General features: G+C 44.2%; 3 protein-coding genes and 1 pseudogene across 4 annotated transcripts; all 4 read right to left on the reverse strand.

Annotated features, from left to right (window-relative positions):
• Positions 1-8,943: 8,943 nt before the first annotated feature.
• OR2AE1 (olfactory receptor family 2 subfamily AE member 1) lies at positions 8,944-9,891 on the reverse strand. Its single transcript, XM_055408835.2, has one exon. It carries the CDS (start codon positions 9,790-9,792, stop codon positions 8,944-8,946), a length of 849 nt encoding a protein of 282 aa, XP_055264810.2. The 5' UTR covers positions 9,793-9,891.
• A 3,779-nt stretch (positions 9,892-13,670) lies between these two features.
• Positions 13,671-15,092, reverse strand: LOC148773620 (large ribosomal subunit protein uL4 pseudogene; annotated as a pseudogene).
• Positions 15,093-24,450: 9,358 nt separating this feature from the next.
• TRIM4 (tripartite motif containing 4) lies at positions 24,451-43,511 on the reverse strand. Its single transcript, XM_055410243.2, has 6 exons — positions 42,872-43,511; positions 37,553-37,648; positions 36,657-36,887; positions 35,635-35,657; positions 35,278-35,375; positions 24,451-28,603 (listed from the first exon to the last, which is right to left on the reverse strand). The coding sequence occupies exons 1-6, from the start codon at positions 43,262-43,264 to the stop codon at positions 28,017-28,019; spliced, it is 1,428 nt and encodes a 475-aa protein (XP_055266218.1). The 5' UTR covers positions 43,265-43,511; the 3' UTR covers positions 24,451-28,016.
• Positions 43,512-47,775: 4,264 nt separating this feature from the next.
• GJC3 (gap junction protein gamma 3) lies at positions 47,776-52,748 on the reverse strand. Of its 2 annotated transcripts, none has more exons than XM_055410258.2 (2): positions 52,682-52,748; positions 47,776-48,607 (listed from the first exon to the last, which is right to left on the reverse strand). In XM_055410258.2, exon 2 carries the CDS (start codon positions 48,604-48,606, stop codon positions 47,776-47,778), a length of 831 nt encoding a protein of 276 aa, XP_055266233.1. In that variant the 5' UTR covers position 48,607; positions 52,682-52,748. The 2 variants fall into 2 exon arrangements, with proteins under 2 accessions (XP_055266233.1, XP_055266235.1); XM_055410260.2 differs by lacking the exon at positions 52,682-52,748 and adding an exon at positions 48,994-49,127.
• Between the last annotated feature and the right edge of the window lie 3,672 nt (positions 52,749-56,420).

A 56,420-nucleotide genomic window follows, 5' to 3' on the forward strand; every position in this document is an offset into this window, starting at 1 on the left:
TGTCTGATGCTCGTTTCCCATCGAATACGTCGGAAAGCTTTCTCAGGTCCACGGAAAAGGTTTTGGTCGCAGCATGTGCTGTTGGATTTGTGGTGTGTTTGTACATTATCATGTTTACAAAGCAACGTAGTGACAGCTGTAGCCCAGTGTGATCCACTTTCTGAGACAGAGTGACTTGACAGAAGAGTTAAACGTTTTATCTTACAGTGTACTGTGATGTGTATAATTGATGTTAAACTAACAAACAATAAAAATTTAAGTTGGTAATGTGAAAAATAAAATAAAATGTATGTTTGTGGTAGGTTTGGGGATTATACCTTTTTAAAAATCATTAATGATGAGAGTACCCTGTACTCAATCCAGGCTTGAATACAGGGTACAGTTGAATCCAATTAATTGAGATAAAATACCTACAACATAAAATTTACCATGTTTACTATTTTAAAGTATATAGTTCAGTAGTATCAAGTACTTTCATATTGTGTGCAACAAATCTCCAAAACTCTTTTTATCTTTCCAAACTACACCTCTGCACCCATGAAACAATTTCCCATCACCTGGCATTAGTCATTTTAGGTTCTGTCTCTGAACTTGACTCTTCTAGGCATTTGTATTTTAATGAATGGCTTAGTTCTCATAGAATAATATCCTCAAGTTTCATCCATATTGTAGTACGTGTCAAAATTTCCTTCCTCTTCAAGGATGAATAAGATTCCATTGTATATATATTTATCGCATTCGTTAATCCATTCATTCATCAATGAAGCCTTGAATTGCTTCCATTTGGGGCTCTTGTGAATTATGCTGCTGTGAACAGGGATGTGCAAATACTGCCTTGAGATCCTGCTTTCAGTTCTTTTGGCCGTACATCCAGAAATAGAATTGCTGTCATTGTCTTTTTTTTTTAATTTTTTGAGGAACCATCAAATTATTGAGTGGCTGCACCATTTTATATTCCAGTGCTTTCCAATTTCTCCACATCTTTACCAACACTTGCTCATCCCTGCTGTTTTAGCAGTAGCCATCTTAATGAGCATGATGTGGTATCTCATCACAGTTTTTGTTTGTTTTCATTAATGAGTGAGACTCATTTCTCCTCCTGCTGTTCAGATGGGAATGACATTTGACATTGTGTTAGTCCAAGGTGTACAAGACAATGATTCAATATATATATATATATATATATATATATATTCCAAAATGAGTTTTGTTAGTTTACCTCAAGTAGTTATTGTTTTTTTCTTTTATTGAACTTTTATTTTAGTTTAGTCCTTTTATAAGAAAAAGATCTAATCTCTTGGCAACTTTCAAATATGCAATTCATACTGTTAACTATAGTCACCATGCTGTATATTAAACCCTTCAAACTAATTTATCTTGCTACTGGAAATTTTTACATTTTGATCACCTTTTCCTGTTTCCCCCACCCCTAGGCCCAGTTCTGGCACTCACTAATCTGTTTTCTGTATCTACAAGTGGAGGGTTTTTTTGGTCCTACACACAAGTGATATCATAGAGTATTTGTCTTTCTCTGTCTGACTTATTTCACTTAGCACAATGCCCTCAAGGTCCACCCATGTTGTCTCAAATGACAAGAATTCTTTATTTTTTATAGAACTAATATCCCATTGTATATATATGCCACCTTTTCTTTATCCATCCATAGACAGACACTTAGGTTGTTTCCATATCTTGACTACTATTAATAATACTGTAATGAATTTGGTAGGTATTGCTAGGGGGCACCAGAGGGCAGACAAACTGAAATCATAATCACAGGAAACTAGCTGATCTAATCACATGGACCACAGCCGAATGTGGTCCCCTGGAGAAGGGAATGGCAAACCACTTCAGTATACTTGCCTTGAGAACCCCATGAACAGTAACAAAGGGCAAAATGATAGGATACTGAATGAGGAATTCCCCAGGTCGGTAGGGGCCCAGTATGCTACTGGAGCTCAGTGGAGAAATAACTATAGAAGGAATAAAGGGATGGAGCAAAAGCAAAACAAATACCCAGTTGTGGATGTGACCAATGATAGAAACAAGGTCCGGTGCTGTAAAGAGCAATATTGCATAGGAACCTGGAATGTTAGGTCCATGAATCAAGGCAAATTGGAAGTGGTCAAACAGGAGATGGCAAGAGTGAACGTCGACATTCTAGGAATCAGTGAATTAAAATGGACTGGAATGGGTGAATTTAACTCGGATGACCATTATATCTACTACTGTGGGCAGGAATCCCTTAGAAGAAATGGAGTAGCCATCATGGTCAACAAAAGAGTCCGAAATGCAGTACTTGGATGCAATCTTAAAAATGACAGGATGATTTCTGTTCGTTTCCAAGGCAAACCATTCAATATTACAGTAATCCAGGCCTATGCCCCAACCAGTAATGCTGAAGAAGCCGAAGTTAATCGGTTCTATGAAGACCTACAAGACCTTTTAGAACTAACACCCAAAAAAGATGTCCTTTTCATTCTAGGGGACTGGAATGCAAAAGTAGGAAGTCAAGAAACACCTGGAGTAACTGGCAAATTTGGCCTTGGAGCACGGAATGAAGCAGGGCAAAGGCTAATAGAGTTTTGTCAAGAGAATGCACTGGTCATAGCAAACACCCTCTTCCAACAACACAAGAGAAGACTCTACACATGGACATCACCAGATGGTCAACACCGAAATCAGATTGATTATATTCTTTGCAACCAAAGATGGAGAAGCTGTATACAGTTAGCGAAAACAAGACCAGGAGCTGACTGTGGCTCAGATCATGAACTCCTTATTGCGAAGTTCAGACTTAAATTGAAGAAAGTAGGGAAAACCACTAGACCATTCAGATATGACCTCAATCAAATCCCTTATGATTATGCAGTGGAAGTGAGAAATAGATTTAAGGGACTAGATCTGATTGATAGAGTGCCTGATGAACTCTGGACGGAGGTTCGTGACATTGTACAGGAGACAGGGACCAAGACCATCCCCATGGAAAAGAAATGCAAAAGAGCGAAATGGCTGTCTGAGGAGGCCTTACAAATAGCTGTAAAAAGAAGAGAGGCGAAAAGCAAAGGAGAAAAGGAAAGATATAAGCATCTGAATGCAGAGTTCCAAAGAATAGCAAGGAGAGATAAGAAAGCCTTCCTCAGTGATCAATGCAAAGAAATAGAGGAAAACAACAGAATAGGAAAAACAAGAGACCTCTTCAAGAAAATTAGAGATTCCAAGGGAACTTTTCATGCAAAGATGGGCTCGATAAAGGACAGAAATGGTATGGACCTAACAGAAGCAGAAGATATTAAGAAGAGGTGGCAGGAATACACAGAAGAACTGTACAAAAAAGATCTTCACGACCAAGATAGTCACGATAATGTGATCACTGACCTAGAGCCAGACATCTTGGAATGTGAAGTCAAGTGGGCCTTAGAAAGCATCACTACGAACAAAGCTAGTGGAGGTGATGGAATTCCAGTTGAGCTATTTCAAGTCTTGAAAGATGATGCTGTGAAAGTGCTGCACTCAATATGCCAGCAGATTTGGAAAACTCAGCGCTGGCCACAGGACTGGAAGAGGTCAGTCTTCATTCCAATCCCAAAGAAAGGCAATGCCAAAGAATGCTCAAACTACCGCACAATTGCACTCATCTCACACGCTAGTAAAGTCATGCTCAAAATTCTCCAAGCCAGGCTTCAGCAGTATGTAAACCGTGAACTCCCAGATGTTCAAGCAGGTTTTAGAAAAGGCAGAGGCACCAGAGATCAAATTGCCAACATCCGCTGGATCATGGAGAAAGCAAGAGAGTTTCAGAAAAACATCTATTTCTGCTTCATTGACTATGCCAAAGCCTTTGACTGTGTGGATCACAATAAACTGTGGAACATTCTGAAAGAGATGGGAATCCCAGACCACCTGACCTGCCTCTTGAGAAACCTGTATGCAGGTCAGGAAGCAACAGTTAGAACCGGTCATGGAACAACAGACTGGTTCCAAATAGGAAAAGGAGTACGTCAAGGCTGTATATTGTCACCTTGCTTATTTAACTTATATGCAGAGTACATCATGAGGAACGCTGGGCTGGAAGAAGCACAAGCTGGAATCAAGATTGCTGGGAGAAATATCAATAACCTCAGATATGCAGATGACATTACCCTTATGGCAGAAAGTGAAGAGGAACTCAAAAGCCTCTTGATGAAAGTGAAAGAGGAGAGTGAAAAGGTTGGCTTGAAGCTCAACATTCAGAAAACAAAGCTCATGGCATCTGGTCCCATCACTTCATGGGAAATAGATGGAAAAACAGTGGAAACAGTGTCAGACTTTGTTTTTTTGGGCTCCAAAATCACTGCAGATGCTGATTGCAGCCATGAAATTAAAAGACGCTTGCTCCTTGGAAGGAAAGTTATGACCAACCTTGATAGTATATTAAAAAGCAGAGACATTACTTTGCCGACCAAGGTCCGTCTAGTCAAGGCAATGGTTTTTCCCGTGGTCATGTATGGATGTGAGAGTTGGACTGTGAAGAAAGCTGATCGCCGAAGAATCGATGCTTTTGAACTGTGGTGTTGGAGAAGACTCTTGAGAGTCCCTTATACTGCAAGGAGATCCAACCAGTCCATTCTAAAGGAGATCAATCCTGGATGTTCATTGGAGGGACTGATGCTAAAGCTGAAACTGCAATACTTTGGCCACCTCATGCGACGAGTTGACTCACTGGAAAAGACTCTGATGCTGGGAAAGGTTGGGGGCGGGAGGAGAAGGGGACGACGGAGAATGAGATGGCTGGATGGCATCACTGACTCTGTGGACATGAGTTTGAGTGTACTCCGGGAGTTGGTGATGGACAGGGAGGCCTGGCGTGCTGTGATTCATGGGGTCGCGGAGAGTCGGACACGACTGAGCGACTGAACTGAACTGAACTGAATGAATTTGGGGGGAAGATAACTTTTCAAGACAGAGATTTCACTTACTTGGATTTTTACCCAGAACTGGAATTCCTAGATCATAATATGGTTCTATTTTTAATTATTGAGGAACCTGAATATTTTTTCAATAGTAACTCTACCAATTTATATTCCCAAGATCCTGATGCTGGGAAAGATTGAGGGCAGGAGAAGGGGACAGCAGAGGAAGAGATGGTTGGATGGCATCACCAACTCAATGGACATGAGTTTCAGCAAACTCCGGGAGATAGGGAAGCCTGGCATGCTGCAGTCCATGGGGTTGAAAGAGTCAGATTCAACTTAGTGACTAAACAACAACAGGGCACAAGGATTCTCTTTTTCCCAAATCCTCCTCTGCAATTATCACTGTTCTTTTTAAGAAGAGCCATTCTCACAGGTGTGAGGTGATACCACATTGTGGTTTTGACTTGCATTTCCCTGATGATTAGGGATATTGAGCACATTTTCATATCCCTGTTGGCCATTTGTGTGTCTTCTTTGGAAAAAGTCTTTTCAATTCTTCAACCTATTTTTTAATCTGATTTTTGTGTGTGTGTTTTGGCTATTGAGTTGTGTGAGTTTCTGATATATTTTGAATATTAAGCCCATATCAGATAAATGATTTGTAAATATTTCCCCCATTCTCTAGGTTGACTTTACGTTTTTTGATGGTTTCCCTTTCTGTGAAGGGCTTCCCTGATAGCTCAGTTGGTAAAGAATCTGCCTGCAATGTAGGAGACCCCAGTTCGATTCTTGGGTTGGAAAGATCTGCTGGAGAAGGGATAGGCTACCCACTCCAGTATTCTTGGGCTTCCCTTGTGGCTTAGCTGGTAAAGAAGCCGCCTGCAATGGGGGAGACCTGGGTTTGATCCCTGGGTTGGGAAGATCCCCTGGAGAAGGGAAAGGCTACCCACTCCAGTATGGCCTGGAGAATTCCATGGACTATGGGATCACAAAGAATAGGACACGACTGAGCGACTTTCTCTTCATTTCACTTGCTGTGAAAATCTTTTGCTTTTTAGTTTAACATGGTCCTACTTGTTTCTTTTTGCTTTTGGTGCCATATCTGAAAAATATTGTCAAGACTGATATCAAGGAGTTTGTCCCTTATGTTTTCTTCCAGGAGTTTTGTAGTTTCAGGTCTTACTTTCAAGCCTTTAATCCTGTTTGAGATGATTTTCATAAATTATACACCAAATGATTTGTGAGGTTGAGCATCCTTTCATGTGCTTGTTGACCATTTGTATAACTTGTTTGGAAAAATGTCTTTTCAAGTCCTTTGCCCATGTTTAGGTTATTTTATTATGATTGTCTTTGAATTGTAGTCATTTTTGTATATTCTGGATGTTAACCTCTTATCATGAAGCTTTTCCCTTATGTTTTCTTCTAAGAAGAAAATAATAGTTTAATAGTTCTTACATTTACATATTTGTTATATTTTCACTTAATGCTTTGTATAGTGTAAGGTAAGGGTCTGGCTTTATGCTTTTGCATGTGGATATCCAGTTTTCACAGCACAATTATTGAAAAGATTGTCCTTTTCCCATTGAATGATCTTAGTATCCTTGATGATAATAATCTCATCGTATATATGAGGGTCTTTTTCTGAGGTGTCTATTCCATTCCATTGATCTATACATCCCTATATATGGTAGTATCACACTTTTTTGATAACCATAAATTTGTAGTAATTTTGAAATCAGAAAGTGTGAGTTTTCTAGTTTTAGTCTTTTCCAGGATTGTATTGGCTATTTGAGGTCCCTTGATTCCATATAAATTTTAGGATAGATATTTCTTTTTTTGAAAACAAAATGCCACTGAGATTTTGGTAAGTTTTGCCTTGGCTCTCTAGATAAGTTTGGGTAATAAAGAGGCCTTAACAATATAAATATTTCCAATCCATAAACATAGGATATCTTTCCATTTATTTACATACCTTTACCTTCTTTCAGCAGTGTTTGTTAGTTTTCAGTGTACAGATCTTTCACTTTCTTTGATAAGTTAATTCCTGAGTATTTTATTCTATTTGATTTCTACAGTAAGTGGGAAAAAGTTGGACCCTTACCTTACACCATTTTCAAAATTTAACTGGAAATATATAAAAAAACCTAATGTAAGAGCTAAAACTATGAAACTCTTAGAAGAAAGCACAGAGAGAAAATTTCATGACGTTGCATTTACAGTGTTTTCTTGGATATGACACAAATCCCAGGCAACAAAAATAAAAATAAATAAATGGGAATATATCAAAATTTTAAAGCATGTTCATCAAATGACACAATCAACAGAGTAAAAGGCAACCAACAGAATGACAGTGATATTTGTAAGCCCTATAGGGTTAATATCTAGAATATATCAAGAATAATTACAATTATAGAGTTAGATGGCATCATCAACTCAATGGACATGAGTCTGAGCAAACTCCAGGAGATAGTGAGGGACAGGGAAGCCTGGCATGCTGCAGTCTGTGGGGTCGCAAAGAGTTGGATATGACTAAGCAATTGAACAATGAACAACAGTAACCCTTCTCAAGGTGGGGTCATAATGCGCTATACTATTTCCCTTTGGCAGATGTTAGCATTACATGTGGAGAAGGTGATAGCACCCCACTCCAGTACTCTTGCCTGGAAAATCCCATGGGCGGAGGGGCCTGGTAGGTGCAGTCCATGGGGTCGGGAAGAGTCAGACACGACTGAGCGACTTCACTTTCACGCATGGAGAAGGAAATGGCAACCCACTCCAGTGTTCTTGCCTGGAGAATCCCAGGGACAGGGAGCCTGGTAGGCTGCCGTCTATGGGGTCTCACAGAGTCGCACACGACTAAAACGACTTAGCAGCAGCATTACATGAATAACCATCCATCAGCTTAGCTCAGATTGTTTCATTCCCAAATAATACTATAGCATTCTGGACAAGGTCATAGTTGTATGTGTGTAGAGAGTGGGGGTGGCCATAGCAGAAGAACAACCACTCTCTGTAACTAGGATTGTGAGCTAGCTGTTTATATCAGACCCTTGCGCCTTCAGGAACAACCCAGGCATCATTTCTCTGAAAATTCTCTCTACTTGATATTGGAGTGTTACAACACAAATCCAACCTTAGGGCTTTGTGTATAACATAGCACCCTACTCATGATGGGCAGCTCATCTTATTATAGAATGGCAAAAAGCTGTTTCTCAAAGAGAAAATACTTATGCATCAAAAATAGCATAACTTTGCTCTCAAGCATTAAGTATTTTTCTTCTGAAGACGGTCCCGGGACTGAATAACTAGTAGGAAAAACAAGATCTAGATATTTGTCTGTGGCTTTGGCATCCCTCAGCCCGCTAGACTCCAGGAAAGTTCACTGAGATGTCAAGTCTCTGCATCTACATGGGATTAATATGTGGCTATCTTTCATGTCACGTGAGATAGTAAAACAATCTAGGTCCCTTTCATTTATTAATCCATACAACAAGTAGTTATTGAGTACTTATTTCATGTCAGACTCTTCCTGGCATTGGTGAGACAACAGAAAACAAAGTATAACTCCTTACCCTCTTGAAAATTTCACTCTAGGAAGCAGACAGTAAGAATAGAGTGTTATGCAATATCAGGGAAGTATGATCATAAGGTAGGATCAGGGGATAAAGAGTGAAGAGGCTGCTTTAAATAGGCTCATCAGGGAGGCTTATTTGGGCAAGATTCCATTTGAAAAGAGATCAGAAGGAAAGAGTGTCTAGCACTGTGAAGACTTGATCTTTGTACTTCTCAGCCTCCGAAATGGTGAGAAATAATGTCTGTTGTCTAAGTCAGCCAGTCTTGGTACTGTTCTTAGAGCAGCCCAAATGGACTAAGAGTACTGTATGGGGCTTCAATGCATGAGAGCAAGTGAGAATACTGGAAATGTTTGTTAACCACTTCAATTTTGCAGTAGCCATCAAGGCTATGGACCCTTGAAAAAATCATTGCAGTTTACAGAGAACAATTTAAGGAGCTGATGGGGATTCCACTAATGTACTCAGGATAACTACTACACTTGCGACCTTTGAGTGATAAGTTCTCTCCCCAGCACCTTCCTCAAAGCCTTAGCTATATCCTTATTCCGGAGAGCATAAATCAGTGGATTCAATGTGGGAGTGATGATGCTATAGAACACAGAACCAACTTTGTCTTGCAGTGGAGTGCGCTGGGACCTGGGCCTCATATATGAGAAGATGCAAGCACCATACGAGAGGGAAACCACAGTAAAGTGAGAGCTGCAAGTGGCAAAGGCATTTCTCTTACTGCCAGCTGCACGCATCTGAATGACCCTGTGGAGGATGAAGACATAGGATGTAGAAATCAAGAGGATGGGGAGAAGGAGGAGGAAGAGGGTGCTGATGTACACTGTGGCCTCATACACAGTGATGTCTCCACATACCAACTTCAAAACAGCTGGAAACTCACAGTAGAAGTGGTGGATTTGTCGAGGCCCACAGAAAGGGAAGTGCATCAAGTTTGCCGTGTAAATTAGGGAATTCAGGGATGCTCCCAACCAAGACATGGCAGCCATCGTTAGTGTCACCTTTCTGTTCATGAGAACGGTGTAGCGCAGAGGATGACAGATGGCAACATAGCGGTCATAGGACATGAATGCTAGGAGAAGACACTCCGCACCTCCCAGAGTCAGATAGAGGAAGTGCTGGGTCGCACAGCCCACAAAGGAGATGGACTTCTGGCCAGATAGGTAGTTGGTCGCCATCTTGGGGATGGTGGTAGAGATGTCCATGAGGGAGAGCTGGCTGAGGAGGAGGTACATGGGTGTGTGAAGCCGGGGGTCAGCACAGATGAGGAGAAGGGTGAGGGTGTTGCCACTCACAGCAATCAGGAAGACCACCATGGTCAAGGAGAAAAGGAAAAGGTGGGCAAGAGAGTCATCAAAGAGCCCTTCCAGGACGAAGTCTGCCAGAGAGGATTGATTCCTCTGCCATGTCTCCCCTTCCTCAGCCCCTGGGAAACAGGAAGTGGAGATGAAATGTGATATCAGAAATACTGGGGTTCATCCAACCTGACAATAAGCCTCTTTCGATCTACAAAAGAATTTTGAAGAATAATATTTTTCTAGTTCTAATTATTCAACAGCTCTAATTATTGAAATTTCTCTTTTTTAAAAAAAGAGAACTTCAAATCTCAGCTCACAAATATGATCCCTCTGAAATTTCAGAATACCTAGACTATATTAGTGCTAGACTTCTAAACAAGTCTCTCCTGATTAAGGAAGACATATACATTTATATGTGTATATATACATATGTTCTTTTTTAAGTATATATACTTTATAGATACACTCTAAATTTTATATATGATATATTTATATACAGATCTTTTCTTACATCAGTCAGGGTTTAACCAGAAAAGCTGAACCACCAAGAAATTTACATACATATACATTTAATGGATTGTATAGAAATTTGGCCTTACTTGACAGTGAAAGCTGGTTAAGCAGTCTATGTAAAGCTATCACCTTTCTATCTGATTCTAGAACTTGAACTCCATGAGGCAAGCAGTCAGGAAGGGAAGATGGGTATAAAAGTGTGGTAGCTCAAGGTCAGGCTGGAACCAACCAACATGACATAAATCCCACAAGGGCAGACTGAAACGCATGTCATTCTTGGTGCCTCTGGAATTGGTGACATGGTTTCTCTTGCACAAGCTGGAGGCCTGCTTAACAAGGCTAAACGCACAGTCCTGGCCCCAAAGTCAGAGAAGTTAGAGAAAGATTCAAGGGAAGACACAGTAAGTGCTGCTCCACAGCTGCCTCACACCAGTGAGGGGAGTCAGCACATCAGCAACAACAGATCCTCCCCCCTGCCCTCTAAATCTTCCTGAGAATCTCTTGGGTAGCCCACCTTAACCAGAAACTCACAGCAATAGGAATTCTAGTAAATGTAGTTCATTCTAGCCAAGAAGACACATTATAAAACCCAAGAGTTCATCTTCAGTATATTTGGCAAACATATACTCAACATATCTCCTTAAAAGACACATAATCCCCAAATAAGCACAACAAAGCCATCCTTCTGCCTCATGTAACTATCCTGCACCATCAAAAATATGCAAATATTCACAGCAAAGCAAGGAAGAAAGATCCACCACTGTGGCCCACAAAATGAGTCCTCCTTTCCGACTGCTAACCTCTTCTGCGGGTGCCGGCCTTCCTTCTCACTCGGTCTATTCACGCCAATGGACTCACAGATTTGCCATAGCAGCATGGACAGAGGCTCTACATGGGCTCAGCAACATGGACTTGTACTCACCACGGCCAGTCTAGCCACCACTGAGTGCCCACCTGCCAAGAGAGACCCAGCACTGAGCCCCTGACATGACATCATCCCATAGTGCTATCAGACACTTGTGATAGGCTGATTACACTGGATAGCTTCCATTACTGAAGGGCCTTTACTTGTTTCTTACTGGAGTTGACACTTCAGATATGGATTTGCCTCCCTTCCCTACAGCACTGCTGCCAAAACTACCACCTGCAGATATACACAATGCTCTGTTCACCATATTATTCCATGAAGTAATGTTATTACTACTGAATAAGGAGCTCATTTTGCAGCAAATGAAATGTGGGGATGGGCCCATGCTGAAGGAATCCATTGGTCTATCTCCAGCATCCTGAGACAATTGACCTAACAGACTTCTAAAGACTCTACAGCAACTGGTAGTTGACAGCACCTCATATTGCTGGGGCATTGTCCTCTAAGATGTGGTGTATGTTCTAAATTTCTGTATCAATTTATGGTGCTGTTTCTCCTGTTGCAACAGTTCGTGGGACCAGAAATCAAGAGGTGGAAATGGGAGTGAGTCCCCCACTGTACCATTTATAACTGGGATCCACTGCCAAAATTTTTACTGTCACACATTTAGGCTCTACCAGTTACAAAGGAAGGAATTCCTTCATCAGGCAACACAATTTCATTTACTGAGAGCTGAGACTGCCATTTTGGACTCTTCTTATCACTGAATCAACAAGCAAAGAAAGTTACTCTGTTAGTAGTTGTGATAAATCCTGACTAGCAAGGGAAAACTGAGTTGCTACTACATGAGAATAAGGAGGAACAAGTCTGGAATTCAGATTTTCTAGGGTGCTGGGAAGTCCCATGGATGGAGGAGCCTGGTAGGCTGCAGTCCATGGGGTCGCTAAGAGTCAGACACGACTGAGCGACTTCACTTTCACTTTTCATTTTCACGCATTGGAGAAGGAAATGGCAACCCACTCCAGTGTTCTTGCCTGGAGAATCCCAGGGACGGGGGAGCCTGGTGGGCTGCCGTCTATGGGGTCGCACAGAGTCGGACACGACTGAAGTGACTTAGCAGCAGCAGCAGCAGCAGCAGGGTGCACTCTGTACTCAAATGTCCAGTGATGAAAATCAGTGGAAAATCACAACAACCCAATTCAGACAAGACTGCTAATGACCCAGATCCTTCAGGAGTGAAGGTTAGGGTTGCTCTCCCACCCAACAAGTAACCGTGACCCACTGAAGACAAAGGGAATATGAAATGGGTAGTGAAAGAAGGTATTTAGAAAAACCAGCCATGACTGTGTGAGCAGCTGTAGAATGAAAACTTGAAATATTATAGGCATTTCTTATTGATATGGGAATATTTTATGTATAGATATATTTACCAATCATTTCTATTTATTCCACTCAGTCATCCCTTTGTCTAACATAAGATATATTAATATGGTTAGCTTCATATCTCAGTATTTAAGTTACAGGACATAAAAGGGGAGTATGAATTAGGAGTAAAATTAATTTCACCTTTTTTATGGGAAAAAGGTTAGTGTGTTTTATATATTCATCTTGGGAGAGGGTTACGTGTTTTTTGGTTGTACACGGGCTAGTTGCATCCAGGTTGGTGGAAGGGTACATTGATATTGTCTTTATTTGAAGATTAAGTATAGTTTAAAGAGAGGTGCATGGGTGCCAAGGTGACACATAACAAACCCACCATAATTATGTATTTGAAAACAGGAAAGATATGACCTAGGAAAACCTGAGATCATGAAAATTACAAATCAGGCTGATAAAACTAGGATTATAACATTTAATCAGCCAAATTTCCCAATCAGCCCTTTACCTAATTCTCCCATGAATACTGATCAGAATGAGAGCTCGATCTCCACGGTGAAAGTGAACATTTAAAAAAAATACTCTAAATTGATCCCCAAATACCCACCCTATCCCTCTTTGTGTTTTTCCTTCTAAGCCTCTTCCTGGATCTTCATGTATTCCAGATTACTTACTTTTTAGAGTGAAGAACTCAGGACTGAATGTATTCTTCTGGGTGTAATTTGGCCGGTAATCTCTCTCCATTTCATGCAGCAGAGGAGCATCTTTAGGGCTGTAGCCTTACGCTGTTATTTCAAACTCAGCTTCCTGTGGTCTGAGAGCCCAGTGTTCCCCACATTCCCTCCCATCAGCACATCCATACATTTCCCTTTACTTAGGGATCCATATACTTCCCTCTTTCCTCATTAGTTTCTATCTTTCTCTGTAAATCTCCATAGCATAATAAATTTTCCCATCGTCTGATTCATGTCTCCCTTCCTCCCATAGGAACTTCACTAGTAGTTTCCCTAGTCTGATTTGTGTCCCTCAAGAGACTCTTCTCTGCCTTCTCAGGCTGCTTTCCTCATGGAATCACCGATTGTCACCGTGTAACTTGAGGGTTCCAGTAATATGCTGGCAATGCCAGAGGATGCCTTAGTTTCATTTTTTTTTTTTTTCTCATTGCCTCTTTGTTCAGGTCTTTATTCAAAATTAGCTGTGCAAAATGATTTGGCATTTATGGAATAAACACATTTAAGTTTATGCAGCAGCCTTCTTTTCCTCTGAGGTGGGTTTCTTTTCTGTGGGCTTCTTTTCAGCTGCTGGTTTCTTGGTCCCTGCAGCCTTTTTTCCCACCACAGGCTTCTTCGGCTTCTTATCGCCAACAGCCTTCTTTTCTTTGTTTCTCACCACAGGCTTCTTGCCTTGAACCCCCTTCTGACCTGATTTGGCTTCTAGTGCTGCTGCCGCCTTATCCATGCGGATTTTGTGGTTCTTGGCCTGTCGAAGAATGGTGTTCCGGCGCATGGTCTTTGCATATGGGTTAAGCTTCAACATGATTCTCAGGTTATTCAGTGGGTTCTTCTTCAGGACTCTGCGATGAATCTTCTTACGTGGTGCTCGGAGTGCTCTTTGGATTTCTGGGCTTTTTAAGATTCGGCTAAGGTCTGTATTGAGCATCTTGTGCATGGGGAGGTTGTAGTTACTCTTGAGGGAGGCTGCTTTACGCCAAGTACCATACAGCTCATCTAACTTTCGGAAAGCACTTTCAGTCCAAATGCAGAAACGTCCCACATGACCACCAGGAGCAAGTTTCAAAATGTTCAGCTTGCTTACATTAACCAGAGTAATTCCAGGGATGTTTCTGAAGGCCTTGATGATACCATTGTCCTCATTATACATGATGCAGGGTCCCCTGCGCTGGATACGGCGACGGTTTCTCATTTTGCCTTTGCCAGCTCTCATTCGCTGAGAGGCATAGACCTTTTTGATATCATTCCAGGCTTTAAGTTTCTTCAGAAGCAAAACAGCCTCCTTGGTCTTCTTGTAGCCTTCAACTTTATCTTCCACCACCAAAGGAAGTTCAGGAACTTCCTCTATACGATGACCTTTAGACATGACCAGCGCCGGTAAGGCTGAGGCAGCCAGTGCAGAGCAGATGGCGTATCGCTTCTGCGTTGAATTCACTCTGCGGTGCCAACGTCGCCAGGTCTTGGTTGGTGCAAACATGCGGCCCCCACGACACATATTTCCAAAAGCACCCTGACCAGAACGGTGAGTCCCGCCACCTCGAACCCTGGGAATTCGAGCCACAGCTCTGCCGGTACCCCAAGACTCAGCACTGGTTTGATGACCTGCTAATTCACTGACAGCATAGGGCTGTCTGTTGTTTTTGCGCAAGTTGGTGTGAACAAAGTTAACAATATCAGGCCGAATGGGAGCCTTAAACACAGCAGGCAAAGTGACATTTTTGCCAGAGGACTCCCCCTTTTCGGAGTACACTGATATCAGTGGACGAGCACACGCCATGGCGGGGAGAGGAGAAGGCCACGCTCCTCTCAACCCGGCGGCTCCCACAGGAAAAGCCAGAGGATGCCTTAGTTTCAAATAAAGATTTCTTGTGGGGAACACAAGTACAGTAGTGAAATAGAGGATGTAGAATAGTTCCACACTGACACCCAAGTTAGCTACTAAACATCCAAACAGGTCCTTTCAGAGATGTTCACCAGATTCCCATCATAACTTAAAACTGCTGTTTACTGAGGAATAGCATAGAGGATTGCAGAAGGAAATGGCACCCCACTCCGGTACTCTTGCTGGGAAAATCCCAGGGATGGGGGAGCCTGGTGGGCTGCCGTCTATGGGGTCGCACAGAGTTGGACACAACTGCAGCGACTTAGCAGCAGCAGCAGCATAGAGGATATCATCTACACAGTCTGTTGTTTACACTAATTCCTTTAATGACAGAGCATCAGCAGGAGCAAGACAGTATGTAATTCTGGAACGCTTTTGCAAAATGTGTTCAGATTTTAAACTCCATCATCATGCATCATGACCAATTAAGTAACTAAACTTTTCTTTAATCTGTTAGTTGAGCCTTTGAATCATGCATATGCTTTCTCTGCCTCCAAACATATGAGCCACCTCTCCATCCAAAGATAGCAATGAGCACTTGAATCATAACAATTTACATTAATGTTTCCTGGTTAAGAAGCTATACTTAATACCAACGTAATCATCAGTGAGTTCAAAGTCAAAAGAAAAATCTGTTTTGGATTTCATGCTCTATTGGCTCATTCAAGGCACTCTCTTCTTAGCTTTACACCACCTTTCCCATTTAATGAAGTAAGAATCTGGCTCTAGCACTGGTGTTTTGAGAATAAGCCCCTTCCTGATGACATGACGTTTCCTCAGCAGGAATCATAACAGCTGGAATGAGCCTGAGATGAGCCAATCGTGAAGAAAGAGGAGCATCATCTGTGAGAAATAAAACCTCCCTAAACCCAGAGGATCTATGTCAGCGGAGGCAAATGGGGGACACTAAGTACATGGCATCAAGGATTCCCACCCAAAGGACAAATCTCTTCTGGAAACCATTACTTGGGATGCCAATTAGGCTTGCATTGAGCATGAGATAAGCATTCCCGAAGGGCTTTGCTTGAAGTTTGTTTGTAGGGGTCAGGGGACCGGGATATTTTGAGGTCTGTGGCTCAGAAGATAACATGGGAATTTCATCTCCAAGGGCCAGTTAACCATGGAGAGAAACAGTTCCTAGAGTCCCTGGTTTGTTTTACCATCTTGAAACCCAGCCTCTCTCGCCCCTTTCCATCCAACCCTTTGGAGAAAACAATCTGAGAAAGATCTAGTCCCTGTTGCCCACAGGACCCAGTGGAGGGTTTCCCCATGTGCCATACCACAGGAGAAAAGGTAAGGAACGGAGAGTGGTGATTACGAGTAGCACTTCCCTTCCTCGCTGCTGGTCACTCTCCAGTTATTTAGACTGCATCGGTATAACATGTGGAAAGACTTCAGATACAGAATTTTGTGAAGTGGTGTAGCTATACGTCTCCTCCTCACGTACTCCCATCCCAGCTATGCCCTCCTATTCCTCTCCACTACCGTTACCATTAGAGGTAAAGGATCGATTGAGACATCTGTTTTTCTCTTTCTCAGCTCAGATACTGAAATGTCTTATTTCACCAAGTTCATCTTGTTTATTCTTTGAGTAGGAAACGGCAACCCACTCCAGTGTTCTTGCCTGGAGAATCCCAGGGACTGGGGAGCCTGGTGGGCTTCCGTCTATGGGGTCACACAGAGTCGGACACGACTGAAGTGACTTAGCAGTAGCAGATTCACTGTATCACCACTTTCTTCAGAACTTCTGCCCAAGGATTTACTTGGTGCTCTCATTCTTACGAGCATATAATATCCTTCTAGTTAAAGTAATTATAGCATTTATGTATTGATTTATTGACCAATATTTGATGATCATCTGCTAAGTTCCAAGCACTGTGTTGTGTACAGTGACAAACAAGCAAGCATGCTCTCTTCCCCCATGAGACCTAGAGAACAAATAAGTAAACAAACATACTACATCATGTTGGCTTAACGGTTTGTATCATTCAACAGTCTTCAAATACCAATGACATTAAAACAAAACTTACACTATCTTAAGGGAAAGTTGTGGGATCACAGCAGTGAATGGGATAGAACTAATCTCTGCATCAGCTAGAGCCAGTTACTTGAATCATGTCAATGCCTTCTTTTTCCATCTTTCATCTTGGCTTGGGTCTCTGATCTCATTCTCTCAGACATTTTTAGATAGGGAGTACCCATACAGGTGGAAGCTCTCATGCCATACTTTTAGCTTGAAATCCAATACTCCTCCACCTCCAAATGAGAAAACTCCAGGGAAGAAATCTGTCCTACAGTTTAGCCCTGTGGCCACCCCCTTGGAGCAATCACTCTGTGTCAGAGCCTGCAGTAAAAGGACAGACCTCCCTGGCACAGGTGCCTATCTCTTGCAGTGGTTGGAGAGGTAGGGTGGTGATAGAACAAGGAAAACAGAGATTTGGAATGGAGCAGTATTACAAAGAAAGTGTGGTTGTGAAGGGGTGACGTTAGAAGTAGGGAAGGAGAGTGTGAAAGATGAAACAATGCATATCCATTGCTAAATGATGATAAAGAAGCATTTACTATGCTACAGTAAAACAGCGAGATCACTGTCAAAAACTGGGTCCCAAGGGGAAGCCTCTTTTTAAAACGGCGTCTAAGCTGAGATCTCTACATTGAGATAAGGATTATCCAGAAAAGTGAAGGTAAAAAGAGATCCAGATAAACTCAAAGATGTACCAAATCCTTAAGTTGAAAAAAAATCTTGATGTAATTAAGGAGCTGAAAAGAAGCCAGTATGACAGTAGATGCAATTGCAGAGCAAAGTAGGAGATGCCACGATAGATACAAGCATGAGGAGAAGGGGGAAGGAAGAGAGGGAGGGGAGAGGGGAGAGGGGAGGAAGCAAGGAAGCTAGAAAAACCAAAGAAATGGAGCGGGAGGGAGGAGGAAGGAAGAGAAGGAGAAAGGAAGGAAAAAAAGCAACATCCAGTAAATTTTACTCAAAAAAAAATGTGAGTTCTTAAAGTAGTTCTTTAGTAAGGAAGCATCAAGATACAAGATAGAACCACTCAAAGCTGGGGAAAAGAACTGCTTTGACCTGGACCTAAGCCAGGCCAGGAATAGTGCCTTTTCCCACCAGCCAAACTGGAAAACCAGTTTGGAGTACTGGGTGTAATCCTCAGAAGAGCCTTGCCTCAGTGGTGAGGAATAATTCAACCTAGACTAAACCCTGTTGTGGTTCTACTTAACAAATCCCAGAAGCAAAACCGAAAACGATCAGATTCCCAATAACTGCATTCCAAAAATTAAAAAAGCTCAAGAATATTTTTAGGAATGCAAAAATATCTAACACACAAGATAAATTTCACAATGTCTAGCATTCAATAAAAAAATAATAATAATAACCAGGCTTGCAATTAAACATAATGAATAGAAAAAATCAGTGACTTGAAGTCTACTCAGAATTGATACTCAATAGACAATTTGAAGTATTCTATTGACTATATTGATTAGATCAGACAGAACCCTGGTGGTCTAGTGGTTAGGAGTCCAGGCTTTCACTGCTATGGCCCCAGGTTCAATCCCTGGTTAAGGAACTGAGATCCTGCAAGCTACAGGACACAACCAAAAGAAAAAAAGACAAAGACATTAAATAATTTATTACAACATATTCCATACATTCAAAATGACAGAAGAAAGATTCAGTTCAGTTCAGTCGCTCAGTCGTGTCCGACTCTCCGCGACCCCATGAACCACAGCACGCCAGGCCTCCCTGTCCATCACCAACTCCCGGAGTTCACTCAAACTCATGTCCACAGAGTCGGTGATGCTATCCAGCCATCTCATTCTCCGTCGTCGCCTTCTCCTCCCGCCCCCAACCTTTCCCAGCATCAGAGTCTTTTCCAGTGAGTCAACTCGTCGCATGAGGTGGCCAAAGTATTGCAGTTTCAGCTTTAGCATCAGTCCCTCCAATGAACATCCAGGATTGATCTCCTTTAGAATGGACTGGTTGGATCTCCTTGCAGTATAAGGGACTCTCAAGAGTCTTCTCCAACACCACAGATCAAAAGCATCGATTCTTCGGCGATCAGCCTTCTTCACAGTCCAACTCTCACATCCATACATGACCACGGGAAAAACCATTGCCTTGACTAGACGGACCTTGGTTGGCAAAGTAATGTCTCTGCTTTTTAATATACTATCAAGGTTGGTCATAACTTTCCTTCCAAGGAGCAAGCGTCTTTTAATTTCATGGCTGCAATCAGCATCTGCAGTGATTTTGGAGCCCAAAAAAATAAAGTCTGACACTGTTTCCACTGTTTTTCCATCTATTTCCCATGAAGTGATGGGACCAGATGCCATGATCTTTGATTTCTGAATGTTGAGCTTCAAGCCAACCTTTTCACTCTCCTCTTTCACTTTCATCAAGAGGCTTTTGAGTTCCTCTTCCCTTTCTGCCATAAGGGTGGTGTCATCTGCATATCTGAGGTTATTGATATTTCTCCCGGAAATCTTGATTCCAGCTTGTGCTTCTTCCAGCCCAGCGTTCCTCATGATGTATTCTGCATATAAGTTAAATAAGCAAGGTGACAATATACAACCTTGACGTACACCTTTTCCTATTTGGAACCAGTCTGTTGTTCCATGTCCAGTTCTAACTGTTGCTTCCTGACCTGCATACAGGTTTCTCAAGAGGCAGGTCAGGTGGTCTGGGATTCCCATCTCTTTCAGAATGTTCCACAGTTTATTGTGATCCACACAGTCAAAGGCTTTGGCATAGTCAATGAAGCAGAAATAGATATTTTTCTGAAACTCTCTTGCTTTCTCCATGATCCAGCGGATGTTGGCAATTTGATCTCTGGTGCCTCTGCCTTTTCTAAAACCTGCTTAAACATCTGGGAGTTCACGGTTTACATACTGCTGAAGCCTGGCTTGGAGAATTTTGAGCATGACTTTACTAGCATGTGAGATGAGTGCAATTGTGCGGTAGTTTGAGCATTCTTTGGCATTGCCTTTCTTTGGGATTGGAATGAAGACTGACCTCTTCCATTCCTGTGGCCAGCGCTGAGTTTTCCAAATCTGCTGGCATATTGAGTGCAGCACTTTCACAGCATCATCTTTCAAGACTTGAAATAGCTCAACTGGAATTCCATCACCTCCACTAGCTTTGTTCGTAGTGATGCTTTCTAAGGCCCACTTGACTTCACATTCCAAGATGTCTGGCTCTAGGTCAGTGATCACATTATCGTGACTATCTTGGTCGTGAAGATCTTTTTTGTACAGTTCTTCTGTGTATTCCTGCCACCTCTTCTTAATATCTTCTGCTTCTGTTAGGTCCATACCATTTCTGTCCTTTATCGAGCCCATGTTTGCATGAAATGTTCCCTTGGAATCTCTAATTTTCTTGAAGAGGTCTCTTGTTTTTCCTATTCTGTTGTTTTCCTCTATTTCTTTGCATTGATCGCTGAGGAAGGCTTTCTTATCTCTCCTTGCTATTCTTTGGAACTCTGCATTCAGATGCTTATATCTTTCCTTTTCTCCTTTGCTTTTCACCTCTCTTCTTTTCACAGCTATTTGTAAGGCCTCCTCAGACAGCCATTTCACTCTTCTGCATTTCTTTTCCATGGGGATGGTCTTGGTCCCTGTCTCCTGTACAATGTCACGAACCTCCGTCCAGAGTTCATCAGGCACTCTATCAATCAGATCTAGTCCCTTAAATCTATTTCTTACTTCCACTGTATAATCATAAGGGATTTGATTGAGGTCATATCTGAATGGTCTAGTGGTTTTCCCTACTTTCTTCAATTTAAGTCTGAATTTGGCAATAAGGAGTTCATGATCTGAGCCACAGTCAGCTCCTGGTCTTGTTTTCGCTAACTGTATACAGCTTCTCCATCTTTGGTTGCAAAGAATATAATCAATCTGATTTCAGTGTTGACCATCTGGTGATGTCCATGTGTAGAGTCTTCTCTTGTGTTGATTAAATATGTTAATAAAGACATTTTAAGGAAGATAAAACAGAAGCGCGCACACACACGACTTTCTAGAGTTGACAGCTACAATGTCGGAAATGAAAAACACATTAGAGGATCAGCATCAGACAGGACATTGCAAAAGGAAATATTGATGCATAAAGACATAGCAATAGAAACTATAAGAAATGAAATGATAGGAAAAAAACTAAAAATTTAATGAAAAGGGTATCTGTGAGCTTTAAGACAACCTCAAATGGCCTAATAAATATATCTATAATTGGAGTATTGAAAGAGAGGAGAAGGGACAGAGAAAATATTTGAAGAAATAATAAACACTATTCATTAACTAGACCTAATTGAGAACATCCCATTCAACAAAAGAATAATGAACACCTTTCAAGTGCATATGAAACATTCATCAAGATACATCCTGTCACAAGAGGCAGGATTTCCTTTAAGGCTGAATAATATTTCATTGTATGTGCATGCCACACTTTCTTTATCCATAATAATGGACATTTGGGTTGCGCCCATGTCCCAACTATTGTAAATAATGCTGCAGTGAGCATGTGAATGCAGGTTTATCTTTGAGGTGCTGATTTCAGGTCTTTTGGACGTAGAGTCAGAAGTGGAATTGCTAGCTCATATGGCAGTTCTATTTTTACTTTTTTGAGGAAACTCTATTCTGTTTGTCATAATCTTTTATTCTCTTGATAATAGCCATCCAAACAAGTGTGAGTTTTGTGGTTTTGATGTGCATTTCCCTGATGATTGTTCGTGTTGAGCTCCTTTTCTTGTAAATGGTTTCTGGAAAAATGTCTTCTTCAGAAAAATGTCTCTTCAGATCTTTTGCCCATCCTTAACAAGATTATTTAATTTTGGGTATTGAGTTGTAGGAATCCCTTATATATTTTGGTTATTACCTGGCGGGCTACAGTCCATGGGGTCACAGAGAATTGGACATGACTGAGTGACTGAGCACAATCCTTTATCAGATTGTGGTTTAAAAATATTCTTTGGAAAAAAATCTCTTCAGATCTTTTGCCCATCCTTAATAAGGTCATTTATTTAATCTTGTCTTTGAGTTGTAGGAATTTCTTATATATTTTGGTTATTAATCCTTTATCAGATTATGGTTCCAAAATATCTTTTCTTGTTCGGGAGGTTGCCTTTTCATTTTGTTAATTCCTTTGCTGTGCAGAAGCTTTTTAGTTTGATATAATCTTGCTTATTTTTGCTCTTGTTGCCTGTGCTTTTTGGTGTCATACTCAAGAAATCATTGCCAAAGCCAATTTCAAGCTTTGTCTCTATCCTTCTAGAATTTTTATCTTTGTGGGGATCTTACATTTAATTACTTAAGCCATTTTTAGTTGATTTTTGTGTGTGGTCTATGATAAGGACTTGATTTCTTTATGTTTATATCCAGTTTTCCAAAAACTACTTACTGAAAAGACTTATAATTTTCTCCACTGGATTGAAAAATAGTTAACCAAAGTGTCAAATTTAAAATTATTTGTAAACTAGTTATAGCTCTTTAAATATCCAATAACTGAAATAAAGTAAAAGTTTAAAGTATTTTATTAAGCCAAAAGAAGGCAGGAAAATAGTAATAGAGAAAAAACAAAAAGGAAAAACTTGTTTTTAATTTTTATTTTTGGCTGCACTGCACAGCATGTAGGATCTTAGTTTCCCAACCAGGGACTGAACCCGGGCCCCCTGAATTGGGAGCACAGAGTCTTAACCACTGAACCACCAGGGAAGTCCTGGAAAAAAAGAAAACTTTTTAAAGCAAATTAAAAAATATCAATTTTCATTAAGTGAAGCCTAAAACGTCTCTCACTACCCACAAAGTGACATATTGTTTGAAAGTAGACTCAGACCAAAAGCCAGAGATTTTTACAATGGATAAAGCATGACTTGAAATCTGTGCATCATGCTGAATGAGAAACCAAAAATGAGATTACCTGTCTATAAGCACCCTGTAGGTCTACACCACGACACCAGCAATGGCAAAACTGTGAGGAAGAACAGGTTTATTCAGAGGACCATGGTCCCTTCGACTCAGGAGCTCTTTCCCACTTCAGAATCACCCATCTCCTGCATTCTTTCTTTCAGCCCTGAAAGGAGCCCAGATCACCAGGAATTAAGGGCTGGACTCTCAGCATCCAGACTCCAGAGGAGCTCTGATTTTCTTTCTTTCCTCAGAGTCTCTATTGGCTGCCTGAATACCGATACCTTCTAGGTCATCAGTATGGGTATTCTATGATGAACATCTTTCCAAAATTTCTTATGATTCTTCAGTTACCTGGATTTCTTCATGGTCTCTCTTTTCTACTCCTTTTGGTCATTTCATACCACCTTAACATTTTTCAGCATACCAAAGGAAGATGTTTAAAGCGTTAATAGTAACCATGTATTGGGTGGTTATTGCATCCCCAAGAGTGAAACTATGAGGACAATGGAACAAGGACTTGGAATCAAGGTGTCAGGCGAGTGTATGCTCCTCGGTTTTTGTCTCGTCACAGCAAAGATTTGGAGTGACGGACATTAAAGCCCCCTCGCCGTGTCACAGCTCTCGGGTCTTGGACAGACCGTGTTCTAGCTCTTAGACAAATCAGTGTTACAGCTCAGTGTTACAGCTCTATTTTATTTAGAAGATAGCAGGAAAATCCATCTTCAAGGCGTGAGGGCACGTCGATCCAAAGACGCTCTGAGAAGAGCGCCCCAGCGCGCGGGAGAGAGCGAGCTAGCTTTGGCTCCTCTTTTTATACGCTTCTTTCCCCCTGGGCCTGCCCGATGTAAATTGGGCCAGCCAGGAGTGTTGTTTGTTTTACCGGAGCTCCTCACTCCAGTCCTCCGAGCTTCCTTTGTTCTATTTTCGCGGGCTTTTCCCTTCCTTGTCTTTTGGCCACCACCATTTTGGACTCCTTTTCCCTATTCTACCTACCTAACAAAGGTAACGGAGAAGGCAATGGCACCCCACTCCAGTACTCGTCTGGAAAATCCCATGGATGGAGGAGCCTGGTAGGTTGCAATCCATGGGGTCGTGAAGAGTCGGACACGACTGAGCGACTTCACTTTCACACATTGGAGAAGGCAATGACAACCCACTCCAGTGTTCTTGCCTGGAGAATCCCAGAGACGAGGTGGGCTGCCATCTATGGGGTCGCACAGAGTCGGACACAACTGAAGCTACTTAGCAGCAGCAGCAGGAACAAAGGTAACACTGTTTTCAAGTCTTTCACCACACATGAAATAATACTGTTTGAAGATAGATTCAGATTTTTAAAAATGTACATTGCAAACTCTACGGCATGACTCAAAAGTTTTTAAAAGAAGTACAAAAAATAAGAGATAAAATCAACTTTATTTTCTAAATAATAAAACTAGAGAAGGCAGAAAAGGGAAAAAAAGAGATAGACGAAATGAAACTAACAGAAAACAGCTAGCAAAATGGTATATTTTAATGCAACTATACATAGTAACTTTTTAAAGGTGAGGAACAGTTAAGAATTGACAGACTGTTTAGAAAAAAAAGCAAGACTCAACTATATGAGGATGTATTAGTCATGGTTCTTCAGTAAAACAGAACAAATAGATCATTGGCCACTGGCTCCTGTGCTCGTGGAGGACAAGAAGTTCCACAATCCGCTGAAAGCTAAAAAAAACAGGAATGCTGGTAGTTTAATTCTGTCCATGTCCAAAAGCCTGAGAACCAGGAGAGTTAATGGCATAAGTTCCAGTTGAGGTCCAGAGGCCCAGGAATCAGAGGGCTGATGATGTAAGTCCAAGTCCAAGTCTGAAGGTCTGGGAACCAGGAGCACCGATGTCCAAGGGCAAAAGATGAATGTCCCAGCTTAAAACAGAGAATGAATTGGCCCTTCCTCTGATTTTTTGTTCAGGTCTCAACTGACTGGGCGATGCCTACCTGCAATGGTGACTGCAATCTTCTTCACTCGGTCTGTGGATTCAAATATCAATCTCTTCTGGAAACACCCTCACAGACACACCAAGACATGTTTTGCCAGCTCTCTGGGCGTCCCTTAACTCAGGTAAGTTGACACATAAAACTAACCATTACAGTGTTCTATGAGCCACCTATTTTAATATTATAAAAGAATATTTCCAGTTTCAGTTCCAACATGTAAAGAATTTGGATATCATAACACATCCTTATGATGTGAAAAAGATGAAAAGACTGAAAATCATTGGCTTTTGGTGTGGGGGCCCATCAGAGAACTGAGGTTGCACGGCAAACTTGCACCCCAAAATCTGGAAAGACACACAAATCCACACTCAAAGCTGAGATCTGCTTAACAGAGAACCAAAATCTACTGGAGCCATAACCTAGCGGGTGTACTGAAATGACTGCTGCCGCTGCTGCTAAGTCATTTCAGTCGTGTCCGACTCTGTGTGACCCCATAGACGGAAGCCCACCAGGCTCCCCCGTCCCTGGGATTCTCCAGGCAAGAACACTGGAGTGGGTTGCCATTACTGAAATGACAGTTTTGACAAATTGCTGGTGGCTGAGTGTGGTCTAGCTTAAAAACAAGACGCTTTGGGGGAGCTGCAGTATTGGGAGAGCTGCCTATTGTCCTGGGTTTTGCCTCCAGGAACCCCACCAAATTCTCAGAGTGAAAAGCTGAGAAAGATCCCCTCATGGCTTTAGGCAGGGGGAGGAGGAGTAGAAATCACAGATCTGTGCACAGTGTTTTCCGCAACAAAGGCTGGTCTCTAGAGGAAAAGACTTCGGCAGAACTTTATCCAGGGCTACAAAGAGCAGGCGGCTTACAGCGCCAGTATGTGTACCCACAGATTCTGGGGGGGGCAGGTTAACAACGGAGATGGTCAACAGCACCTCCAGGGAGTTCCCTGGCAGTTCAGTGGTTAGGACTCCATTCTCTCATTGCCAAGGACCTGGGTTCAATCCCTGGTGGGGGAACTAAGATCCCACAAGCCAAGAGCACAGCCAGGAAAAAAAATCACTTTGAGAAAGTGCAGAATAAACAGTGGTTGCCAAACTGTCTTCTGGGGAGTCTTCACTGCTGCTCCCGGAGCTACAGTTTCTCTGGCAGATAACTGTGTTTATTGTCTTACAATTCTGGAGGCTAGAAGTCTGAAATCAAAGTGTTGGCAGGGCCAAGCTCCCTCAGAAGCTTCAAGGGGAGGATTCTTCTTTGCCTTTTCCAGCTTCTAGCAGCCTTAGGCATTCCCTGGCTTGGGACAGAATGACTCCAGCCTCTTCCAAGGCCATCTTCCCTCTGTGTCCTCACATGGCATTTCCGTGTGTGAGCGTCTGTGTTTACAAGATTCCCTCTAAGGATATCAGTCACATTGATTAGGACCCACCCTAACGGCCTCATCCTTTTAATTAATTTTTATTGGAGTATAATTGCTTTACAATGTTGTGTTAGTTTCTGCTGTAAAACAAAGGAAATCAGTTATATGTATACATATGTCCCCTCTTTTTTGGATTTCCTTCCCATTCAGGCCATCACGCTAATGGCCTCGTCTTAATTTCCAAATAAGGTCACACTCACAGCTAGGGCTTCAACATATCCTTTTCTTTGGAGGACAGAAATCAACTCATAAGAGCAAGTATCTTGGAGAGTTAAGGAGAACTCAGCAGAGGTCCCTGAATGAGGGGATACTGCTCAGGCTGAAAAGGGAGACAAGCCAGGATGGGCTGGGACATAGAATGGGAGAGGGGTTAGGGAGGGGGCTGGAAGTTTTGTAAGAAGCCATGTTAAATTACTGCCAGAACATCTCTCAAAGTCGAGGAGGAAACACATTAAAATGGTTAGTAGTGGTGGTTCTTAGCAACAACTTTCATTTTCCATCTCTGCTGCAAAAGTCACATGGGGGCACTGCATGAAGAGGCTGCTGCTGCTGCTAAGTCACTTCAGTCGTGTCTGACTCTGTACGACCCCATAGACGGCAGCCCACCAGGCTCCTGCGTCCCTGGGATTCTCCAGGCAAGAACACTGGAGTGGGTTGCCATTTCCTTCTCCAATGCGTGAAAGTGAAGTCGTTAGCCCAGCACAAATACTTAACAAGTATTTCCCAACATTTTCCAGATGATGTTAATAACCTTGTGCACACTGTATACGAATCTGACAAAGGGCAAGCAGAGTGAACACTTGAAGGCAGAGACATGGGCGGGCGACGAGTAACAGCACGGGCAGAGTAGGGGCGAACCACCTCAATTTTCCAATCCAGGAGGAGGAGAAATACTGGTACTTACTGGAAAGCAAAGGAAGTACATGACTGAACAGGAAGAGATTCTATAAATCTGTCAACTTTTGGCAAAAAAGTGAGATAAGCCTACACTGTGGGATGTCTGCGCTATGTAACAACAGCACCGGTTAGGACACGTCAGCCTGCAAATGACCAAAGTGCAACTAAAACTGCCTTACAGAATACGGAGCGACATCTCAGACAAGAAATCTAGGGCTAGGGAGACTCCAACTGTTCCATGAAGCCAACGAAGACCACGTTTCTGAGTCCACGGTTACCATGCTCCTCTCACTCCAGGACAGCTGCTGACGTCAGATGAGCTGTGTCTTCCCAAAAGCTAAAGAACTTTCCCCAGAAGCACCCTGGAGGGTTTCTCACCCGACCTCACTGGCCAGGATTCCCTCCCACGGGTCCGCCTCTCCTGAAGCATGTGGAGCGCACATCCCGAACAGCTCAATTAGGAAGAAGCAGGAGAGAGGGAGAAAAAGTGCTCAAGGTGGCCACCGGAAAGGCACCCCACAGGGCCTTCCACATCTGTCTATGCACAGGACATGCAGGCGGCTGGACCGAACATGAGGCTGGAATCTGAATGAACCAGGATGGAAACGCATGAAGTCAAAGATGAGGGCCAAGCGATGGGTGTTCCCGGCCTGGGGTACAAGGCGAAGAGAATCACCTCATTTCCCACCAGTCACTGGGGGGATGACTACAGATGCTAATGGACTCAACCAGAAAAACGGCCGGAGGCGTGAGCTGGAAGAACAGGAGAACGTGTGCAGGTGCTCTCCGTCCACAGCGTTATAAAAGGAGACTTCCCCAGCCCCATGATCGAGGAAAACTCCCACCCGCTGAAGAGCTGGCTCTCGCTTGGTAGGACTCACGGAGGTGCCTGTCAGGGGCTGACAGCCAGCAGAACTCCAACAAACAGCCCAGATTCCCACCTTGGGGCACATTGTTGAGCCACCAGGGATCCCCATGATGTCCTCCCGACACACCCCCGCAGCCACCTCCAAGCTGCCTCGGTTCTCAACTTCCCAGTAATGTCTCCCTGAAGTGAAAACATTTTTTCCCAAAACGCAGGGTAAATGCTGAAATCGCTCCACAAAGCCTGTGGTCCTCTGCGGATTCCTCCAACCGGTAGCGTAGCTCCATGCTGTAAAAAACAGTGGCCAAGAACTGGTTGATGCTCCGTTTTTCACGTATCTCCCTTCCTGGGAGAAGACAAGTTTGGAATGAGCGGTGTCCTCAGCTAGATTTACAGCCACTGCAGAGAAAAAGAGAGCTGAGATCAGTAATGAAGAGCTGACCACTAACCCTGCTCCAGAAAGGACCATCTGTCCCAGCTTCAGTTCCATCCTTCTCCTCCTATCAAGTACTGTGAGGGATGAGACACCTCACTACCCCCTCAACTGCTCCTCAGCTGAACCTAGCAAGCCACAGTTTGCATTAGCAACCTGAGGTCTTCATTTCCCTTCGGCTCTCAAAGACTACAGCCTAGAAAATGGGAGCTTATTATTCCACGGCCCCAAGGCTTCACCATCAGCATAAAATCTGAAGAAACAATAATAAATACCGACTTGCTGAATCCGTACCAGAACCAAGGCTGTCAACTGGCTGGTTCTTTGTACAGGAACACACAGATGTGATTCCAGGTCTCCCTCTACTGGTTCTAGTGGTTCGCTGCGATCTCAAGACCCCAGCAGGTAACAAAACCGAATTCAGAGCCTCCGAAGTCCCCCTCCCTTCTCTGGAGACTAATCCTCCCTCACAAGCACACATCTTGTTTTCTATGCTCTCTAAGGCTTAAGGACATGACCTTCACCCAAATGCTCATACTTGGAAATCTTAGGCTTATTTGATTCTTCTTCCCCTCTGACCCTCGTTAGCTAACGAATCACCAAGTCCTATCAATTCTACCTCTGAAATAATCACTCGGGTTCTTCCCTTCCTCTCCCATCGCCACTGTCTGCATTCAGACCTTCAGCAACTGTGTCTCCAACTCCCCCCTGGCTGCCTCCTAAATCTCTTCCCTCCCAAACCCTCCATATCTCTTCAGTTTGCTGAGAGCTGTGTTTTGTTTTGCTTTTCTTAATCAACATAGATGTTAGATTTTGACAAAGGTTTCTTTTTCCTGCATCTACTGAGGAGATCAAATAGATCCTTTTTGAATGTGCTAATGTGGTGAATTACAGTGATCTGAAAATATTAAACCAAACCTGCTTTTCTGCAATAAATCCCATTTGGTTGTGATGTATTATACATTACTGAATTCAACTTGCTAAAATTTTCTTTCAAATTCTTATATTTCATGAGGGACATTCATCTATGGTTCTCTTCACTTGTAATGTCTTTGATTTCAGTATCATGGTAATGCAGGTCTCACAGAACAAGTTGGGAATAGTCTCTTCAATTTTTTGTTAAGAGTTTGTGTAGAATAGATATTTCTTAAATGTTTGGTGAAATCACCAGTGAAGCCATTTGGGGAGGTTTCTAACATGAATAAATAACATGAATTCCAGTTATCTATTTTTTTCTTGAGTCAGCTTTGGTCATTTGAGTCTTTTAAGGACTTTGTCCATTTCATTCATGCTGTCAGATATATCAGCATAAAGTTGCTCATAATATTTCCTTATCCTTCTAGCATCTACAGAAGCTGTAGTGATGATGCCTCTCTCATTCTTGATACTAGTAATATATCTTTTGTTCTTCCAGTCATTCTGCTTAAAATACATTTCAATAAAATTTAAATTCTCAAAGAGACAACTTTTGGTTCCACTAGTTTTTCTGTTGTTTTTCTGTATTCTATTGCAATAATTTCTGCTCTGATTTTTAATTGTTTCCATCCTTCTGTTTCTTTAGGGCTTTATTTGCTCTTTTTTTTATAATGTCTTATGGTAGAAACTGGTATCACTGGCTTAAGAAATTCCTTTGTAATACATGTGGTGAGTGCTGTACATTTCCCCTGAAGTATTGCTTTAGCTGTATCCCACAAAGTACTTCCTAATTTCCCTTTTGATTCACCTTTAGCTCATGGATTATCAAAAAGTGTGTTATTTAGCGTCCTAACATTTGGGGACTTATCAAAGCTTTTTGTTTTTGTTTTTACTGATTTCAAAATGCACTGTAGTCAAAGAACATATTTTGCATGGCCTGAATGCTTTTGAATACTGTAGCCCACAGGCTCCTCTGTCCATGGGGATTCTCCAGGCAAGAACACTGGTGTGGGTTGCATGCCCTCCTCCAGGGGTCCTCCCAACCCAGGAATTGAACCCAGGTCTCCCGCATTGCAGGCATATTCTTTACCATCTGCACCACCAAGGAAGCCCTTTGAATACTGATGTCTTATGGCCCACCTTGTTCTACCCTGGAAAATGTTCCATATACACACAAAAAGAATGTGTATTCTGCTGTTGTTTGGGTCAGTATTCTATAAATAACAGGGTGGTCAAGTTGACTGATAGTTTTATTCAGTCTGTCTTTAATGATTTTCTGCCTACTTGTTCTAAAATTTATCTTTAAAAGGTATTGAAAATTCCAGCTGCAGTTGTGAATGTGTCTATTTCTCCTCGCAGCTCTATTAGCTTTTGCTTAATATATTCTGAAGTTCTGTTATTAACTGTATAAATGTTTAGAACTGTTATATCCTCCTGATAAACTGACCCATTTATCATTAGGAAATGACTTTCTTCATCTCTGGTAATATTCCTTGCTCTGAAATCTATTTGGTAATAACATAAACCATTAGATTTTTGATTAATGTTAGCATGATGTATCTTTTCTCATTTTACTTTTAACATGTATGGGCCTTTGTATTTAATGTGTGTTTCTTGCAGCATATAGTTAGCTGGGTCTTGCACTTCTTTATCCAGTCCAATCAGTCTCTCCCTTTTAATTAGGATATCCAGACCATTTATACTTAACATGATTAGGTCTGTACCTATCATCTTGCTATATTTTCTACCTGTCCTTTTTTCCTCTTTTTTGCCTTCTTTCTGATTAACCAAGTATTTCTTTAATAATGATTCCACTTTATCTCCTTTGTTGACTTATTAGCTATAACTTTGTTTCTAGTGATTGTCATAAAGTTTACAAAGGTACACCTTTCACTTAACGACCTATCTTCAAGTGATATTATACCCCTTCACATGTAAGAATGTATAACAGAATACCTTCATTTCTCCCCTCCCAACATTCATGTTCTTGTTGTTATAAAATAACACAATATATTATTTTCTGTTTGTTTAAACAACTACCGTATTTGTCAAGCTTCTCCATAGAAATAGAACCAATAGGGTGTGTGGGTACTTGTAGAGAGTAGAAGAAACTGGCCCACATGACTGGCAAGTCCAAATCCATGGTGCGTAACAGCAGCAAGACCCAGGGAAAATTAATGTTCCAGTTCCTTCCACAAGGCAGGAGGAACCAAAGCTGAAGATGGAGTCTGAAGGCAGTAAAAAGTCCCTTGTTCCTGGGGAAAAGTCAGTCTTTTGTTCTGTTCAGGCCTTTAACTGACTAGATTAGGCCTGCCAACATTATGGAGAGCAATCTGCTTTCCTCAAGTTTCCTGATTCATATGTTAACCTCACCTAAAAATACTCTCACAGCAATAACCAAAACAATGTTTGACCAAATATCTGGGCACCTTATGCCCAAATCAAATTACCACAGGCATTAGCCATCCCTATCACCTTTAATGAGACTTCAGTTCAGTTCAGTTGCTCAGTCCTGCCTGATTCTTTGCGACCCCATGAACCACAGCACTCCAGGCCTCCCTGTCCATCACCAACTCCCGGAGTTCACTCAAACTCATGTCCATCGAGTCGGTGATGCCATCCAGCCATCTCATTCTCTGTCGTCCCCTTCTCCTCCCACCCCCAATCCCTCCCAGCATCAGAGTCTTTTCTAGTGAGTCAACTCCTCGCATGAGGTGGCCAAAGTATTGCAGTTTCAGCTTTAGCATCAGTCCTTCCAATGAACACCCAGGACTGATCTCCTCTAGAATGGACTGGTTGGATCTCCTTGCAGTCCAAGGGACTCTCAAGAGTCTTCTCCAGCACCACAGTTCAAAAGCATCAATTCTTCGGCGATCAGCTTTCTTCACAGTCCAACTCTCACATCCATACATGACCACTGGAAAAACCATAGCCTTGACTAGACGGACCCTGGTTGGCAAAGTAATGTCTCTGCTTTTTAATATACTATCTAGGTTGGTCATATTGTCACCTTGCTTATTTAACTTATATGCAGAGTACATAATGAGGAACGCTGGGCTGGAAGAAGCACAAGCTGGCGTCAAGATTGCCGGGAGAAATATCAATAACCTCAGATATGCAGATGACACCACCCTTATGGCAGAAAGTGAAGAGGAACTCAAAAGCCTCTTGATGAAAGTGAAAGAGGAGAGTGAAAAGGTTGGCATGAAGCTCAACATTCAGAAAACAAAGATCATGGCATCTGGTCCCATCACTTCATGGGAAATAGATGGAAAAACAGTGGAAACAGTGTCAGACTTTATTTTTTGGGGCTCCAAAATCACTGCGGATGCTGATTGCAGCCATGAAATTAAAAGACGCTTAATGAGACTTAAATAATGACAAAAACAGATATTTCTTTACATCATTACCATTTTGGAAGATCTTTTATTCCTTTGCATAGATCTGACTTCTATCCAGTATCATTTTCCTTCTGCTTGAAGGACTTCCTCTAACATTTCTTGCAGTGCTGGTCTGATAAACTCCTTCAGTTTTTGGATATCTGCAAACATCTTTATCTCACCTTTGTTTCTGAAGCGTATTTTTGCCAGGAATAAAATTCTAGGTAAACAGTCTTTTTCTTTCAGTCTTTTAAAGTTCTTGCTCACTAGCACTGCTTCCAATGAGCACTGGGATATCATCTTTATCTTTGTTCCACCTTGTTCCACAGTATGTAACATGTCCTTTTCTAGTTGTTGCATCTAAAATTTCATCTTTATCACTGGTTTTGGTGTGGTTTTCATCATCTTTCTCATTTAGAACTTGCTGAATTTCTTAGATGTGTATGCTTACAGTTTTCATCAAATTTGGAAAGTTGACTCACTGTTTCTCCAACTGTTTTTCTGTCTCACCCCTATCCTTCGGGTCTCCCTGAGGGATCCCAGTTACCAGACGTAAGGCTGCATGAAGGTGACCCACAGCTCACTGAGGTGCCTTTCATTTTTTAAGTTTTTTTCTCTGTTTCATTTTGCATAGTTTTCACTGCTCCATCTTTTCAAGTTCATGTCCAATCACCTATTAACCCCAACCAGCTTATTCTTCATCTCATAGTTTTCATCTCCAGAAGTCAGATCTGGGTTTTCTTTAATATCTCCCATGTCCATAATATGCATCTTTACAAAATAGTTGCAATAGCTGCATTAATGTTCTTCTATGTTTATGCTAACATCTTGGTCAATCCTGAGTCAATTTCAATTGATTATTCTCCTCACCACGTCATGTTTCCTACCTTTTTGCCTGCCTGGTAATTTCTGATGGGATGCCAGACATTGTGACTGTACATTGTTGGAGACTCATTTTTAAAATACTTATCCGTCTTCTTGAGCTTTGTCCTGGGATGCAGTTCCTTGGAAATAATTTCATCCTTTTGGGTTTTGCTTTCCTGACGTGTAAAGTGGGTCCAGAGGAGTGCTCAGTGCTCAGTGGAGGGTTAATTACCCCCACTGATGAGGCAAGATTTTCCTGAGTGCTCTACCCAGTGCCCCATGAATTAAGAGCTTTCCAGGGGCTGGTAGGAACAGACGTTGTTCCTGGCCCTGTGCGAGCACCAGGAACTGTTCCTTCTAACCAATTTGAAAATTTCCTTCACCTTCGGGTAGCTCTTCACAAGCACGTGCTGATCAGTCCTCTGCTGAATGTTCACAGGACATCTCTGTAAACCATCAGGGTTCTCCCTGTCCAGCTCTCTCCTCTCCAGCACTCTGTAAACTCCCACTACTTTGTTCTGGACTCTCAGCACCACTCTTCAACTCAGGCAGTCCCCCTGGCTCCCCGTGTGTTACCTTCCCCACGGGGGCGGAGACTCTCAAGGCTGGAAGCTGGGGCCATCGTAGGACTCAGCTCATTTGTTTCACATTCCCCGTGTATCACTGTCCTTCGTTGCCTGGCGTTCAGTGTTTCATGTACTGTCTATTTGGGATGTCTTCGGTCAACTGCATCTCAAGAGTAAGTCTGGTCCCTGTCACTTCATTTATCTGGCAGTGGACGTCTCCAGCGTGGCTCTTTTTTTTTTTTCCAGCGTGGCTCTTGATCAGGGATGTACGTGAGAATTGCGCATGTAGCTGCATGTCATGTGCGGGCCTTGGTGTTCTCTAGAGATCTACTCAGTTTACCTGCAGTCGTTCTTACACGCATCTTCTCCTCCATACTCCTGCCTTTCCCCGTGTGTACCTTAACGCTGAGTCACACCCTCACCCTCCCCCACCTTCTGCACATCTCAGCCCACGCTGCCACCTCGGCCTGGAAGCCGCCTCTCAGTTTCCACTTGGCAAACTCCTACTTATGCTTCAAAGCCCCAAACAACTGACACCTGTGCTGTGAAAACTTCCTCACTTCACCCCAACAGAGAGGCTGTCCTCTGTACTTCTGTGATATTTTACTCATGCCACTGATAAACACTGGGCCCCACTGTATTGCAGTAAGTGATATGTCTGTCTCTCCAACTTGCTTATGAGTTCTTAGAAAGAATAGGTCCTTTTCTTTTTGTGTAACTAGTACCTTGAACATACTAACATCCTTTACCTTTAAACGGATGGTTCTTCAGTGAAGCGTATATCCATTTATCCCTAAGTAGTTATTCACCATTTTCCTGACCCTCCTGTTGGCTGCATGCTCTGCTTTCTCCTTCCTTTTCAGACTCCTCTCATTGTTCATTCTCAGAGCTCCACCTCCCTGAAATTCTGCTCACCTTGGAATCGCTTCAGCATTTCCTTCATCATTGGGAGCCGGCACACAGTCTTCACCGTTAGATCTTCAAAGGAATAGTTCACATCCTGATTCTCACACCTAAAAAGAGTACAGAAGGCTGCTCTTCTTAGGAGACAAGCAGATGGCTTAGACCCGCAACTCCCACCTGAAGATTCCAAGCCCAGAGTTCAGACTACTTCTCTCTCCCCCTCCTGGTGCAAGCAGACAGGGTTCCTCCCCGACGGCCCCTCACGTCAGTGCCCAGACTCATCCATGGGGCCCAGGCCTCCTTTTGCTTCTGCTTGGCCTGGATCTTTACAATCTACTCAACCACCCATAAGCAGGAAAGAGCTCATACCTGGCCAACACCTCTGCTGGATTCTGTGAAGAGAAGAAAGAAAGAAGTTACGTACCCTCCCCTTGAGATCTGTTACTCAACTTGGTGAGCGGGTGTTTTTCTGTCAGCTGTTTTTGTGAGCATCACACATGATCTCCTGCTGCCAAGCCCAATGGGTTAACACAAGGCAATGTTTTTTTTGGGTGAGCCCTGCACTGTTTAACAATGTTGACCCATCCTTTCCTTGAAACCCTCCTCTCCCCGCTTTGGCGCTATGACATGCGCTCTCTCCTGGCTGTCCGTCAACTTCCCCCATCTACACTCTTTCAGTCACAGACAAGTGTTAGTGAGGATGTGGTGGCAATAGAAAATGGTTCAGCCACTTTGGAAAAAGGCAATTTCTTAAAACGTTAAATATAAATATACCATATAGCCGAGCAATCCTGCTCCTCCTACTTAGCCAAGAGAAATGAAAACATATCTCCACACAAAGAATGGCAGACAAATATTAAGGCAGAACCCTTCATAATAACATTTGGGTTGTGTCCATCAACTGGTGAACAGGTATACAAAATGTGGTATATTCTGCAAAGGAATACTATTCAGGAATAAAAAGGGAATGCAAATATGATACGCTGCTCCAACATGAATGAACCTCAAAATCATCACACTAAATGAAAGAATGCATACACAAAGGAAATGTGTTATTTCAAAGATTCTTTTGTAATATATGCTTGGATATGGAATTGGAACTTCACTGCTCAAGCAAGTTGTAAACGTTCTAGACAATTCTTGGCATTTAAGTATCTCATATTACCTGAGCTCATCAAACCTAAACTTCACATTAACTTCCTTTGGAAAGGAAATCTTTGACTCTTTAATTACATAACAAAACTAGTAACACAATTAGCAAAAGAGAAAAAACCATGTCTTCTACTAAACCCACTCACCAGGAAGGACACTCAGCTCTAAAGACAGGAGGGAGATGAGTTAGTGACGTTAACAAGTCCGTAAAGACAGAGGCTGTGCCCTGCTGGTCTCACCTGGAGCAGCTCCAGGGTGGAGCTCTGGCTCTTCTCCTTCACCTCGAGGATGAGCTTCTTCAAAGACGTGATCGCTTGATTGAGCCGAAAGATGTTCTCACTCTGTTTCTTCTTCGTCTCTTCTTCTTCCTGCCTCAGCCCCTGAAGAAACAACTGCTCTTCTTCAGTCAGGAGGACGTGCAGCTTTGCAAACTCCGCGCTGACTCTCGTGCGCTGACTCTTCATCTTCTCCTGCAGCCACAGGAGACTGGCTCAGTCCTTTCTCTGCCGGGTCCCTCCTCCTAAATTCCCTGCACGTGACTCCCCAACGGTCCACGATCCTTTCATCCAAATCGCCTCCTCCAGAAAAGCTCCTGCTCACCCCTACAAGCCTGCTCCACCCTTCTCTACGCTGCTTGATGCCTCTGTACCAGTCTCCCTAGCATTAACTCACTCTTTGCAGTACCTGAGTTTCTACTACTCGTCGTCATGCCTTGTTCCTGCAGTTTTTAAACTAAAATGCACTTTCACACCTAGTATTTAATTTAGCCCTCAGAACACCTACTGTTTAGTTGTGGTAAATCTCAGACATACATGTGCGTACCCACATCATACCTCCCAACTGGACAACAGCTCTGGGGAAAAAGTCCATCTGCTTTCCACAATGCCATAGACCCAAATCAACACCCACCTCAGAAGCCAACCCAGGAGGACTGCAGGAAGGGGCACCACCCTTGAGGTCTGAGGATGAAGGGTGTGGAACGCGTGTGGTCCAAAGCCACGGTAGAGATCCACTCTTCCTGTTCTGTCAGCCTGACAACTGATAAGACCCTGTGAGCTCTTCCCAGCCAAAGCCCCTGAGCAGCCTCAGGCTGAAAGGACTAAGGCAAGAAATGCCCAGCTCCTTCTGCTGTTACCTTCCACTCTGCAGCATTCTTCACTTCCACGTCCTGAAAATGTATGACTTTCTTCATCTTGGCTGTCAGACTAGACTGAGTCTTCAGAAGTTTTTCCTGCCAGCAGAAGAAATACACCTAAGTAAGAAATCACCTCTTCCAGCATCTTCCTTGCTCAAGAGCTAAAAGTCACCTCGGCCAAACACAGGATGAGACTAGAAGATGCTGAAGATGACCACAGGCTAATGCACGAGAACTAGTCTGCTCTCGAGTCATCAAAACACTACATAAAGTTTTCTCGTTAAGTAGACAAAAATTAATACCCAGTACTGGCAAGGGAGAAGAAGACCTCTGGCACAATAATAGTAGGAGAACAAAAAGATTCCATCTAATAAAGTAATTATCCTCCAATTAAAATAAATAAATAAAAATTTTGTTAAAAGTTCCCACCTTTTTGAAGGGCAACTGGCAAGATTTAACAGTATTTAAAATATGCAATAATCCTATTTCTAATAATAATATCTAATAAAACACTAGTAAAAATAATATATACAGGAATGTTTATCGCAGCATTCTTCATTATCCATCAGTGGGGAATTATTAAATTATGATATACTGATACTCTACATCAATTTCAGCTCTCGCTATAATTCTGTTTTGAAAAGAACAAATATACATGTGTCTGTGTAAGTGTGTGTGTGTTTATAGTTGAACAGAAAATAATCTGGAAAGATATATAACTAGGTATTATTAACATTGCTTATTTCTAGGGAATAGGAGTGGTGGAGGGAGTCGGAGGGAGAACTAGAAATTTAATAAACTTGTTTTGTTTGGATTTCTACAAGAAGCATATATCCTTTTGTAATTTAAAAAACCCAAATAAGCTATAAAAAAATCGAGCCAATTAGAATCAACAGAGTAAGCTGCAGCGGGTGAGCACCTAGAAGCAGAATGTCAGGCAAGACCTCAGAGGCAGAGGCAGACAGGTTAGAGACAGCACATATCAGGGTGAAATCTCATGTACATGTGAAGCCTCTAATGAGATAAAAAGCTCCTTTGAAGGTGACCAAGAACTTTTTTTTAAGTTTTCACTTTTGTTTGCTAATGAAATATATTTGAAATAGAACTTTTCCATTTTTAAAAGCCCTTAGCAATCCCAGGATGCATGAATTATGCTGTTCCCTTATCCAAGACTCTACCTATGCATTTCTGTATCCTGCCACAAAGAGGTCGCCCGGGGTAAACCCTTTGGGGAGATTAGAAAACTTCTTCCCTGCAGTAACAGAAATTGCCACAAGGTGGCAGGAGGGCAACACCGAGCATTTCAAAACTGGGTAGACCCACAAGTTCAAAAAAATCACTTTTTCTTCATTTAACTTCAGACTTTCGATTTTATATAGAACTACAACAAAAAAACATACATTTATAGAATGAAGACATTTTCTGACTTGTGATCATGTAATTTAAACGACACGAAACTTCAAATCAGATCTGAGTTTCAGTCTAGACCTTCACCAACTAGCTATGGATCTGTGGTTAAGTCAGTCTCACACATTTCCTGGGCTGCAGCTTCCTTTAGAAGATGAAGGCAACCACAATAGATAGTCTTTTCTTAAACACCATGCCAGCTCTGAGGTTCTGTGAATTTCAATCATTGTAACCTCTGCATCCAATCCAAGCAAGCAGGTCTTATCTCCAAAATACATGTCAAATCTGCCCATCTGCCTATTTGCCACCCCCAGCCACCTCCTTGTTCAAACCACCTCTTGTCCGGACAGCTATCAATACAACAGCCTCATGACCAGTCTCCCTATTTCCAATCTTGTTCATCTCTCAGCCAATGTCCTCGGAGCAGCCAGAATCATCTTCTAGAGACCACTCACGTCACGTCAGTTCCCTGCTGAGATTCTCCACTGGCTTCCCTCATCACTGAGAAAATTCAACCACCCTGTGGTCCGACAGAACGCCACCCTTGCCTGCATCTCCCAACTCATCGCGTGCTACTTTTCCTCTTGCTGATCATGCTTCGGGAGCATCGCTCTTCTTTGTGTCATGGGTCTGTCCCGCTCTTCCCAGCCTTGGGGTCTGAATTTGCTGTCCAGTGCCTGGGATGTTCTTCCCACAGTTCCTCTGATAGCTGATCCATCAAGCCTCAGCTGAAATGTCACCTCTTCAGAGAAGACTGCCTGTGCCCTTATCAAAGCCCTCGGCACTTCTCTGGCGTGATTTCTTTCACAGCACAGATTATCACCTGTGATTATTTCTTTGTCTACTGTTTACCTCCCACCCCCACCCCAGCCAGACTGCAAGCTCCGTGGTGTTTTCCTTTTCTGGGTCTGGTACTATAGTACAGCATCTGACACAAAACGGGTGGTTCAAGAAATATTTCTTAAACGAGTTAATAGCAATGAAGGGATTAGTTCCCAGGGTTAACAGACTAAATATTGGCTTGAAGTAAAGAGGTGCTGGGCTTGGAAGCCTTTTCCAAAAAAACACTTTGCTCCCTGAAGTTTATGAAGCTATTTCTCTCTATGTGTTCTCTCGTTCTCTCCCACCATCAGCGACTCCATCAAAGGCAACTTCTGCTCTGGAATACTTCCTCTGTGAAGGTACTAAGATGCAGGTCCATGGTCCTCTATCCTATCTGTAGATCAGAATGTCTTAAGAGTGCTTCCAGGTGGCTCCAATGTATATCCTGAGCCACTGGTGTGGCCCAAGAGAGCAAGCAGAGTGGGCTAGGAATTCATCAAAGCAGGTTTCCTGGATGCGGTGCCCAGGGGCTCAGATCCTCAGAGAAAGCATCCAGCACAGTTTGCAGGGCTCAGGTGTGGGCACAGATGGGGGGTATTTTCCACAGACTCAGGGAACTCCAAACATGTATGACACAGTGCACGTGCTGAGAGTGGGATGGTGGCAACGGGGGAGCTTTACGCAAGGGCAATCCTACGTTTTTCAAGTTAACTCAGGGTGGGGATGTATATGTGCTAAGTCGCTTCAGTCGTGTCTGACTCTGCGACCGCACTGACTGTAGCCCACCAGGCTCTTCTGTCCATGGGACACTCCAGGCAAGAATACTGGAGTGTGTTGTCATGCCCTCCTCAAGGGGCTCTTCTCGACCCAGGGATCCACCCAGTATCTCTGCACTGGCAGGCAGGTCCTTACCACGAGCACCGCAAGGGTGGGGATGGAGGTGGGTAAACAGAGCAGTGATTGCGCAGAGGAGCGTGCAGGAAAGGACCAGTCCTGGGGATTTCCCTGGTGGTCCAGTGGCTAAGACTCTGTGTTCCCAATGCAGGGGGCCCGGGTTCAATCCCTAGTCAGGGAACTAGATCAAACATGCCACAACTAAAAGATCTGGCATGCCACAACCAACATCAAGGATCCCATGAGCTAAGACCTGGCACAGTCAATTAAACAACAATAAACAAAATTTTTCTAAAAGAGAAAGCTTAAAAATATATAATCGAATATATATAGAGAGAGAATCTAAAATAAAATAATCTAAGAAAAAAAAAAGGATAGACTGATAATTCTACAGTGCTGTGTTTCTAGTCTCCTATGCCCCTGCCTCCTGTCCCTCCCCCCTGGACTTCATGTCACAGTTACTTCACTCTCACCGTGTCCCCAGTGAGCACCAGAAATCCGGACTGCGGTCCTAAACTCCTCTCTCTTCCCAAGCCATCATTCCAATTAGTCACAATGTTACTCAGTCCAGCTCATAATTAATCCACGTTCTCCTCTCCTCCAGGACCCCTGTCCTGCACGCTCTCCTCTCCTCCAGGACCCCTGTCCTGCACTGATTCAGGCCCTACGGCCTCCTGCTTCAAATGGCGCAACAACAGCCTAACTGGTCTTTTGCATTCATCCCCCGTGGATGCCACAATGAACTTGGTAAAACAAAAGACCTGAGAGCCGATCATGGCTTCCCTTGCCTTAAAATCCTTCAACGATCCCGATTCTCTGGAAGAGAAAACTCAGGCTTTTCAGTGTGGTGAACAAGATCCTCCACAACGCAATCCTGTCTTTCTTCAGCTTCAACTCCCACCAGCCTCCCTCCCATACACCACCCTCCTAAGGCAAAGAGCAACCTCACCCATCGAGAGCAGACTCATGTTTCACTCCTCTGTAGAGGTGATCCTCACTCCTGTCTGATGCCTCTAATCTCAGACCTTCTGCATGGTGATAACTCACACACACGGAAACAACTGGTCTACAAGCTTACACCCTCGACAAGACCCACGCCTTTCTCATCCATTTATGTCCAGAGTCTAGAACAATGCCTAGCAGACAGGAAGCACCCAAAAAGGCTATCGAATAAAGAAATGAATATATACTTTCTAGTCTACCTTCGCATGTTTCCTGTTTATAGTCAGCTGATAAAAATGAACAGCATTTGACAGTTTACAACACACTTGAACTTGCATCATTACATTCATGTTTTCAACGAGTACTTACTAGATACCAATTCAGATGGAGACCACTGGCGGGACACCTTCAATAATGGAAGGGGTGGGGCTAGTCTGGAAAGGATGATCAAGGAAGATCTTCAAGCTAAAATCTAAAAGGATCTAAAGGACAGAAGGTATGGGTAGAGAGAGAGAACACGCTTGAAACAAAAGCAGGAAGGCCAGTGTGGCTGGAAGGGAGTATGATAAACTGATTTATTTAACCGAAGCTTCTTAACCCATAAGATAGGTAGAACAGAGAATCTCCAAATTCAAACATTAAGTGATTTTCCCAACTGATGAAGCTAGTAACAAAATCTAGACTTGTCCCTCCAAGCCAGGCTTTTCCCAAATCATCAGCTGTTGATGACATCTGTTGGCACAAACCTGTACTGTCCAATACAGCATCTGTGAGCCATGTGAGTTCCTGATACATGGAGAGTCCAAACTGATGTGCGTAAATGTAAAGCACACACAGATTCAAAGGCCCATCATGAAAAAATTAAAATATCTCATTGATAATTTTCATATCGCTGTTGGGTAATTTAGATAAATGAGTTATTAAAATTAGCATCACCTGTTTCTTTTCACCACTAGAAAAACCTTGAATAACAGATGTGCCTGGTTCCTTTTGCTTCTACTGGACAGCACTGGTGTATAACCTCTCAGGATGACCAAGCTGCCGGGAGGCCAGTCTCTGGAAAGTTCTGCAGTGATGACTGAGCCTCCACCGCCCTCCCAATTCCAGTTTTAAACTCCAGCTCTGATCTGTGAGTCTCTTAACTTTTTTGAGCCGGTCAGGGGTGGGGTGAAGGGGGGTTTATGCGTCCAGTGCAGCCAGTAAAGGTTCCCAGGGCATATACCGGCAGCCCAGCCCCGTAAACGGCCGGCTCACCCGGTAGCTCTTGAAGGCCTCGTCGGCTGGGGCCATGGTGTGGGCCTGGTGCTCCTGCGACTCTCTGCACACCAAGCACACGAGCCGCTGATCGTCCTCGCAGAAAAGCCGCAGCGGCTCCCAGTGGCGGCCGCAGAGGCCCGCGGGCACGGGGCTCAGGCGCCGGCGCCGCATCCTCTCGGTCAGCCGGGCCAGGGCCCAGTTGGGCCTCATCGAGGCGGGCGCCGACGGCCGCCGGCACTCGGGGCAGCGGACGGGGCTGCCGCCCGGCGCCCAGGTGCGGCACAGGCAGCCGCGGCAGAAGTTGTGGCCGCACTCGATGGACACCGGGTCCTCGAAATAGTCCAGGCAGATGGCGCAGGTGAGCTCCTCCTGGAAGTCGTCGGCCTCCATGCCGCCCCTCTGTCCCGGATGAGACGCCTGCGGGCGGCGGGCGGTGGCCTCCGGGCCCGCGGCCGCCGAACTCCTCCGGGGTTCGCGATCCAGCGGGGGCGCGGGGCTGCGGCGCGGGCTGCGGCCCTTCCCGCGCGCTCCGGGGCGCGCGAACCGCCGGGTTTCCGGGCGAAGACGGCCCGTGGGAAGTGACAGGACGGCGGGCTGCGACGGGACCAACAAGAGCGATGCGGAAGTCCGCCGGGAGGCCTAGAGAGCCTTCGAGGCGCGCGTCGGCTTCGGGGCGCGCGGGGTACGGGGGTGCTACCGCAGCTGCAGCCGCTGCTGGTGGAAGCGAACTGGGAGGCGCTAATGAACTTGTCCTTCCGGTTCGCCGGCTGCTCCCAGAAGATTTAGGGTCAGGAATCCTAGGCGACCTGCTGCCCAGAAGGGCATTCCGGGCGAGGTGCACCCTAGCGGCCTGGCCAGGAGGAGGACCTGGGGGGCGCGGGGCGCGTCTGTGCAGCCCCGCTGGAAGTGGGGCTAAGGAGGCGCCCGGCCCCACAGGCTGACTTTTTCTGAAATTGCCCTTTTTTGTTCAGCTTCATTCTATCAATACAAAGGCAGGCCTACAGATACACAGACACAGGAAAGGAACCCGTTTTTGACCTCCAACCCCGAGGTCTAGTTGAGATGCTCAAAAGGCAGGATTTCTTGCTGCTCCCACAAAACCCACCCACTCAAAGCTCAACTCTCCGGGAGTCTCCTGGGCTGACTGGAGAGCCAGCTTTCTGGGAGGCGGGCAGGAAAGGGAGTGTTTAGCCCTCACGACCTAGTGGGGAGCCATCTGATCACCCTACCACCCTGATTTCTCTTTCTTCCCCAGCATAGGGGACACATAAGGAAGAGGAAGCCCAACCTCAGGGCATGGGGCACACTCAGCCAATGCAGATAGTGGTTCTAATAACTAAGTTAGGGGGAAGAACTTAATTATTTAATTAAGCTGGGGGAAGAAGTTAGATAGTTTCCCCCAGGTTTGAGACTTCCCACCAGTATTATAGGTGGTTCGATGCAGAGGAAGTCTGTAGGCTAAGGATGCTCTGTGTCAGCTTGTGGGTGATCTGTGAGCCGCTGTTGTCTAAGATGCTAGGAAGGAACAGCTGCTGATGTTAGAGCTGTTCCTGACCCTCCCACCTGAGAAGGTCAAGACCAGGGTGTGAAAGCAGTACCTGGAGAGCGGAGCTGAAGCTGTAGCTGTTGTGAGGATGTTGTGAAAGACCTAATAGGACTGAGAGAGTGGAAAGAAATCAGGTATTCTAAATGGGAGTGCTTAAGCACTTCAGAAGCATGGGGGGCTTCCCTGGTGGCTCAGCAGTAAAGAATCGCCTGCCAATGCAGGAGACATAGGTTCAATCCCTGGTCTGGGAAGATCCCACATGCTGCAGAGCCACTAAGCCCATGCACCACAGCTATGCTCTAGAGCCGGGGGGCCACACCTGCTGAGCCCATGCACTGCAACTACTGAAGCTGGCACTCTAGAGCCCGTGCCACCACATTGAGAAGCCTGGGCACCACGACTAGAGAGGAGTCCCCGCTCTCCACAGCTAGAGAAAAGCCCACGCAGCAGCCAAGACCTAGCACAGCCAAAAATAAATAATTTTTTTAAAAAGATTAAGAAGCACAAATGAATCGACTTTTGGTACCCAACTTGAAGACAGCAACCGTTTTGCTCTCCAAAGGAGCATTCATTGAGGCTTTCACCAAGCAAGATGCTTGCCTGTCTCAGGGAACTATCTGTTTCTCTTCAATGGAGTTTTGATCTTGTGTTTCTGAAGTGCTCAGTTGTTTATTCTTCCCACTCTATTCCTTTTCTTATGAAAGAAATGTTTCATTCTTCTTGTGTCCCAAAATCAGATACGCCTTTCGTGTAATATGCTCCATAAATGGTTACCGACTGTATGATCACATGATTTGGAAAGGGGGTTCCTGTGATCACTGTTTTGGGGTTTTGATGGAAGTTCTAGGGAATGTCTTAAATGTTTAAATGATAAAACTGATAGCTGCATTTTCTTTGTGAATTGGAATACCATATTGAGAAGGAATCTGCGGGAATTCCATGGTGGCCCAGTGGTTAGGACTCTGCACCTGCACTGTGGAGCCCAAGTTCCATTCCTGGTCCCCGGTGGGGGGAACTAAGATCCTGAGTCCCACAAGCTGCACAGTGCAGCCAAAAAAGGGAGAGAAAAAAAGAGAGAGAAGGAATCTGAGTTTTAAATATGAGCCAAGCAAGAAGAGGTGTTCTTATCTGTTACCGATGCAAACATGAGTATCTGTGGTGTGAGTGTCTGTGTATCTGTATGGCTGCCATTGTACTGAACTGCATCTCCTTAATGTCTCTGTGTATTCAATCCTGCCATCCTTCTGAAATGAACATCCTTCTTTTCTGAAAATATTGAGGCTCCCTAATTTACAATTTTATTCATCTGGAATTTCAGGGGATCTCAATTGGCTAAACAATCTCAACAAAGAAGAACAAGGCAGGAAGATTGCTACTTCCCAATTTGAAACATTATTACAAAGCTACAGTAATCAAAACATGGTACTACCATAAGAATAGATATATAGATCAATGGAATCGAATTGAGAGTACAGAAACAATGCCCTACATCTCCAAGCAATTGATTTTCAACAATGGTGCCAAAAACTATTATATGTAGGGCAAATAAACTTTTCAACAAATAGTACTGGGACAGCGGGATATCTACATGGAGAAGAATGAAGTTGGACCCTTGTCTCATAACATATACAAAAATTAATTCAAAATCAAAGACTTAAATGTAAAGCTATGAGTTTGAGTGAACTCCGGGAGTTGGTGATGGACAGGGAGGCCTGGCGTGCTGTGATTCATGGGGTCACAAAGAGTCGGACACAACTGAGTGACTGAACTGAACTGACTAACTGAAAACTATACAACTTTTAGAAGGAAAGGTATATGTAATCTTCATAGTCATGGATCAGGCAATAGTTTCTTAGCTATAGCACCAAAATCATAAGCAACAAAAGAAAAAAACTGACAAACTGGATTTCATCAAAATTAAAAACCTGTGCATCAAAAGACGCTGTCAGTTAAGTGAAAGACTACCCACTGAATGGAGAGAATATTTGGAATCATACTTGTGATGAGGCTCACACAAGAATTCAACAACAAGATTACGAACAACCCAATTTTTTTAAATGGGCAAAGGATTTAAATAAACATTCCTCCAAAGCAACTGCACAAATGGCCAATAAGCACATGAAAAGATGCTCAACATCATTAGTCATTAGGAAAATGCAAATCAAAACCACAATGAAATATCATTTCACCCACTAGGATGGCTAGAATTTAAAAATCAAACAGGGAAAAAAAAAATGTTGGCAAGGATGTGGATAAATTGGAACCCATTTATACATTGCTACTAGGAATATAAAAGAGTAACTAGTATAGCTGCTGTGGAAAAAAGTTAGACAGTTCCTTAGTAAGTTAAACAAAAGTGTTACCATATGCCCTAGCAACTTCACTCCCAGGTATTTACCAAAGAGACCTGAAAATATGTGTTCACACAGAAACTAGTACATGAATGTTCATGGCACCATTTTTCATAATAGCCCAAAAGTGGAAACAATCCAAATGTCCAGAGCCTCAAAAATGAATAAATAAAATGTGTTATAACCATACAATGAAATAATACTCAGTCATAAAAGGAATGAAGTACATGATGCTAACTGAAAGATGCCAGTCACAAAAGACCACATACTGTATGATTCCATTTGTATGAAAAGCCCACCCTAAGAAAATCTGTAGAGACAGAACGTAGATTAGTGGTTGCTTATGTCTGAAAAGGTATGGGGATTTGGGGGTAAAAGCTAGGTATTTTAGGGTTTCTTTATGAGAAACTGGATTTGAAATGTTCTTAAACTGTTGGTATTATGGATACACAACTCTGTGACTATACTAAAAGTCATTGAATTGTATACTTCAAATGGGTGAAAGGCGCTGTTTCATGGAGGCTTCTGCTGGCCAACTCTGGAAACAAGCCTGTGAAAGCTGTGATGCTGACACCAGGGAATTCTGGTGAAAAGGCACAACAGGACTCTCCAAGGAAAAGCTTCGGACACCAGGTCTCACCCCCTACCCCACCGTGGCTCTTGGATTCACAGCTACAGCCTTTAATTTGCATGTAGATAAACCCCCATTCACTGGATGTCTGGACCCAGAGCTGATCATAGGGTTTCCTTCACAGGGGAGCCAGGTGTCTTCATAACTCTGCAGAAGCTGAGACTTTTTCTAAGTGGGAAGAGAACTAAAGGGAAGGGCAGGAGGTAAAATGGGCTGAGCACTCTGGCCCTGATTCATTGGAAGGAACCATCCAGCTGTTGGGTGGTCAGGACACATTTGCTGAGAACCTGCTTTTCTACTTTATAGCTTATGGGGGCGCTGTGCTCCCCAGAGGGTGAGGGACCCACCCTGGGGGATCTTCAGGACCCATACATCAGGGGCGGGCAGAAAGAGGGACCTCAGAGCCCCTCTCGCCTGCTTCTCCAGGCCGTTCTCTTATTTCCACCACTGGGAAATTATCCGTGGGTGCCTTGCGTCTTTTGGCACTCTCTGAAGTCGGGGAGTAATTAGAAGAGGGGGATTTGTGCCTCCAGATCCTCCACCATCTCCCCAGGCCCAGGAGGACAAGCTCCAAAAGCGTGAACAAGAGACAGAGCCCCGTGACCCCAAACATGGTCTTCAAGAAGATGGACTTCTCAGAGGGGCGAGAGAGGTAACAGTTCGTACTACCAAGGCAGGGTTCTAGACGACACACAAAGGAGCTGGGCATCGTGAACCCGTACAGGTGGTACTGGCCCCCCAAGGCTGCCCCCTCAAGGACCAGTCGCACCCCGAGCTGTGCCACGTAGGCCCAGAGCAGCCTGGAGCTGCCAGCCCCCGAGGCCTCTCCGCCCTTCTCCCCTTGGCGGCTCAGCGTCTCCTCTTCCGGCTTCACCTTTTCCGATGCCTCCCAGTGCCAGATGACGTGATACAGAATGAAACCCACGTAGAGGGCGCTGGGCACAGCCACCAGCGTGACCTGGAAGGCCCAGAAGCGCAGCGGGGAGAGGGGGTGGAAGGCATCGTAGCACACGGCCTTGCAGCCCGCCTGCTGGGTGTGACACACGAACTCGCTCTGCTCCTCGCCGCCGCCGAAGACCCCCGTCCCGCCGGCGGCCAGCAGCACCAGGCGGAGCCCCAGGAGCGCGGGAAGCAGGAGGCGGCCCACGGGGGTGGGGTGCCGGCTCTCCTCCGCGGCCACCCGCCTCAGGAAGCTGCCGCACATCCTGTTAGGAAGCAGAGGGCAGCGGTGAGCGTGCGTGCGCGCACGGGCCCCAGGAGAAGCGCAGGGCCCCCTTCACTCCCCGTCCAAGGATGGGTGAGGCAGGCTTGCCTGCTCCTCCCCGAGAACCTGGTTGATCAGATACCACGACCTGACTGCACCTCTTTATACTTACGGAGTCATCTCTCTAAAAGACTAATTGCGAGCGAGTGTGGCCGTGGCTTTCTCTTCTTGCCCCCTCCAGTACTGCTGGGAATTCCGGTGAGAAGCCACGACAGGACTCTCCAAGGAAGAGCTTCATACCCCAGTCCCCCCACCCACCCACCCACCATGACTCTTGGATTCGCAACCACAGCCTTTCATTTGCCATGGAGATAAACCCCCACTCACTGGATGTCTGGACCCAGAGCTGATCATAGGGTTTCCTTCACAGGGGAGCCAGGTGTCCATAACTCTGCAGAAGCTGAGACTTTCTAAGTGGGAAGAGACCTAAACGGAAGGGCAGGAGGGGAGAGGAACTCTCGACCTGCAGGGAGAGCAGAGCCCGTCTTTATCTCTCTTTCCCTCCCTTCCGCTCTTGCTGAATAGTCGAGTCCTCTGAAAACCGCTGCCTCCCCAGGTCGGGTGCTCCTCTCCACGTGGTGGGAACAAAATCAGCGCTGCCCCCCGGAGGGCTGCGCGTTCCTCCGCCGTCCGCCCTCCCGTGGCTCCAGGCCTCCCCGTGCTCACAGGCGTGTCAGTCTGGCCTCTGCTCCCCTCCCAGTGGGGAAACCCAGATGAGGTTAGGTCAGGGGGGTCAATGGGGATCCAGTGAACAGAGCGAATGTTGAGGCTTATCTCGTCTGATGTTCCAAGCAGCTTAGGAAAGGAGAACACTGGGAAGAAGACCCGGAAGAATCTACTAGTTAAGTGTCAGGGGGTTTGGGCCAAAGCCAGAGCTGACTGGACAAAATTCAAAACTGGACCCTGCTTTGTCATTGTTTCTTGGACTTATGTCTCCCTTGTGGTGAGACATGACTGGCGTTGAGGACAGGCTGCAGAAAGCCTTCAGTTCTCGGGACAGAATGCCATCACACCGTGAGGCCAATTTGCCGTCTTCCATCTGTGTCCTCTCAGCAGCCCTCAACATCCAACTGCCCCTCCTAACTCTCCTCCATCAGCCCAAACTCTCACACACCTGTTTCCCCTCATCCTCAGAAGACCACGCGAAGCTCTTATTCCAGAGAAAATAGAGACTGTAATGTGAAACCCTGCAGCTACTTCTTTCATCTTCACAGTCACGTCCTGCTGTATCATCTTCGAGAAAGAAGTGTCTTTCCACTTGTCCAGGGCAACCCTCCCTTTCAAATCTGTGTCCCTTCCAGATCACTCCTTCCAGCTTCTTTGAGGATTTGACCCCCAAATTACCTTTCCTGTAATTCAAACCATCCTTGTTTCCTCTCTGTCTTTGAACTTCCTTCCGTTTCTTCCTATTAAGTCTAATATTAATAACCTGAATTTCTAAGTTAGCGTGGCAGCAAGCGCAACATGCCAAATTGCTCTCATATCAGCTACTATAATGCCCAGGCTGATGCACAAAACAATCTTAAATGATAATTAGTGTCATAAACTATAGATAAGAATGGGCCATATGCTCAAACTTAGGGAGAATGGTCACTTCTGTGCAATCAAAACAGACATTGAGATGCCTCCAACGGACAGTTCTTAGGGCTTCAATTGACCAGAGAATTATGTCACCATCCACCAATTGTGCAAAGCCATATTTTGAGCCACTCAGAATCCAAGTCTGAACTTCTGCCTGCCCCCTCAGACCCTGTCTTTCTTCTTCATCACAGACTGTGAAAACTCCAAGTGTATCAAGCTGCTGAAAATTCTTTTCAGTAAAATTGGGTTAAAGTTTTAAAAGAAATTTATCTCCAGTCTCTAGAAAGATGCAAAACTGGTCCCATGATTAAAGATGGCAGACTGAAGATAAAAGGTTATCCCGTCTCATCCCTAACACTCCTCTAATGAGAGTAAATGGATCTTTATATAGAGAGAGCATCAGATTGATCTTTGAAGGCAATAGGAAAGATTCTGGAGAAAACTAAATCAGCATGCTAGAAAGCACTGTGGATATTTCTTTTAGAATTAAAAGGAAGAAGATGAATAATTGAAAATAATAAAAGGTAAATAGATATGGATTAAAATCTGTTTATAATTTGGAAATCAAGACAACAATAAAGTCACTAGATGTATTAGATGGGAAAGCTTAGTGAAAGCTGTCCTTAGAAAGGAGTGATTTCTCCATAAATGTTTCAGTTTTGTTTGGTGACTGAGCTCCACAGCAGACCAAAAGAGAGGTCAAGTTTCAAGGCTGGTCCTGGGTTTCTCAGCCTCAGCACTGTTGACATTTGGGGCCTGTGTCTTTAGCGTGGGGCCTGTCGGAGGAGAGCTGTCCCATGAGCTGTAAAACCTGTAGCAGCGTCCCTGGCCTCTGTCCACTGGATGCCAGCAGTGCACACCCCCCCATACGGTCTCCAGTCATTGCTAAGTGTCCCTTGGGGCGCAGATCGCCCCAGGCTGAGAACCACTGCTTTCGGGTTCACTGATCCCTCTTGGCTTCAGTTACCAGCTTGTAAAGCAAGATATCTGTACCAGAGCATCTCCAAGGGCTTTTGCAGGGCATAATCATCGGCCCATTTCCAGGTCGGTCATACACCCTCCTGCGACGATGCCTCCAGCCCCTCCCACTGCTAAGTTCAAAGGGTCCCAGCACTTGTTGCTGCAGGGGTGGACAGCACTGAGCTCTGAGGGTTTCTGCCTTGGCCCTCCCAGCAAGTCACCAGAGTAAATACTAATTTAGTAAACGCTCAGAAACTCTCAGCCTCATCTCATTTCAAAGTGCAGGTCCAGCACCCTCCAAACACACATCTCCCCAGCAGACCTGGGATTTAACGGAGAGCAGCCCCGGCATGTTCCAAGCATCAGGAGTTTGAGTGGTTTCCAGAAGACTTGTTCTTCTCTCTCACCCATGCCCACCCCAGACCCATAACCAGACACCCAGATGTTCTCTGGGAGACTCTCAGAACCGAGCTGAGGTCTCCAGGGTTCCCCGCAGACGGAGAGAACAGGAAAAAACAGGACAAGAGGAATTGCTTGAAAACCCCCGGTTTGGAGCACCCTTGCCATGTCCTTTGCACTGTTGCTGTTACCAGCACAGGGCTTATTCCACACGCATTCCAGGGCCGAGAGGGTGTAGGCAGTAAATATCCTGCCCCATCTTCCTAAGTCTGCAGACCGGGGTAAGTTTCCAATAAACTGGAACCCAAATATAGCCATCCCTCCTTCCCTGCTTTCCTGGGACCCCCAGCTTTTCCCATCTATTCCAGCCATCCCCTGTCCACCCCTCTCATTCTCTGAGACCCTCTTCTTCCTCCCAGAAACATATATTTGCCCAGGGGGTCAGAGATCCCAGGCCAAACTGGGACCTAGGGAACTGAGGGCTCAACATTGTTGAGAAAGCCCTAGAGACCACTCTGTTTCTGGGAGGGAAGAAATAGTTGGCAAATCAATTTATTCGAGGGGGGGTTGCCAGGATCTAAACCCTGTCAAGACATTAGAAGCAGTTCCTATGAGCTCAAGAGTTGGGAGAACGAGGAAAGCCCAGAGTTTGGGGAGATTTTCAAATATATAAACATGTTTTTTAATTCCATCATGATTTTGTTAAGAATTTTTCTGAGCATCTCTTTTTTTTTTTTTTTTGGTAGAAAACTTCCTCAACATGGTCATGAGGGAAGGATGTGCACTGAGGCCAGTGCTGGGTCCAGACCCCTGCCGCCAGCTCACCTCACCTGGCCTTGAAATCATTCTAGATCTTTTGCTAAAGGGTAGTTAAAGGTGCAGTGGCCCTGGCATCACCAGGTTTGCAGAATCTTAGGCCACATCCCAGGCTTAGCGAGTCAAGTCTGAATGTTAATAATATCCCAGAGTGGGTGTGAGCATTAGAATTGCAACTGTGCAGCCCAGAGCCTGGGGTGGCCCCCTCCGTTACCCCAGGCCCTGGGCCAGCCCAGCCTTGCGCTGCCCCAGCACTCACCTGGCAGCTTCGAGCCAAAGCACCCACAGCGAGGAAAGAGGCAGAGAGAAGAGTCCTCAGGCCCGAGCCTGCAGGGTCCTCGCTCTCCCCCAGGCCCTGCCTCCCTCCACCACCCACTCCTTCCCCCACCCCTTGTCATTCCTGGCAGCCTCAGTGCAGGGTCAAAGAAATGCAACCAGAGGGGCAGGCAGCCCAGCTGCTAAAGAATGGACTCTGGAGAACAGCCCTCTGTTGTCGAGGGTCAGGGGTACATCATCTACGTGAGCTGAAATGGGGAGATCGTCCGAAAGGAGGCAGAGGCTTTGGCATCTTTTCAGTGCGGGGGCTGGCAGGCAACAACAGAGAGCATTCCATATGGTTGTCTCGGCTGGGAGAAATAGCACGGGCCTCCCTCATAGCCCGATGGGCATCTGCCTGCTCCATCTCCTCTCAGCAGTTCAGGGAGCCCAATCCCTGAGAGAATCCCAACCCCTGAGTTCCAGATACCGCCCCTTTGGAGATGCGGAGCATTGGGCCACTATTTTCTAGCATTTAATATTATTACGGAGAAGTTCAAGTCCAGCTTGATAATCTTCACCTTTTAAGTCATTTGATCTTTTTACAGTTTGCCAGATGAATTTTTTTTTTGGGGGGGGCACACTGCATGGCTTTAGGGATCTCAGTTCTCCGACCAGGGACTGAACCCCGGCCCTCTGCAGTGAGAGCATGGCGCCCTAACCACCGGACCGCCAGAGACTTCTCAAATGAATGTTTTATTCTGGAAGCCTGTTCACTCCTCCAGGGAGTACTGTTCAGCAGGACTTCAGAAACCTCTCACTGGCTCTCTTCTGTTCACACCTAGTCCACAGGAAATACTGATGCATCTCTAGGACCAAAACCTCTGGGCACATAGGCCGTATCCAAGGTAACCACACCGCCTTCCGTTCATCTGCTGGATATCCTATCTCTTCCCTCTCTGACTTATCAGTCTGGAGCCCACGCATTGGACTCTCACGGGCATGAGATGCAGGCAGGAGGCAGCATCCTTTCCCAGCCCTTTCCATTGGGAACTAAAAGCAATCTCTTTCCCAAGTAGCTTCTCTCCAGGGTCTTCCCTGGGGATCCAGTGGTTAGGACTCCATGCTTCTACTGCCGAGGGTGCAGGTCCAATCCCTGGTTGGGGAACTACTAACATCCCACATGCCTCGCAGTGTGGCCAAAATAAAAATTTAAACTGAAGATAACAACAACACCAAAAAAAAAAGTAGCTTCTCTCCAAAGTTAGCCATCTTTGCCTCTAATTTCCAACAATTCACCCAAACTTAGATGTGGGCATAGAGTTTGAGCAACATAGCTGCTGTTCATTTGGTTTTCCTTTGAAATACTGCATCTCAGACTAGCAATCGCTCTAGAATATCCTACGTATTGTATTTTCCAAAACATTGCATCTTGAAATCCCAGTCTGAATTTCCAATATTTTCTTACACCAACATTTATTCAGTGTATAATAAGTGATGGATATTATAAGTGCTAAATGGTTATTAACTCATACTTCATAACAACCTTATGAAGTACATACTGTTACTATTCTCTCATAAGGGAGAGAAATAAAGAATAGAGAAGTTGAGTAACTTATAAAAGGTCAACCAGCTAGTGAATGGAGAAGCTGGGATTTGGTTAAGCAATCTGGCTGCAGATAGCAAACCCCTAAATTCTACTATGCTGCTAGCCTGCTCATATTTCAAATTACCAGCCTTTATGAAGACCTATTAATGGTAAATCCACTATAATTTCATACCCTCATGAAAATAAAAATCCTCTGCTTACATTTTCCACATCTTAATGACTAATTCTGCCATCCACCCTGGATCCCAACCAAAACCTTTGATGTCATCACTGACAGCTTCTCCTTCATTGAGCACATCTTATCAGTCTACTGGTTGTGGAGATTCTGTCCCTTGAATTAAGAAGATACCTTAGTTCAAGACTGAATTACTGAAACGGCTTCTGTTTCTAGACTTGTCTACCACTAATTCATTGCAAGGACTGATGCTAATGCTGAAACTCCAATACTTTGGCCACCTCATGCGAAGAGTTGACTCATTGGAAAAGACCCTGATGCTGGGAGGGATTGGGGGCAGGAGGAGAAGGGGACGACAGAGGATGAGGTGGCTGGATGGCATCACCGACTCAATGGACATGAGTTTGAGTGAACTCCGGGAGTTGCTGATGGACAGGGAGGCCTGGCACGCTGTGATTCATGGGGTCGCAAAGAGTCGGACACGACTGAGCGACTGAACTGAAGTGAACTGAATCCATTTTCAGCATTGCAGACAGAATATTTAACTCAATTCTTATTTAAATTTAATAACATCTTTACCAGTTTCTTTGCTCCGGTTGCTTCTTGAATGTCATACCTTCCTTCTGGATTAAATCTTATTCTCCTTCCCCATGTGTGTGTGTGTGGGGGGGTGTTCATCTTAACTATTCTGTGTTCAGTTCAATCCTGTGAAATATACTCACATTATGGTTCAGTGGATTTCCAAGACTCTTTCATCTCACAAAAACTGGAATTTTTTCCCTGTTTCTCCCTCCCTTCAGCCCCTGGCAAATGCCATTCCATCTTCTATTCCTATGAATTTGACTACTTTAGACTCTTCACATCAGTAGAATCATACAGCATTTGTGACTGGCTTATTATCATTTCAGTTCAGTTCAGGTCAGTCACTCAGTCGTGTCCGACTCTCTGTGTCCCCATGAACCGCAGTACGCCAGGCCTCCTTGTCCATCACCAACTCCCAAAGTCTACTCAAACCCATGTCCATTGAGTCGGTGATGCCATCCAACCATCACATCCTCTGTCGTCCCCTTCTCCTCCTGCCCTCAATCTTTCCCAATATCAGGATCTTTTCCAGTGAGTCAGCTCTTCGCATCAGGTGGCCAAAGTGTTGGAGTTTCAGCTTCAACATCAGTTCTTCCAATGAATATTCAGGACTGATTTCCTTGAGGATGGACTGGTTGGGCTCCTTGCAGTCCAAGGGACTCTCAAGAGTCTTCTCCAACACCACAGTTCAAAAGCATCAATTCTTTGGTGCTGAGCCTTCTTTATAGTCCAACTCTCTGTCTTCAAGATTCATTCGTGTTGTAACATCTATCAGAACTTCAGTCCTTTCTAAGGTTGAGTAGTATTCCATTGTATGTATGTATGTGCGACATTTCATTTATCCGTTCATCCATTGATGGATTGTCGGGTTGTTTCCACCTCTTGGTTATTGTGAGTGATGCTGCTATGAACATAGGTGTGCTAATTTTTTTTCTTCTTGAAGTACAACCTTTGGTAGTTCTACCAGGGAACTGGTTAGGGTTAAACTCTTTCTTTTCTTCCTTTTTGTATTGAAGTATAGTTGCCGTACATTATTATATGTTTCAGGTGTATAACATAGGGGCCATGAAGCCAGGAATGCAAGAGTTCCCTCCTTTTCCAGACTTTATAGACTGAATTTGGTAAGTCTATAGATTTACTTTATAGACTTCACCTGTGGCGAGAGCATGGCAGAGTATGCCGTGACCCCACGTTGCGTACAGGCCAGGAGGAGAAAAATCAGAGTATGTTTTGTAAGATTCTTATACTGTGTGTGATGGTCTGATATCCCTTGCAGGTAAACTGCAATAAGATGCAAATGTAAAATGTACAGTATTATACAGTCAAGAAAGGATTGTAGCTAATGGGCAACCAAGGAGACAAAGTAGAATTATAAAC

Source organism: Moschus berezovskii, chromosome 27 (genome assembly GCF_049115385.1).
Source record: "Moschus berezovskii isolate FMDL1 chromosome 27, NW_MosBer_1.0, whole genome shotgun sequence".
NCBI classification, from domain to species: domain Eukaryota; kingdom Metazoa; phylum Chordata; class Mammalia; order Artiodactyla; family Moschidae; genus Moschus; species Moschus berezovskii.

Coding starts and splice junctions, on each gene's coding strand:
- TRIM4 (XM_055410243.2), bottom strand. CDS start 43,264: ATGGAGGCCGACGACTTCCAGGAGGAGCTCACCTGCGCCATCTGCCTG. Junction 37,649..42,871: donor AGGCCTTCAAGAGCTACCGG/GTGAGCCGGCCG, acceptor TTCTGCTGGCAG/GAAAAACTTCTGAAGACTCA. Junction 36,888..37,552: donor AGAATGCTGCAGAGTGGAAG/GTAACAGCAGAA, acceptor CTGTGGCTGCAG/GAGAAGATGAAGAGTCAGCG.
- GJC3 (XM_055410258.2), bottom strand. CDS start 48,606: ATGTGCGGCAGCTTCCTGAGGCGGGTGGCCGCGGAGGAGAGCCGGCAC.
- OR2AE1 (XM_055408835.2), bottom strand. CDS start 9,792: ATGGTGGTCTTCCTGATTGCTGTGAGTGGCAACACCCTCACCCTTCTC.